The following is a 62889-nucleotide window of genomic DNA, read 5'->3' as shown; positions in this document are numbered from 1 at the left end:
CATTGATTTTTTTTTTTTTAAGGATTAAACCACTGGATAGACAAAGAAATACCTATTCTTCAGTTTAATGCTTTAATTTCCTGTCAGCTCAGATGTTAATTATTACGCTTTTGTTTGTTCTAGTTGCTCTTTCTTAGCTTTTCTGCCAAGATTTTTTGTTTCTGACATGAAGAAAGTGGGGAGTGTTACATGCCTTTGTGCTCGATGGATGTCCAAGGAAGTTAGCAAGCTTGGATTCTGAGGAGATAGTTGGCACATGTGTGGCCCTAACCCTCACTGCAGGCAAGAACTGGAGGACTGACACCATCCTCCCACCAGGCTAAGGTAGAGGTCTCTCTTGGCAGTTTATAGTTTCCATAAAATCTGGACTATAATTTCTTAAAATTAACTAACTAGAACATACTGACAGAAAAGCAAATGTTAAGCTTTGTGCACAAAATTTTTAAGATGCGTTTTGAGATTTTGAGTTCACTCTCCCCTTTCTGAGCTTAATTAAGAAAAATAGATTATGTATATCAACAACCCAAATTGTCTGAAAATGTTTCTTTTTGGTATTGATAAGGTAGTGGGTGACTCACACCAGCAACATAGTAAGCTTTCTATTCTGGAAGGTATGTATTCATGAGCCAAAAAGATGTCCCAGCTGCTAAAGGCATCTGCTAGCAAGTCCAATAAGCTGGCTGAATGTCATCCCTGGGTCCCACATGGAGTAAAGAGAGAGCTAACTCCCACTTGTCCTCTGATCTCCACATAAATAAATAAATACATAAATAAATAAATAATCAAATCAATTAATAAAAGTGTGCCCTGTAAACACTCAAAAAGGAAGGAGGGGAACAGACAAGAAGAGAGGGGAGGGGAAGAAAAGGGAGGGGAGGGGATGAGTGGGATGGGAAGTTGAAAGAAAGGGAAGACAGATAAATGAACTACTTTAAAATTTTCAGGGTTGGGAGTTTGCTCAGTAGCACAGGCTTGCCCAGCATGCACAGTGCCTTTGTTTAGGTCTCAGTAGTATAAGACAAACAGCAATGCCATAAAACAAAACCCAAACCGCAAGATTCATCACTAGTGAGATCCTGATAAATGCTGTAGTATGTTGGGAAGGTTACTGTCAAAGTCTTAGGATGCTAGGATACCACGGATCCACAAGGTAAACAGAATAACATCCTTAGCAGCTAACCTTCTTTGAAACTTCAGCATCTCAGATGAATCTTTTTGTAGATGTTTCCACATCTCATTCTAGGGTGAAAACACAGTTGCCTATGTTCAAATTTTAAGAGTGTGTCAGGAGGTGGGGACGTAGCTCAGTTTTCAGAATGCTTGCCTCTAAACTCCTTCCCTCCATGATGGCACAAACTGTAATTCTAGCACTCAGGAGATGGCAACAGGACAATAATAAGGCCATCCTCAGCTCCATAGTGAGTTTGAGGGCAGCCTGGGCCTCATAAGACCCAGTCTCAGCCACTAACAAGCAAGCCAACTAACCAAGCAACTGAACAACTGACTTCGTAATCCCATTCCACAGGGTTATAGAAAAAAAAAAAAAAAAAGAAAAGAAAAGAAAAGAAAACATGAACAAAGAAATGTTCACAGAGAGTTCCTAAAGGAAAAATCATGTATTTGTAAAATCAAGTTGTTTAATTTGTAGAATAAAGATTTTATTTGCATTGTCAACACAGGCAGTACATAATTCTAAATGAGAGTCAAACCTTTTACATCAGAAATTTGTTGACTTACAGATTTTTTAATAATTTTAATCAAACTCAAATGTCCTAATTGGAAAACACTGTGTTCTTTACTAAAGTTGTTTATCATTAGTTTTGTTTTTCTCTAGTTTTGAACTTAGGAATCCCTGGCAAAATATGTTTGAAAAAAGTCCCATATGGCCTCAGCCTGAGTCAGCAGGCGATGTTTGTTCCTAATTTCGTCCACACAGTTTTATTTTCTCATTCTATCGGTTTTCGAATTTCCCAGTGATTTCAGCAGCCTTTGTCAGAATTGTTTCAAACGCCAACTCAGCTCCCTGTTGTAAAGTAGGTGGTTTGAAACCACACACGTCATTCCAGCAGTGATGAACAGAAGGCCTGGCTTTCGTGAGTATGGTTAACAGCCTGAAGTATGGACTTGTGTTGACAAGTGTTTGCTAACAGTTCATTGTGATGACACATCCTGTCAGCTGTCTGCAATCTCTTCTCCAAGAACAATATCCTACCGACTCTTGGGCGTTCTCTTAAGGAATGGCTGTCTATTTTAATCTTCTGATGACTTTGTCTCCATTTCTGTTTAAAATGGCAGAACTCGCGCTAACGTTAGCTGGTTGTGATTTTGCCTGTGCTTGTTATTGTTCTTGAATGAAAGAATAAACTACTAAAACATAAAAAAAAAACCTGTTTGATAATAAGCATTAAAGTTGAGAAGTAGTGATGTTTATTGTCGTTTTTCATTAAAGTCTTTCTTCTGCAGAGAGCTTATGTGGTAATGCTCTAACATCATGCTTCATACTATAACCATGGTCCTTAGCAAGTTGAGAGAGGACTGTCTACTGTAGTATCCACTGTAGATCAAATAAATCAATCTGAAGGATGTATGGCACGGTGGTTTTGATGAGTTCAAGGTCCTCCTAGGATACATAGTGAGTTCTAAGCTTCCTGGGCTACAGTATAAGGCTCTATGCCTTGGGCCCTGATACTGGGCCTATGCACAGTATCTGCTTTGGTTATTGTAGGGATTAAATGAGATAATGCCTTTTAAACCTGACAGAGAGTAATGGCTCAAAACATAATTCTAATTATATCCATAGTACCTAGTCCTAACCACTGGCTGCACTTCAATAGAGCCCAGGTACAGGTGCCTGGACATGTAGGAAATCCACATAGGTCTCCACAGCCACCTAAAGCTTATATGAGGATGTTAAAACCCCAGCTTAGGACTCAATCAGCTACAGTGTCTCAAAGACCTCAAGCTTGGTTCCTTTACATTTCTGAGGCCCTCAAGGGAATAAAGCAAGCATTCCCACTGTTGCTGCTCAAGACAGAATAAAGTTGAGAACTCATCAGCCTATAACCATTTTGTGAACAGAACTTTGTCTCTCTTTACAGGACTAAATTTATTGCGTTGCTATTATTATTATTACCTGAAAAACTCAGAGTAGATGTTTTTCCTACAAAAGGAAGAAAACATTTTTTGCCCAGTGAAGTGAAAAATATACTAGCCGCCGCTTCTCCCCACTGTATTCATAAAACTGCTGAGGCTGTTTATTTTGACAGATGCGTTTTGATATCCCCCACTGAAACTAGAGATGGCCTTATTTTCCATTTCCCTCAGGTTCTGCCACAAACCACACTTAGGAAGGAAAAAAAAAAATACCGTGTAAGCATGTTTACCTTCGACTCACTAGGAAGTTAACACACACCCCCAAGTGGTGACTCATCACTATCGCTCTATAAAATAGGAGATGCTTGCCCTGGGAAGGAGAGACTCTAGGCACTGCTGGGCATCATGCATTCAGCTATCCTGGCTACCTTCTTCTTGTTGAGCTGGACTCACTGTTGGTCCCTGCCCCTTCCCTATGGTGATGATGATGACGATGACTTGTCTGAGGAAGAGCTTGAGTTTGCAGAGGTACAGTATTCTGTCATGCATGGCATTCTAGTGCATTTCTTAAATCTCCATCTCTTAAAAGCTGGTGGTTTTTGGTCTCTTTTCTAGCACTACTTGAAATCATACTACCATCCTGTAACTCTTGCGGGTATCCTGAAGAAGTCTACAGTGACCTCTACAGTTGATAGGCTCCGAGAAATGCAGTCGTTCTTTGGCTTAGAGGTGACTGGCAAACTTGATGATCCCACCTTAGACATCATGAGAAAACCAAGATGTGGAGTGCCTGATGTGGGTGAATACAACGTTTTCCCTCGAACACCCAAATGGTCCCAAACGAACTTAACTTACAGGTAAAGCAGAGTCTCTACCCCTCACACGTTACTCTTTTCTTCTCCATGCCTGACATTAGGTAGGTCTGGAGTAGTTCATTGGAGGTCAGTTCAGGATTAGCTTTAATACAAAGTTAAGAAACACAGAAGCAAGTTGTATTTAATATCTGATTGCATTTTTCTGCAAAATAAAAAGTTTATCTTACACTTAGTATTTCTAAATGTGTTCTATACATCATTAAACATTAAAAACAAATAAATTAGTTTAATAAGACCTATTATCTTAATGCTAATCCTAACATTATTTTTTTAGTGAGTGTCTCCAGAGATTTCTTGGAGAAATAAAACCACAAGACAGGGAGGAAATTAAAAAAGAAAAAACCTGCTGTATTTATGATAGCGATCCAAAAGATGTAGGATTCCACTTTTTCCCTTAAATCCTGTGGTGCCAGTTTGTCTAGTTCCAGATTTTAGCATGCAAACAAGATTGTATCGCATATTTTAAATTTAAGGTGCCAGGGTACTCAATTATCTGGCAGTGCTTAAATATTTGACAGAACTCTTGAATTTAATTATTTTAAAGCATCTATTATATCTAATAGAAACTTTAAAGCAGCCATCTCGAGTTGAAAAATCATATAGAAAGTATATTTGGTTTTTTTTGTTTTGTCGTTTGTTTTTTGTTTATTTAATGTATGAGTGCTCTGTTGCATATACATCTGCTTGTCTGAAGAGGACATCAGATCTCCCTATAGATGGTTGTGAGCCATGGTGTGGTTGCTGGGAAACAAACTCAGGACTTTTGGAAGAACAGCCAGTGCTCTTAACCATTGAGCCATCTCAGAAGCCCCCAAGAAAGTATTTTTTAGAAACAGTTTTAACCTTTCAAAATTTAACTGGCACTTTCTACATTGAATAGAATTGTGAACTATACCCCGGATATGTCCCATTCTGAAGTGGAGAAGGCATTCAGAAAAGCCTTCAAGGTCTGGTCTGATGTGACACCTCTGAATTTCACCAGAATCCATGATGGCACTGCTGATATCATGATATCTTTTGGAACTAAAGGTAAGGATGTGGAGTCATTTAGACACATGCTCATATAATAATCCTTCTTTGGTTTCATTTTTTTTTTTATTCCTTTTACCAGTCATTTACCAGTTTCAAAGCATTTGACAAAGCTGCCACACCCCTGCCAAGCCAGGCACAGTATATAATAACGGGATTCTAACTCTTGCTTTCTGCATAGAACATGGTGACTTCTACCCATTTGATGGGCCTTCTGGTCTTCTGGCACATGCTTTTCCTCCTGGACCAAACTATGGTGGGGATGCCCATTTTGATGATGATGAAACCTGGACAAGCAGCTCCAAAGGTAATCTTCCTTGCAGAGACTTAGCTCACATGTTACTGGCCGCAGTCTCAGTGACACAGTTAGAAAGCATACAAGCAAACTGTGTTTGGCATTTGGTTATGTTTTCTAAAATAACAAAAGTATATTTTGTACTAATTGGTTCCCCATCAAACTTTTTTTGTACGAATCATTAAATATGAATAAATTATATGATATTTCTTGTCATGGCCTCAAGGCTAGTCTCTTTGAAGTGGGGTCAAATGTCTTCTTTTTCAGGCATGGTCTGTCTCTTTCTTTAAATAACAGTTTTGCTGGTTAAAGAAGTTTAGGTTTTTTTTATAAATCTATGTCTAAAAACTATCATGGCTGGTTCTGTGCTTCATAACTGTATTGGATGTCAATTGAAATGGATTTTTTTCTTGGCTGAAATAGTAATGGCATAGCTTCAGCTAAACTTCTACACCATTGGGCACATTGCTTGTCTCAAACTTTGTTACCGCACTCACTCATAAACACTGCTTGTCAAAAGCATGTCAGGCGACATCTTTCTCAAAATATGTGGTTGTATTTGTTGAGAGTAAAATGAAACTAAGGGCTCAAGAGCTTCACTCAGGAGTTAGATCTGTTATTCTGTAGCTACCATTCCCAGCCACTTCTTGTTTTTAAAAGCTCAAAATAATTGGGATATTAACTTACCAAGAAAAGCCTCAGATTATTCAAAGTAGGGTTTAACTGTGGAGAAAGAGAGATTCTGAGTTAGAGCAACTAAGAGCAATTTTCATAGAAGTTGGTTTTTATTATTTACTTAAATAAAACGGAAGCCGTGGTGATGTACAGCTGTAATCCCAGTACTCAGGGGGCTGAAGCTAGATCATGAATTGGGGTCCAGCCTGAGTTGTACTGGGAGCCTCTGTCCCAAGAAAATTAAGAGAGTAAGTAAGTAAATAATGAATGAATAAATGAATGAATGAATGAATGGGTTTCTGCCCATGTGAGAGTAAAATTGGCCCATTCACAATAAATGCCACCTCTCCAATGCTTTTAACTTGTCTTTGAACTAAAAGGGGATGGTTTACATATTCACGCTTTTAGTATTTCATAGAGAAGAGTGGGTTTCCTGAGAAGAGCAGCTAGTATTGTTAAAAGTCACAGTAAGTCTCAGATTCAGACTTACTTACGTGAATCACAGGTTTGAAATGTTTAGCTGAAATAATTGAAAATATATACAGGAGAACAATCTGAATTGAGTTTTCAGATGAAGGTTAAGAATGCTTAAATGACTAATTACTATTCACTGCAATAATTATTGTTCATTCTAATCATGTGACCGTTGAGTGCCCTATAAAGTGCAAGTTTGTTCATTTTCTTTACACATTGGCTCCATTAACAAAGTATATTTAATGAGCAAATAAAACAATGGCTTGAGATCCCCCTCTCCTGTCTATCTGGAGGCATTCCTTTTTGTGGTGCTAGAAACTGGGCCTTTGTGAATATTAGGCAAGTCCTCTTCTACCAAGCTACAGCCCTAGTATTTTCCATTTACCATGCACTCGTACAATTTAAAACAAGTCTAAAAGTTTGTAGAAGGAGCTATTAGGGGAAAATGGAAATACAGTAGCAGGTTCATTATCCCTCTGAATAATGTTCTAAGTTAAGCGTAGAGCTATGTGGGACCTTATGTGAACCCCATATGGCTGATTCTGGATCATTTGTCTTTTCCCTTAACCTGGCCAGAAAAGACAGAGAAAAATCAGAGCTCCTACTGTTTTCTTTACTGACTACTAATTAGCTGGGAGCAATCTAATGACACCGCTGAAGGTAACTGATTCTTCATGCAGGGAGGTACAGCTCTGACAGTAGTAAGGACTATTACTTTGAATCAACGCTTTGACTCTTTCTTTAAGCCACTGAACACTAACTATGAGAGTGAGTAAGATGCCGAGTTAGGAAAAGATATGGAGAGATTAGAGTTTCCCTCATCTTCTCCTCGCTGGAGGGTCTTGCTTTCTCACTGTGTCTTGTTTTTCTTACAGGCTACAATTTGTTTATTGTTGCTGCCCACGAGCTTGGCCACTCCCTAGGTTTGGACCACTCCAAGGACCCAGGAGCCCTGATGTTTCCTATCTATACTTACACCGGCAAAAACCACTTCATGCTTCCTGATGATGACGTTCAGGGAATCCAGTCTCTCTATGGTAATGCTTAATCTACCAGTTAAACAACCGATGAACAGAGTTACATTGCATAATAGGTGTACTTTTTCTTTATACACTAGTCATCCATTTTCATGTTTTCAAAACATGAGAGAGAATCCATCTTTCTGCATCAAACTGATGTCTGGGTAGAAAACAGTTCATTTCTGTATTTTGCAGACCACACGTCCTTATATTTGTACTCTCTTTCCCATTTAACTTATGAAGCTGCCGAGCTCTGTTGAGTTTAAAGAGTGCGTGCACAGCAGCAAAAGATGAGAATATAAACAGCCCTTGTAAATTCCGACACTGTCCAATCATTGCAGTTTGCTGCCCGAGGAACCTCTTGTGGGCCTTAGAGGTTTTAACCAACATCTGCAATGAGGAATTTCCTCTGTTTCCGTCCACTTTTCCAATAATATTTACAAAACATTAAATGTCAACCCAAACAGTTATTTCTGGGTTCTGTGTCATAAATAGAGATGCAGCTACTGCTCACAGTCAGCAGTACAAATGCTCTTGGAGAATTAGCTAAAAAAAAAAAAAAAAAAAAAAAAAAAACCTTGTTCATGCCACCCAGCCCACGGTTATACCTCTGGATTGAAGCAGATTATTACAGCTTGTGTGGCTAAAGGCAGAAATGCGACAGTAGCAAGGGAATTTTTCAAGTTTATTTTGTAAGTCTTAATTCCACCAGGTTTTGGCCAAGGTTTTATGGACAGAATTGTGTAGGGGGGAAAGCAAGGGTTACTGCTCAACACATGTGAGCTGTGAAAAAGTTGTAAACACATGTCAGATCACAGCCAGTTTGTCACTGAGATGAGCTTCAGTGTGGCAAACTGTAAAGCAAAATCAGCTGACATCCACGGTTGTTGGAATAGTCAAAAGAAGGAGACAAGATGAGGGATCTATATGATGATGCTCCTGGAGAACTGGACTTAGAGCAGTGGGATTCCTGAGGGCACACAGTAGGCTGTCACTGTGTGGCAGAAATGGTTTAGGGTTTGGGTTTACCTTTGGTTTTTATCAACAACTTCAAAGAATGTTCATTTATAGATTAGAAGAATTCTGAAGAGGTTGACAGCAATGAAAACAGAAGGGTGGTACCCTGCTAGCCTGTGGCACCCTGCTAGCCTGCAGAAAAGAAACAGGGGCCTGTTGGATATTGGAGTATGAGTTCAAGAACTACTGCCCTTCCTGGAAGGAGCCATTTCCTGCTCTTCCCAGAAGAATCAGCCCCACCTGTGGCTCAGGACACTTAGAAAGTTCTCACATCTGCTTTGTTGCTGCAGGTCCAGGAGATGAAGACCCCAACCCTAAACATCCCAAAACACCAGAGAAATGTGACCCAGCCCTATCCCTTGATGCCATTACCAGTCTCCGAGGAGAAACCATGATCTTTAAAGACAGGTATTCTTAAGATTCATGTGTCAAATCTGCATAAAATCTGGTAACGCTCTGTCTGCAAAGTACCCAAGCACCTGTCAAACTTGCCAAGGGTAATACAGAAACAGTAACCCAAGGGTACTTTACTTACACGTTTTAGATCAAATAACTGATGGATAAACTTAATAAGATAAAGGAAAAATAGAAATTTAATATGCTTAGAATCATGAAAACTATTGAAAGTAATTGCTGCATTAGTGAATTCACCAATAGCCACCCTACTTCCTTTCAAGATGGAGAGACTGATTCAAATACCTATGCTGGAATTTTCAAAGAGGGGATGATTTATGATAGAAACTATAGGTAATGAAAAGTGAAATATTAACCTTGAATTTGTAGGTGGCAGCATCTTGCTCATGTGTTAATCTCTTCAAGCATCATGCCTCTATGTGTGGCCTGATAGCATCTCCAACGCCTCTGTTAGGACTCTAATTACAGGATCTCTGAGCTGTTTCCTCTTGTATCAGTTTGCATGGTTCTTGAGATCATGAAAGATACATTCCTAGAACCCAGCAGCACATTGCAAAGTTGCTTGCCACTCTAAATATTTACAAAGCTGGATAAAGCATGGTTTCAACCCAAATGAACCTTAGAGCCTTCCCTGAGGCTCTGTGACATGTCGAAAGAGAAGACCTCTGGTTACAGGTGGCTACAACTTATTCTTTTCCAATTTATGGGTGCCAGGCATAGTTGCAGTACCTTGCCTGCATTGATGTGGACTGTAGTCATCAGCAGGATAGAATTATTTCACTTAATTTAACAAACTGTTTTCCCATTTGCTTTAGGTTCTTCTGGCGTCTGCACCCTCAGCAGGTTGAGGCTGAGCTGTTTTTGACAAAGTCCTTTTGGCCAGAACTCCCCAACCATGTGGATGCTGCATATGAACATCCATCCCGTGACCTTATGTTTATCTTCAGAGGTAAGACTGCCATTAGGGGGGCTTTCCAAATGGCCGACGAGACATAATTGGGCAGTAAACTTGATATTTCCAGAGACTTAGTAACACGACCATTACCAAAATTTTATCTAAATTTAGAAAACTGTATAACACAGGGAAATTATAAAACACCTGTGCTTGTTCTACCAAATGTCCTTAGTTTGATATGTGAAAGGTCTATATCATGGGATGGAAGCATGGTTCAGTGTCTAGCACATTGAGCCCCTGGGTTTGATCCCCAGCAATGCAAAGGAAAAAGGGAAAAGGAAAAAGGCCTTTGTCAGCATGCCTATTCTTTGCTCTGTCACACTCATTTCTGATTTTTCTTTTAATCTTTCTTTAAAAAAAAAAATAGAGCGCCACAGAAACATGGTGTGCATTTTGAAAATGTGGGGGGAAAATTAAGCAAGATTCTCCTTTCTATTAATAAGTTAATTTCCTGATCTACTTTTCTAGTCCTTCACCGTATTTATACACATTGAGACAGAACATGGATACACTTTCATGTTCTGTTTCTTTTATTGCCCAGCTAGGCTGACTGTCCTGTGATCCCTTCGGGCCCTTTTGTTTACACCCCTGACCCCAAGTGCTAGAGTGCTAAGCTAAGTGCCTGGCTTCTGATATGGGTGCTCAGAATCTCAGCAAAGGCCCATAGCAGGCGCTCTTACCCACAAGCCATCTCTCCAGCCCCTACTATATAATCACGGGGTGGGAGTAGGGGGATAAAAATGCTACCCTAAGTTAATGACCACAATGTATCACATAACATTCTGCCTGTGGCATTCCTATTGTTTGACTCTTATATTTGAATGAAGTTGCTTTCTAAAGAAAAAGGGGGTTGGAAGGTTTTTTTTCTGATATAAAACTTGAATTTTGAATTTAATTCACTGATCTTAGTTACTCTTTATTTAGAAATTTTAATAAATTTTCATTTAGCTCCAATAAATTGACAAATTTGTTGTGATGTTCGGCTGGCTATACTGATAAACAGAACTCCCCGTCTTAAATCTTGTCTTTGTTGGACAGATGCTCTTATTTCTTTGTTTCAGACACGTGGAGGTCACCAGCATTGAGTTATTACTTCTTACATAGTTGTCCATTTCAGTAAATGCTTACATGCCCATCCCTTGACATATTCTCCTTGGTAATTAAAATGGCTCTTTCATTGATTCTAGGGAGAAAATTCTGGGCTCTGAATGGTTATGACATTCTGGAAGGTTATCCCAGAAAAATATCTGACCTGGGATTTCCAAAAGAGGTGAAGCGGCTGAGCGCTGCAGTTCACTTTGAAGACACGGGAAAGACCCTCTTCTTCTCCGGGAACCGCGTGTGGAGGTGAGGCGTCCCTCTCTCCCCAGCCCACGTACGGAGGCAGAGTGGGCACCTGCAGCTATCGCTGCTCTCACCCGTTTCCCATAGTTTGTTTTTCAGTCACAGGGGTGGTTTTACTGATATGTTTAGATTTTTAAGTTAGCACGCTAAGCCCTGGGTTTCACTTATTCCATATGTGACACTGTATTTTGTTCATCCATTCCCGCATGCCTTCTGCTCCCCTCCCGTACCCTCTCATGCTTTATTTTGGATGTGCACCATTCTTGTTCCATGTCAGCTCCTCCAGGGACTAAAGCCCACATGAGCTCTCGCGAACACATCTCACGCACACACTTCTCATGCACATATAGACCATCTATAACATTTATTTTCTCCCACCCATACATTCTTTCCTTTTTCATAAGGCAACGTCATCTCTCAACTTTGGCAATTTTTTTTCTTCTAATCCTTTCCCCGAATTCTCGTCATTGTTATCCTCTCTTCTTGTGTTTTTGATAAATATCACTTTCTTTTTCTTACTAAACAGTTATGATGATGCTAACCAGACTATGGACAAAGATTATCCCCGCCTCATACATGAGGAATTCCCTGGCATTGGTGACAAAGTAGATGCTGTCTATGAGAAAAACGGTAAGTAGTTACATTGCACTGATTTTTCAAAAGGACTTCTGGGCCCCTCAGAAGCTTTTCAAATATAAAGGACTTTAATACAGAATTCAGATTGCTTGTATATGCATGATCACTAAGGTATTAATTGTTTCTATGTGATTACTAAGATAGCAAACAAAACAACCTGATTAGAATCAATGCGAATTTTACTTAATTACAACCAAGTGTGTGAACAACAGATGTTGAACCTAAAGATGACCTTAAATTATATGTAAAGGTACCAAGAGGCAGAGGGTTATGTCAAAATTCAAATAAGGGCTGGAGTGGAGAGCAATTTGTGAAGACTCATAATTATCATAACTATACAGTTATTTTTGCTTTAATTATGACAATGGAAATTATCTCTGAATACAAATGTTCAAAACTAGAACTTGTAGCAAGACAGTTAATTCTAGTGCATAATTTATGTAATCTGTAAATATTTATATATATTTTTAAAATACCTCTAATTAAAATATAATTACACAACCCCCTTCTTCTTTGTCCTCCCTCAAACCCTCCCATGTTCCTCCCTTAGATCTCTGGCTTCTTTGATTTTTTATTGTTATATATCCTTTAAACTACAAGCAATACATTAAAACTCTGGTAGCCTTTTAAAAAATAAAGGTTGAGAGGTATAAAACTTAATGAAGAGACAGCCTAGCATGTGTGTGAGGGAGGCCCTGGTGGAGCACTGGTCAATCTCGAATCTTGGGCACCGCAATAACCAATTGAATATTTAGCAAAAAAACTATCACAGATTAGGTCTCTGGTCTTGGCTGTAGTAAATCCTAATATTTTTAAAGTCTAAGATTTTTCTTTTGTTCTCTTTCTTCCTAGGCTATATCTACTTTTTCAATGGGCCCATACAGTTTGAATACAGTATCTGGAGTAATCGCATTGTGAGAGTCATGGCAACAAATTCCATATTGTGGTGTTAAACATCTTTCAAAGTTGTTATTTATGTCCCAGAGAGTATTTGGGCTACTTTTAGATGTATGGGGTGGGGGGTGGAGATATCAGGGGAGAGCTTAGTTCTGTGAACAAGCTTCAGTAAGTTATCTTTGAACATGCAGTATCTATATGACTATGCGTGGCTGGAACCACATTGAAGAATTTTAACGCAGTGAAATTGAGAACCCCAAGGATCACCTCATTCTTGGGTGCTATGAAGAAGCAAGATTGATAATTTCCACAGCAAACATAGGGGTCCATCTGCTGATGAGAGTGAACTAATTATTAATATATTTATAAAATTGCCTAACAGGCATAAAATAAATCATATTTATATAACTGAATTGTCTCTATAAAAAAAAAGTATAAGCTTAGAAACAAGAAAATTGTGAGGAGTTCATCTGTGGGAAGCCACAGATGAGCACAGATAAAGGGAAGTGACTATAAAATACACATTAACAGACCATTTCCCAAGGAGACATTTCAGCTTTTCACTGTGAGTATTCAGATTTAAACCCATTTTTGCACAAACACTAAGAAAATATCAAAGTCACTAAAGGAAGAGGATAACAGCCACTATGAGGGCATTGAAGGTGACTTTAAATTTGACTTAATTTTTATGTTGGGTCATTACTCAAGGCTGTGTGCACACTGATAGAAGATAAGGAGAGAGAAATAGAGGATTTCTCTTTTTATTAAATATTTTAGGCATTTAAAAGACCCTGATGTGAAAAATCAAACTGTTACAATATACCTAAGCAACAGCATAGCTTTTTCATAGATTGACTATTCAAGAATAAATCTAGTGTTTCAACCCTGTTTATCTACCCACTTGTTTTAATGACTCATTGATTCTTGGATACATAGACTTGTGTGACAGGAGTTAAGGCAGACATACTATGTAGAAGTAGATCCATTAAGACACAGCGAGCCAGAATAAAGACTATGCCAACTGTACAGCCACCCTTCTGAGACCACCCCTTTGTCCTCCACCATGTTTGTTAACCCCTCCCTACTTTCCTTAGTGACTGACACTTGGAGATTACTGATGTGTGAATAACTATTGTGTCAAGAGATGGTGTTTATTAAACTAGGACAGGGAAAAAGAAGTGTGTTTTTGAACAATACGTTAGATTGTGTTTATGTTGTCTCTAATAAAAGTAAGTGTTTTCAGCAGATATTGCTATTCGGCGTATTTGATTTTTGGCTGTAATTTCAAATTTTTTTAAAACAAAAAAATTTACCTAAATTTCTTATGAAATGTAGTCTCTGCTCTCCTTCTTTCCTTCCTTTCAAATTTAAATATTAGAATTACTTGTACCTAGCAATGCTGATGATATAAGTCTGCCAGAGTTTGGTGGATCTGTGTTGTGGTAGTAGGTAATCCACTCTAATTGCCCTGCAGCAGCTACATGAGTTCCTTACTAGCCGCCCCAATGCGCTGGATTCTCGAATGAAAGACACACACACACACACACACACACACACACACACATCCTTATATTTAATATTCCTTTATCATTTCAATTCATCTGGGCCATTGCCAAACTTCCATGTTTCTAATGCCTTCCCTCCGATATTCCTGAATTATTACGTAAAAGTCTTACACCCAGTCCTTCTAATAGCTGCTATTACAAACTTTTTAAGGTGATTAAGTAATGCAAGTTAAAGGTCAGATAATAAACTCATGGCTATATATTAGATTTTGATTTAATTATAATAAAGTGTTTTCAATATTATTTAAATAGAAATAGCTAAGAGTAGTCAAGATTTAACAGTTCAAATATACTTTCTATAGTTTCCAAAAGCATCAGAAATCCACAGAATATGGTATTTAAAGTCATTTCATTATTAATTGAAATTTTGACTAAGAGACATGTCTGCTTTTGACGGTACCAACTTCATGATTCAACGAAGATATCAAGCATCATAATTTGCATATGAAGTTGCTCCAGTTGTGGCAAGGTAGCCACTGGGCAAGAATTGTCCTAACTCATCTACAGACAAAAAGTACTGTCTAGGAAAGGACAGATGATGTGGGATAGTTGACAGCTTAGCTTTACCAAGACAGAGTAAGCGAGTCCTTTATAGTCCCTGCTTCACTTAAGGTCTGTCAGACAGTTCTGGGCCAGAAGGCTGAAGGTAGATGCTCCAACATTTTGAGGAGTGGGGGATTGTCCAGGTAGTCATCTGTCTCTGCAAATTGGTTAAGTTTTGGAAGCTATGTTTTTGTGCTTCCTATATATTCAGGTAATATTTAATTCATTCTCAGATTTCTGACAGGGTTAAAGACTAGTTATAGTCTCATAATCAGACTTAAGTTGTTTAGCACTAAATAAGATGATCTAGATTTGAAAGGATGGTTTTTCAGAAGTAATGCAAGTTAAGATCAAAACATAATTCAGATATAGGATTGTAGACTCTTAAAGTTAGGATAGATATTAGAGTAATGTACCTAAATTGACAAAATTGATGGACTAAACATTATTACAGTATATCATACCTTGTGGCACATGTGTGGTGGTCAGGGGATAACTTTTGGGAGTCAATTTTCTCCTACCAACGTATGTTCTGGAGACTGAACTCATCAAGCTTGCACAGAAAGCTGTTCTACTCACAGAACCATCACATCAGCTCAAGAATTCCATAGATCTACAAAGTTGAGGCCTTTTACTTTCCTAAAACTTGCACATTTCTAAATATTTAATAAGTATCTGTTAAACACTATTCACTAGTGAAAGAAATTCGATTCCTTCCTAAAGTGTTTCTCCTGCTACCAAGATAAAATTGAGTTCAGTAGTCAGCTGCTCTTTAGGAGAGCAATGATGACCGAGTAGCTGGAAAGCGCCGTTCATCTCTTCCCCAGTACTGCAATAAGTACGTTCTTCACGTCTGACAGCTCACTGAGATGCCCGATTCCTAAGGGTTGCTATTAGAACAAAGCATAGTTTGTCAGTCTAATAAAATTTGGCTGAATGTCTGTCACATTTCAGTAGCTTAAGTAGAAGCTAAGGGAAAAATGAGGGTAAGGCCTCGTTACGTTCATGGAACTCCTATTCTCTTTGAGGGGACTAACACTGAGGAGATAGAGTACCCTGAGACTGTCTGTGACAAGCCTCAGGCAACCATGGGACAGGAGGCATTGAGTAGCCCAGGAATAGGTAAAGAAGGCATAACATGGGCAAGGTAACTGAGCTAATAATGTCCAAGTAACAGAGATTAAAGAGACCAGTGAAAATAGCCAGATTGGAATCAGGTGGAAATAAGTCCCTGGGAGCCCAAAAGTGCATTAAAGGAGTGTTTAAGATGATTTTGGCTGAATATGAATTCTTTCTCCAATCTTTCAAGTAAGTCACAATGCCAAATATGGATGAATGGATCCATTTCCCTCTCCACCTCCTTCTCCTTTTCTCTCTCCCCTTTCCTCTCTGTCTCCTTCTTATAAATAAGAAGAAAAGCAATATTAGGCTGTTCAACCCAGTAATATGTGATATCTAATCCTTAGTAATTGAGTCAGCTAATGGACACCCTGATTTAGTTGTGTGGTAGATAGGTGGTAGATAATCATCAGCTATTCCTTTAAGACATGGAACTTACCTATGTAGGAACACTGAGGATGTCCTTCTCAGGTGAAGCCCCCTTCCAGTCTGAGGAGTCTCATAGTTCCTCAGGAACGGTCACTACAGTTCCACCACCCTTAGGAAGACTGAGTGTGGGTGTCCACATGAACATCTTTCCTTTCCTTTCTGCTCCCCTAGGCCCCCAGTGTGTCCCACAGTGATACTCACCTTCAGGACAGAGGTTTCTACTCAGTTCCCTTGACGTTTGTCCCAGTTGTTTCAGAAATAACCTCAAAGACATCTTCAGAATTATACCTCATTGCCATTATAGTTATTTCTCAGTCTAGTCAAGTTGAAAGCCAAGGTTATTCTAGGAGAGCTTTCATTTTAAATTAAAAATAGTATCAATGGGCTGAGGAGATTGCTCAGTGGGCAGATCCCCTGCCTTGCAAGGGAAGACCAAAGTTTGGATCCTCAGAGTCCATGTAAATGTTGGGTGGGTGTGACAGCTTCCTGTAATTCTAATTTGGAAAGGAAAGGGAGAAGATCCCCAGGGCACCTAAGTGAAACCAAGAGCTCCACATATCACCAAGAGATCCTGCCTCAATGAATACAGTGGAAGGAGACTGAAGAAGACACTCCATATCAACCTCAGGCCTCCATATACTTTTCCACACAGGCATGGGCATCAGAACACAGAGAAGCCTGTTCACAGGAAGAAAAGAGCTTCCAGTTAAGGATTCATCACATGGCTGCTGGATTCACAGTACCACCAGGTGGCACCAGAAAGGCCTCTTAAAAAATTGTGAAGAACTTGGCCCAACTGTTGACCAAGTTACTCCTAACTTTATGTCATTGACTTTCCATGAGGTTCGGCAGCTTTTATGAGTTGAATTACGTATTTTTCAGGGTTTCTTAGTCCATACATGCCTCTGTCATTTATATAGAAGTCATGATGGCATGTCATACAAAGCCACCAAAGCCAGTGACACAACGCCCTGAGAACTGGGACTTGTGAATCATCACTGGCTTGTATTTCATCCAACCAGTGCCACACAGTGAGACCAGACCAGATGGCTCTTGCAGCAAGGGGGCAGGAGAACCAAGAGAACAGGCTATGATAATAAACCTTGTTTTTCAAAGAAAGAAAGAAAATGAGTAATTGAGGATAGAAAGAAGGTGTTTAGTGCTAACAAAGTTTCTTTCCCACACAGCTTAGTTTTCATGATGTAGAGGGCCTGGAGTTTTGAACTTTACACCTTTGATTTACAAATGCTTACTTGGTTAGCAATTGTACCTATCAATGAATGACCTCTGAGGAGTCAGTTTCCCTAGCTTACAACTTATGTGTAACCATCTCTGGTAACTTTCTTGTAATGTCTTCCTTGACCTAAATTGTCAAATTTATTTCTTAAAATTATATGCTTTTGCTCAGTTTTGTATGTTTGTTTTGGACATGTTCTCACCAGGTTACTCTATGTAGACTAGGCTGGCTTTGAACTCATAGATCACTGTCTCTGTGTCTCAAGTGCTGGAATTAAAGGTGTCCACCACCCTGCCCAGCCAAAATAAATTCTTTAAGAAATAAAATTTATTTTCTATGTAGAAGCCTAAATAGGTCACATTCCACTGCATAAATGCTCTTCCCATTCCCCCATGTCCCAGTCTACTTGCAAGATTTATTATATTTCCTCCTTCCAGGAAGATCCATGCATTCCCTGCCTGCCTCTTGAGCCCTCTTTGTTACTTAGCTCTCTGGATCTGTTGATTGTATCAGGATTATTATTTTTTTTTACTGAAGAACCAATCAGCATTTATATGTGAGTACATATCATGTTTGGATCTGGGTTACCTCACACCGGGTGGTTTTTTTTTCTACTGCCATCCATTTGTCTGCAAATTTCATAATGTCATTGTCTTTAACAGCTGAGTAATATAGCATTGTGTAAATATACCATATTTTCATTATCAATTTTTCAGTTGAGGGACTTCTAGATTGTTTCCAGTTTCTGGCTATTACAAATAAAGCTGCTAAGGATGTTGAATATTTAAGTGTTTCTCAGCTCATTGAGGTTCCTCTATTGAGAATTCTATGCTGGGCTCTGCTAATTAAGGTCAAAGTCTACCGCTGTCCAGATAGTTCCCTTTACCAGCAGGGCTTCTCCTTCTCTGACCTTATCTGGGGACTCCAAACCACCTATAAACTCCAGTTGCAGGTTCAGCTTCCTTCCTTCAGATAAGGAACTGTCCAACAAGCACCTGAAATTCCTGGAATGCCTCTCCAGACAAATGGGGCACCCACAGAGCTTTAATACTCTAGTTAATGAGTTTTGTTTACACTGAAAATTTCTTCTGACTCACCAAGGTCTATGCATATATCCCCCTAATTCACCCCAAACAAAGTATATGCATTTAAACCCATTCTGAATAAAGGTATGCGCACAAGATAAGATTGTCTCAGAAAGCTGTTTCATTGAAGATCATTGGAGAAGGCCTTTGCATAACAGAACTAACACTAAGATCCTTGGAGAAGGACTTCTCCCCCAACCCTCTTGCCCCCCGGCACTCACTTCCAGGATCCTGTAGAATCTCACATGTTCTGAACTCTGCTTTATCCCTCCAGTCAGGTTCACAGCTACATCTGGACATCCTGAGAGGGAAGCAGTGGGTGTCATGAAACTAGAGCTGGCCCCCAAAATACATACCATAATTCTGTTTAGATCTATACGCCATTTGTAATTAAATTATTTCGTTTGTTGATGTCTAATTTCTTGAGTTCTTTGTCTATTTTGGATATCAGCCCTCTGTTAGATGTGGAGTTGGTGAAAATCTTTTTCATTCTGCAGGTTGCCTTTTCTCCTGTTGACAGTGTCCTTTGTCTTACAAAAGCTTTTCAGTTTCACGAGGCCCAGCTGATTGATTGTTCTTCTTAGTGCTTCTGCTATCAGTGTCTGTTCAGGAAGTTGTCTACTGTGTCAATGTATTCAAGGCTCCTCCACCTCCTCCTCTTCCTCCTCTTCCTTCTCCTCTTCTTTTTCTTTTTATCGATTCTTTGTGAATCTCACATCATGCACCACAACCCACTTATTTTCCCATCCCTTTGTACCCACCCTCTGCCTTTGCACCCCCTCTGAAAAAAATAAATAATAAAAAATTTAAAACATAATTTAAAAAAAATCTCATCATGGAAGCAGTAATATGTTCCAGTGTGCCACACAGTAATCCCTTTTGTCCACACATCTTTACTTGTAAATACTCATTGTAATGAGTCTAGTTGAGTCTAGCTGGCTTCTTCTATACCAGCAACACTGGATCCTCACCAAGATTTCTCTCACATATCCTGTTGTTGCCCTGGGTCATGGAGATAGTGCAATTTTGCATCTGTAGGACTGGCTTCTTTATACACTCCGGCAGTTCACAAATGTGGTAGCTATTGGAGTGAGCCAGCTCAAACTCCTGAATCTGGGCCTGGGTGGTAACTAAGTTGGTCAGCCCTCCAGCTCTCTCACACCCACACCACCATGGTAAGGTCTCCAACACTGACCTGGCTAGCTCACTCAATGCCTCAGTTATCAATGGGCAGAATCAACTCTCCCACTTCAACACCCTTAGATCTGGCTCACCTGTGCCCTTGCCACCCAGGATGAGCTCTATTGTGCAACCCAGATGAGGTACAGGACCCACTCTTCTGGATACTGCAGCCATTGAGGGTCAGGGCCAGCTCTGTACAGCCCTTGAATATCAGAATGGCCCCAGGTGGAAGCCCAGACCAGGGACCTGACTTTTGGTGGGAATATGAGCTACAGACATGAGCACATACCACTGCTGCTGAATGGGCACATACCCAGACCAGGCCTTCAGGGGCAGCACAGGCTAGGACTTCACCATGGCCTCAGGTGGTCTCTCTCCTCTCCTCTCCTCTCCTCTCCTCTCCTCTCCTCTCCTCTCCTCTCCTCTCCTCTCCTCTCCTCTCCTCTCCTCTCCTCTCCTCTCCTCTCTCATTGTCTATTTGTTTATTTTCTTTTCTCTCTTTTTTTCATCTCTCTTCCTTCTATTCTCCCATCCTCATTTTCCTTTCAGGAAGTTAGTTGTCTCCTGTAACAATGTGTTCAAGGCTATTCCTTACTTTCTGTTCTATCAGATTTAATCTATCAGGTTTTATTTATGTTGAGGTCTTTGATCCACTAGGACTTTAGTTTTGTGTTGGGTATGAATCTATTTGCATTCTTCTACATGCAGATATTCAGTTAGTCCAGCACCATTTATGGAAGATGCTTTCTTTTTTCCCATTGAATAATTTTGGCCTCTTTGTAATAAATACAGTGTCTATAGGTATGTGGGTTCATTTCTGGGTCTTCAATTTGATTCCATCGATCAGTTGATGTTGTTGCTCTGTAGTACTGATTAAAATCAGGAATGGTAATACCTCCAGAAGTTCTTTTATTATAGCAGACTGTTTTTGCTATCTTGGGTTTTTTGTTTTTCCATATGAAGTTGAGTATTGTTTTTTCAAGGTCTATGAAGATTGTGTTGGAATTTTGATGGGAATTGCATTGAATCTGTAGATTGCTTTTGGCAAGATAGCCATTTTCAATATGTTAATCCTACCAATCCATGAGAGATCTTTACATATTCTGAGATCGTCTTCAATTTCTTGTCATACAGGTTTTTTACTTTCTTGGTTAGAGTTACACCAAGATATTTTATATTATTTGTGGCTATTATGAAAGGTGTTGATTCCCTTATTTCTTTCTCAGCTCATTTATCATTTGTGTCAGGAAATTTTTAGATTTAACCTTTTCTTTGACTGATATATTGATTTCTTCTGTTGTATCTTCAACACATGAGATTCTATCTTCCTTCTCTTGTATTCTACTGGTGATGTTTGTATCTGTGTTTTTTGTTCACTTACTCTAGATTATTCATTTCCAGGATTCCTGCTGTTTGTATTTTCTTTATTGCTTACATTTTCATTTTCAGGTCTTGAAAAGTTTGCTTCCTTCAACTCTTTGTTTTCTCTCTCTTTTTTTTCTTCTAGGGATTTATTAATTTCCTCCAATTGTTTGTGTTTTCATGAATTTCTTTAATAAATTATTCATTTCCTTTTTAAGGACCTCAACTGTCTTCATAAAATTGTTTGTAAGGTTTTCTTCTCGTGCTTGTGCTGTGTTGGAATATTCAGGAAGTGCTGCAGTAGGAGATCTGAGCTCTAGCGGTGACACATTACCTTGGCTGGTATTGACTGACCTGTAGGCAACTAGATTTGGAATGATTATAGATCTAGGTGCTGTTTTCTGAGTTTGTCTTTGTTGGATGGGTGTCTTGTTCCTTGGTTTTTGTTTCCTCACTGGTTTTCTGGTAGGTGTGACTTCTACTTCTTGTAGTCTGCTTGATCTGTGGTAGAACAGGGATAGGGTAGGAGAATGCTGAGCTAGTGAGAGAGTGGGGAAGACTGAAGGGCAAGCAGCCTACCTGGGCATTTGGGTGTTCTTTCAATGAGGATATATACCAGTACATTGCCTCAAATCTTATTTTCCTCTTTGTAGACTGGACATTAAAGCACAGCACAGTACAGCCTGAAACAAAGCAATTCGCTTGATCCATCCAATTCTACCTGAAAAGTTTTGTTTCTCTTAGTGAAGGTCTTATTGGTTTATTATGTTTTAGCCAGACTGACCTAGATTTCCTGACCTCACTCTTTTCTTCTTTTATTATTTTCCTGCCAGAGTGTGGACACATCCTGTGAATACTGTGTATTGGGTGCCAACTTTGGAGAGTTCTATGTAGTAGGTATTTGAGAGGTGAGGCCTTGGGAGGTGACTAAATCTGCCCTCGGGAAGGACTAATCCATTAATGGATTAATGAGTTATACTGAGAATGCCTTTATTCTAAGTGAGTGTTCCCTGGCTCACTTGCTCTGCATGTAATGCTTGCCACCTTGTCATGACACAGCAAGCAAGAATGTTCAGAAGCCAAGTACATGCATGTTCTACCCTCTTGGACTTCCCAACCTTCAGAACCAGAGCTGAGTAAACCTCTACTTTAGTAAATTTTGTGGTCTCTGTTGTTTTGTTACAACAACAAAAATTGACCAAAGCACTTAGTCTATCAAAACTTTTCTATCTATTTTCTCAAACTGCGGAGTGGTATGGAGCCATCAGAGGGAAATTCAAAGCCTCAGGCATTTGAACCTCGGCCCTTAAGAGGCTTGATTTTGCTCCTTTGGTTTAGCTTCTTTTGAAGAGAATAAGGTTTGAAGGGGCTTTGTGCTGAGTTCCGGGCCTGTTCCCAGCTGCTGCAGAGGCTCCTGGGTGGCTTCAGAGAAGAAACCCAGCCTAAACTATAGCAAACATCTGTAAACTGTAAAACGGCTTCAGTTAAACTGTTCCCGTGAGACTGATGTAAAAATGCAGAGGTTATGGAACCCTTTTGAATCGTGCTTGAAAATACTAGTAACAAATGTTTATATGTGCCTGTAGAGTGGGTCTGCCTGGATCTGCACGTTAGCCCACTGACACAATAATTCTACACCTGTTGCTACCTTATGTAAGAGGAAGCCAATGTATAAAGGTGGAGAAATTGCCTTGTCTTGGTTGTGTAAAAAGAAGACTATTCCGCACATGGATACTGGCATCTGAAGGCCCTCTGCTTTTTGTGAAGACTTTCTAACCAACTGTAGAATTGTTAGCCCATGCTAATTATGAGTATTGACTCTGGGTATGGCAGCTTATTAATACATGGAAAATGGCCAATGAAGCATATATTATTGTTTACTGTTATATTTGTCCATGGACTATCGCTGTGGGTTGGTTTGGGCAAATAGTTTTTCTTTAGGAATTGTTTTATTTAGAATAATTTCAAAGAGTATATTTACTAACATATACATAGCCAAGGAGAAAGACCCAAGGGTTTCTAAGCCATAGGGAAGATTAGCTAATCAATCAGAGGACTCTCAAGGGAAGGGATAAAGGTACTCTCTGAGGAATGTGAAGTCTGAAGAGACTTGAATCTTGCTGATGCCTACATGGGCATGGTGCAACCCTTTTCAGGCCTCATCTTTCCCTGTGCTTACACAGCGTGACCATGCGTGTAATGTATGACTGAAGAAGCATAAGGTCTGCATTTTTCCAATTATATAACTGACTTTATTTTCCTATCGCTAACTGAATAAACTCTGATAATGTAGTAGTAAAAATACCAAACCCTCTGGGCCTTCATCCATTATTTTGAAACCACAGGGAGTAGATATAGTTATTCCACAGGCAAGGTGTGGCCATGACAATACCCTTGGGTGTATTGTCGCATTATGGATACCTGGAAGACAGTCTAACCTCTCTGACCAATTCCACTCTTATAAGTGATGGTATCTACTCTCAGCTCCCAATCTCTCACCTTGAGAAAGGAAGAAGATTGTTTAAGGTCCTTCCTTTCACACAGTGATCATTAATGCTGATTACTTGGTGAAGAATTACAACTTTGGTCCCAGGGCTAAAAACATGCCTTGCAGAAGCAGAGTTTAAAGTGGTTGGAATTCTGTCACTGGGTGTGGAATCATGATCATCAAAGCTGAGTCAATTTGAAAAAGCTCCAGGAACACGCCCTTGAGACTTTCCCTAGAGTTGGCACTCACAGAAGGCTAGAATGCCATCATTGGTAAGACTGCCATCCAAGTTTCTTAGACAAAAATTTATTTATTGGGTTTTTTTATTCACAGCTTTTCTGTAACTGGGTCCATGCTTACTAAGCTTGTGGTTCCAGGCTTCAGAGTGGAATCAAGATTTGAGTTATGGTCAAAACTGGGTCAAACCACTCAAGTGAGAAATGTACACGTAAACTCCCATGTCAGCCTGCTCTGTACATGATAGCAGGTTTGGACTTTGGTTTAGGTAATTTTACAGATGAGGATTAAAGGATCTACAGAAGACAAGAAACATACAGTTTCTGATCTCTGATATGTAACTGGTGACTGAAGGTAGAATTTGGTCATTTTTTTTTTCTTTTAAGAATACCAGGCTCCTGAATTGACAGGACAGCGTTTTGCACTCTCTGTGCAGTTTATATCTTAATGGCTCCCTGTGTGGCTTCTCTGGATGGTATGATTCTTAATGGAATCCCCAGACAACCACTGAGCTGGGAAGAGGAAAAGTACAGCCTTGTTTTCCTTTCGTGGCATTGAACAGTTTAAAACTTTATCAGCAGATTGTCACGAAGGCCAGTCCTGGGTGGTGATCCTATGAGAGACAGACCCAATGGCCCTGGCTACAGTCAGAAAGTGACTATGTTGACCCCTGACAGGACAGGGTCAGGTGCATGACCTTAAACAAACTGGACAGTCATTCTGCTGGAGAGCTATTATTGTTGACTTCTCAAGTTTGTGGTCTGACTCTGACTCAGAAACACCTATGTGTTTGAGATGCCACCACAGGACAAGAAGAGGCCTGCAAAGTAGAAGCTGGGAATTACACAGGGCAAGGAGAAGAAAATGGAGGGGGAGGCCATAGATACATATACATATATACATATGTATACATACATGTGTGTGTATATATGTATATATACATGTGTATATATGAATTTGTGATGGAGGGTGGGAAGGATGGAGGGAAGGAAAGGAACAGTGTGTAATATTAATGTGCATGACTTATACTGTTGCCTGCAGCCATCTTTGATGTTGGTGGTCTCTGCTGCAGTATCTGTGGCCTGTGTTACCATCAAAGGCCATATGAATATATATTGTCTGCTGTTTCAGTGACTATTTGAACAAAATAAATTGAACTTTTCAAAAGTCTTTTTTGGGTGGGTAAGCCTGGGAGGACTTGGAAGTAAGGATGATCTTGGTACATTATGTGAAATTCTCAAATAATCAGTAAAAATATTAAGTTAGAAAAATAACTCTTAAAGAAAAAAAATCAAAGTTTAAAAGGAAAGCGAGAGTCTGAATTTAAGGTCTAGCACTTTCTAGACTGACCCTCCACTCGGTGCTCTCCTTTGGTTCACCTTTCTCTGCACTGAAATGAGGAGAGGAATTGCTCAGGCTGAACAGCATTATCAGTGTCTCTAATGGTAAAGCAATAGTGCAGATGAAAATTGTTAGGTGTTTGCAGAGCTTGGGGCTTGGGTACTCTCCTTGCTTTCATTCCTCCCTCCATCTTCCCTAAAACCATCTACCATCATCTCACATCTCACATCTCACATCTCTAAGGACAGAGATAACTTTGGCTTCAGTCACTGAAACGATCATTTAATAGACCTATTTCCCCCCACCGTGTGTGTGTGTGTGTGTGTGTGTGTGTGTGTGTGTGTGTGTGTTTTCCAAAGGTTGCAGAATATCTTTTTTTGGTAAACATTGGGTATGTTCCTCAGTTGCTTTTCCACCTTATCTTTTTTTTAAGATTAATTTTTTTATTGGAAATTTTACTTACATTTCAGATGTTATCCCCTTTCCTTATTTTCCCCCTCACCCAGAAACGCCTATCCCATCTCCTCTCCTCCTGCTTCTATGAGGATGTACCCCCACCCATCCACTCACTACCACCTCGCTGCCCTCCAGTTCCTTCTCTCTGGGGCATCCAGCATTCAAGGGACCAAGGCCCTCCTCTCCCACTGATGCCCAACAAGGCCATCCTCCTCATCCTCCTCTACATATACAGCTGGAGATACGGGTCCCTCCATGTGTGTTCCCAGGCTAGCTGTTTAGACCCTGGGAGCTCTGGGTGGTTGGTATTGTTGCTCTCCCCATGGGGCCGCAAACTCCTTCACCTCCTTCAGTCTTCTCACTTCTCCATTGGGAACCCCATGATCAGTTCTATCTCCATCTTATCTTTATGACAGGATCTTTTGATGAACCTGGAGTTCACAAATGCATGAGACTCACTGGCCAGCAACCCTAAGGGATCCTCCTGTCTCCACCTCTTCCTCCTGTGCTGCAGGAGTGCTTCACCACACCTGGTATATGTGGTGCTGGGGACTGAACTCGGGCTTCTTGCATGCTAGGCAAGCACTCTATCAACTCAACTGCATCCTGGTCTCCATTTAAATTATCGTACCCTGAGTGATTTTGTCCACATTCCCTCATATTTTAACTCAAGGGATGACAAGGAAGGAAGGAAGGAAGCACCATGTCCACACTGACTGCAGCTAGATTTGATGTGCCATGTTCATATTCAGGAAAGTGTGTAAGTCATCAAAATGTTATCCTTCCTTTAACTTTTTGTTAGTTTTTAAATGCTACTACTTTAAAAATCTGCTGGTTTTGAGCTGGGGTTTCCTGGTCATTGTCCCAATAAATTTAGGAAAAGGGTTCTGTCTGTATTACTCAATAAAAAAGCTAATACCAGCTTGACAGCAAACACAACTAGAAACAAGCTGGATCTTGTATTTCCTTTGTGGTTTTTTTAAAAAATGACTAATTTCTGAGAAAAGAAAACCCACCTAAATATAAATACATTACAAAGAACTATAAAAAGATATATGCTTAATTAATATCCTGGATGCAATTGCTTCATTCACGGGGTTTCTTGTTATATGCTGGTCTGTGTAGTTTCCTCACTACCCTGGAAGGTCCCTTTGACCATGAAGTCAAATTCCAGGAAATACAGTATGATGCAGAAAAAAGATGACATGGGGTATATATGGGGTCTAGTGTTCTTTCTATTTCATTGAGTAATGACTTGTTTCCCCCAACTCATTCTCATAGTTGAATAGAGAAAGGGGATGGTGATTTCTCAACCCTGTTAGTGATTGTAAAGTTGTACTCCACTGGGTTTGTTCATTTAAACATTGTCTCTTTACTCTGGCCAAGGAAGCAGGTGAGCAGCGAAAAGATCTTCACTTCTCTCTCTGCCCTAGTCACATCGAGAACTGCAGCAAACACCTGTCACCTCCCCTGCACCTATCTCCCTATCTCCACACAGATCTCCCCACCCAACCTCCCTCCCCCCAGTTCATTGCTTTATCCCAGCCCCCAACTCCAGCAGGCAGTCCTGGGGAACTCCCAGGCCACTATGATCAGGGAAGCAGGTAAACACACTGCCAATCTTGACTTCTCCCTCTGTTCCTCCATGTCCAGCCCTTCATTCTCATCCCCAGCTGTCTAACAGCCTTTTCTGTGGCCTCTCCATACTCCCTGTCCCCTTTCCCCCCAAATCAAGCAGATATTGGTGAAACACCCTGCCTTTTTCCTTCCTGTGTACTTCCTCAGCAACCCCTCTTTTAGCTCATCACAATTCCTAAGTGTCAACTCTCAAAACCTAGAAACACGTTTACCACACTGACCATACCTATCAGTATCCCAGAAGGATTTTCTACCATGTAGCACAGAACCTGTAAATGACAGACCAGAAAAATGAATAAGATTGACAAACCCTTAGCCAAATTAAGTAAAAGGTACAGAAAGAATATCCAAATGAGCAAAATTAGAAATGAAAAGGGATATTTATCAACAGATACCAAGAAAATCCCAGGAATCATAGCAACATAGATTAAAAACCTGTGCTCCACAGAACTGTAAAGTGTAAAATAAGTGAATCATTTTCTCAATACATACTACTTACTAAGGTTAAATTTTTAAAAAAGCAATTAAATAATAATGAAATAGAAGCAGCCATTGAAAGTCTTCACCCCTCAAAAAAATAAAACAAAACAAGAAAAAAAAAAAAAAACAAGAAAAGAAAAGAAGAAAAAGAAAAGGTGTACTGCCAGATGATTTAATAGAGAATTCTACCAGAATTTTAAAGAAGAGTTAATGGTGATATGCCTCAAATTATTCTGTAAAATACAAAGAATATTATCTAATTCTTTTTAAGAGGCTACATTTACCCTAATAGCTAAATTATATAAAGACACAACAAAGAGAGTCAATGATAGATCAATTTCCCTTAGTGTCATAGATGCAAAAAATTCTCAATAAACTCCTTGCAAAATGCATATAAAAATACATCAAAAATATCATTCACCATGATTAATCAGGTTTCATCCTAGAGATACAGGGATGGTTCAGCATACATAAATCAGTAAATGTAACCAAACTGAAAGACAAAACTCACAACCTTTGACAAAATCCAATACCCTTTCACAATAAAAAAAAAGAACTAGAGAGATTGGGAATACAAGAAACCTACCTCAATATCATAAAGACAGTTTATGGCAATCACATAGCCAACATCAACTTAAATGGTGAGAAACTCAAAGCAATTCCACTAAAATCATAAATAAGACAAGGTTGTTTATTCTTCCCATACATATTCAATATAGTACCCGAAGTCTTAGAGCAGTAAGAAATCACAGGGATATAAATTGGAAAAGAAAAAGTCAAAGTATCTTGATTTGCAGATGATATGATAATACTATTATAAGTGACCCTAAAATTTTCACTGAGAAATTTTACAGCTGATAACAGTTTCAGCAAAGTATCAAGGTACAAAATTAACAAATAATCAAAAGCTTTTTTATATACAAATGACAATGGATTGAAAAAATTAGGGAAGCAACTACTTTATCAGTTGCTTCAAATAATATAAAATATTTTGAGGTAGCTAGACTCAAGAAAGTGAAAACTTGTATGATACAAACTAGAAACATTGAAAAAAATATAAAAAGTTCTCAGAAAATGGAAATATTTCCCATGTTCATGAAACTATAGATTAATACAGTAAGTAAAAATGGCTCTGATTGCTATTCTTCATTGTTAACTTGACTATATCCTGAATTAGCTAAAATCCATAATGACTGGTTACACTGAAAAAGATTTTTTTTTTGTGTGTGTGTGTGTACATGGAATCATTTGAAGTGGATAAAACTACCACTTCTCATCCTGATCTTTGAAATGAGAAGTCACCATTAATCCAAGCCATCTGAGGTGGGAAGAAACACCTCTAATCTGGGCCACACTTTCTTCTGGAAACTTCTATGAAGGACATGGAAAAGAGAAGCTTTCTCTTTTTGTCTGTTTTTTTCCTGCTTCCTCTCACTGTCACATCCCTTCCTTTACTGGCATCAGAGCGTGCGTCTTCAGGATTCTGATGTCTACTGAAGACCAGCTGAAATATCCAGCCTCATAGACTGGACCTTCCGTATGTACATGGGCATTGTTGGATTAACTGGATCACAGCTTCTAAATCATTCTAGTAAATCCCCTTCTTTTCTATAAAGAGATTGATTCAGTCTATAAATTCTGTTACTCTAGAGAACCCTGATTGATACAAAGGCTAGTCTAATAAAAGCAATATCTAAATTTATTGCAGTCTCCACAAAATTGCAACACAATTATTTGTAGACATCCAAAGAACAAGTTTCAGCTTCATATGGAAACACACACACAAAAACAAGATAGCTAAAACAGTCCTGAATAATAAAAGAACTTCAGAAGGTATCACTATTCCCTATTTCAAGTTATATTACAGAACTACAGTAATAAAACAGCATGATATTGGCACACAAAAAGATGCAATTTATCATTGTAATAATCTGTTTGAAGACACAGACAGAAATCCACATACCTATGGGATACTTGAATTTTTATTGATTATTTTTTATTTACATTTCAAATTTTATTCCCCTTCCTGGTTTCCCCTCCAATAACCCCCATCCCACCCCCTGCTTCTATGAGGGTGCTCCCCCACCCACTCCCACCTCACCACCCTAGTGGTCCTGTGAAGAACTTTTTTTTTTTTTTTTTTTTTTTTTTTTTAAAGAAGCCAGAAATACATGTTGGGGAAAAATAGGCAAATGTAGGGGTCATCTCTAGGAGGAGACAGAGACCTAGGATATGGGAGTCACCCACAAATCAATGTCCTTAGCTGTGACTCACAGCATTGGTGATATGGAACTTCAAGAAGCCACCTCCTGTAGCCAGGTAGGAACCCCAGTGGAGTGATAGGGACACCAACCCACCCACAAAACTTTCAACCCAAAATTTATCCTGTCTATAAGAAACACAGGGACTGAGGATATTGTAGAGATTGAGGGACTGGACAACCAATAACTGGCCCAACTTGAGACCCATCCCATGGGCAAACACCAATCCCTAACATTATTAATGATGCAGATAGGAGTCTAGCATGGCTGTCCTCTGAGAGGCTCCATCCAGCAGCTGACTCAGACAGATATAGACAACCACAGCCAAATGATGGATGGAGCTTGCTGGATTCTTATGGAGGAATTGGAGCAAGGATTATAGCCCCTAAGGGGATTCCAAAGGAAGACTAAGAGAATCAACTAACCTGGACCCTTGTAGCTCTCAGAGACTGAACCACCAACCAAAGAACATAGGACCTAGGCCTCCCTGCAAATATGTAGCAGATATGCTGCTTTGTCTTCATGTGGGACCTCAACAACTGAAGTGGGGGCTATTCCAAAAGCTGTTGCCTGTATGTGAGATATGTTCTCCTAGCTGGGTTGCCTTGTCTGTGCTCAGTCGGAGAGGATGCATCTAACCTCACAGAGACTTGAAGTGCCAGGGTAGAAGGATACCAGGGGGCTTACACCCACTCAGAGGAGGAGGGAATGAATCTAAAAATAATGAATGACTGAAGAAATAAAGCTCACACTTAACCACTAAGCAAGCATGTCAAGAGAAGGAGGAAAATTTCAAAAATTTATTTAGCAGATGACAAATGAACAACGAAAAACAGTTTTAGGGGTTCAGAGAAAACCGTAAGAGAGTGTTCAGAAAACAAACTCAAAACACAGTAGTGTCAGGCTTCCACCAGGGAGACCCAGTGGCCTGGTTTTGTGATCCTGAAGTAGTAATCCACACACCAGTTAGAAAACTCTGTGCATAGTTGAATCTCCTGTCCATACTTCAGGGCTAGTAGTACTGTATTCATCTCAGTGTCTGGAAGTACAGACCAGAAATAACTCTGTTTCCAGGTACCATGATATCATAGTTCTGAAATAAATACTGAACTGTTAAAAACAAAAAAGATTTAGCTGCACAGGCTGGACAGACTATTCAGTGGTTAAGAGCACTGGCTGCTCTTCCAGAGGACCTGGGTTCAATTGCCAGCACCCACATGCAACTCACAACTGTAGCTCCAGTTCCAGGGGATCTGACACTGTTAAATAGACATACTTGCAGGAAAAATACAAATGCACACAAAATTAAAGTAAATAAATCATTTGTGTATTTATGTATACACACATACCCATATATGTATATATACATGCATATGTGAATGATTAGGCTACAGGCAAACCTGTAGGCCATTTTCTTAAGTAGTGATTGATGGGGAAGGGCTCAGCCATTGAGGGTGAAGTTATCTCTGAGCTGCTGGTCTTGGGTTCTATAAGAAAGCAGCTGAACGAGTGCCTGGAGCTGATTCAGTGCCTCAGTACTCCATACCCAAACAACATCAGGAGTGAGCTGGTCTCTCAGGAGTGCCAACACACCTGTGAGCACAGGTAAGCCCACCACTTCTGTTCAAATGCCTGGCCCCAGAGGGACCTTCCAAGAGCCATCTGGACACAGGAACCAAGGAATAGCAGGGAACAGGATCCTTCTGGTTTCCGTCTGCACCCCAGACCTCACCCTGTACCACACTTCTCCATACCCAAATTCCTCTTGGAGAGAACTGGTCTCCCAGGAGTACTGACACAGAAGCTTGCAGGAGGGACAAGCCACAGCCAGGGACAGCAAGACCAGCTAATATCAGATAACCAGATGGCAGGATGCAAGGACAAGAACATAAGCAACAAGGCTACTTAGCATCATCAGAACCCAGTTCTTCCACCATAGCAAGTCCTGAACACCCTATCACACTGGAAAAGCAGGATTCAGATTTAAAATCACTTCTCATGATGATGATAGAGGACTTTAAGAAGGACATAAAAAACTCCCTTAAAGAAATACAGGAGAACACAGGTAAACAGGTAGAAGACCTCAAAGAGGAAACACAAAAATTCCTTAAAGAATTACAGGAAAACACAACCAAACAGGTGAAGAAATTGAACAAAATCACCTAGGGTCTAAAAATAGAAATAGAAACAATAAAGGAATCACAAAGGGAGAATACCCTGGAAATAGAAAACCTAGAAAAAAGATCAGAAGTCACAGATACAAGCATCACCAACAGAATACAAGAGATAGAAGAGAGAATTTGAGGTGCAGAAGATACCATAGAAAACATTGGCACAACTGTCAAAGAAAATGGAAAATACAAAAAGCTTCTGACCTGAAACATCAAGGAAATCCAGGACCCAATGAGAAAACCAACCCTAAGGATAATAGGTATATTAGAGAGTGAAGACTCCCAACTTAAAGGGCCAGTAAATATCTTCAACAAAATTATAGAGGAAAACTTTCCTAACCTAAAGAAAGAGATGCCCATGAACTGACAAGAAGCCTACATAATTCCAAATAGACTAAACCAGAAAAGAAATTCCTCACATCACATAATAATCAAAATATCAAATGCACAAAACAAAGAAAAAAATACTAAACCCAGTAAGGGAAAAATGTCAAGTAACATATAAAGGCAGACCTATCTAAGAATTACACCAGACTTCTCACCAGAGACCATGAAAGCCAGAAGGTCCTGGGCAGACTTCATACAGACCTTAAGAGAACACAAATGCCAGCCCAGACTACTATACCCAGCAAAACTCTCAATTACCATAGATAGAGAAACCAAGATATTCCATGACAAAACCAAATTTACACAATATCTTCCCACAAATGCAGCCCTACAAAGGATAATAGACAGAAAACACAAACACGAGGATGGAAACTACACCCTAGAAAAAGCAAGAAAGTAATCTTCCAACAACCCCCCAAAAAGATAGCCACATAAACATAGAAATAACATCAAAAATAACAGAAAGCAACAATAACTATTCTTTATTATCTCTTTTCATCAGTGGACTCAATGTCCAAATAAAAGATATAGACTAACAGACTGGATATGTAAACAGGAACCAGGATTTTGCTAAATACAGGTAATACACCTCAGTGTCAAAGACAGACACTACCTCAGAGTAAAGTGCTGGAAAATGCAAGGGCGCCCACATTCATAAAAGAAACTTTACTAAAGCTCAAAGCACACATTGCACCTCACACAATAATAGTGGGGGACTTCAACACCCCACTCTCATCAATGGACATATGGAAACACAAACTAAACAGAGACATAGTTAAACTAACAGAAGTTATGAACCAAATATATTTAACAGTTATCTAAAGAACATTTCTGGGCAGTAGTGGCACAGGCAGAACTTGGGAGGCAGAGGCAGGTGGATTTTTGAGTTCAAGGCCAGCCTTGTCTACAGAGTGAGTTCCAGGACAGCCAGGGCTACACAGAGAAACCCTGTCTCAACAAAACAAAACAAAACAAAACAAAACAAAAAAAAAAGAAAGAAAGAAAGGAAGGAAGGAAGGAAGGAAGGAAGGAAGGAAGGAAGGAAAGAAGAAAGAAAGAAAGAAAGAAAGAAAGAAAGAAAGAAAGAAAGAAAGAAAGAAAGAAAAGAATATACCTTCTTCTCAGCACCTCATGGTGCTGTGTCCAAAACTGGCCATAGAGTCGGTAAGAAAACAGGCCTCAACAGACACAAGAAGATTGAAATAATCTCATGCATCCTATCAGATCACCAAGGACTAAGGCTGGTCTTCAACAGCAACAAAAAACAACAGAAAGCTGACATACATGGAAGCTGAACAATGCACTACTCAATGATAACTTGGTCAAGGAAGAAATAGAAAAATTAAAGACTTTTTGAAACTTAATGAAAATTAAGGCACAACATACCCAAACTTGTGGGACACAATGAAAGCAGTGATAAGAGGAAAACACATAGGTCTGAGTGCCTCTAAAAAGAAACTGGAGAGAGCGTACACTAGCAAGTTGACAACACACCTGAAAGCTCTAGAACAAAAAGAAGCAAATACACCCAAGAGGAGTAGACTGCAGGAAATAATCAAACTCAGGGCTGAAATCAACCAAGTAAAAAACAAAAAGAACTATGCAAAGTGTCAACAAAACCAGGAGATGGTTCTTTGAGAAAATCAACAAGATAGATAAACCCTTAGCCAGACTAACAAGAGGGCACAGAGACAGTATCCAAATTAACAAAATCAGAACTGAAAAGGAAGATATAACAAGAAACTGAGGAAATTCAAAAAATCATCCGATCCTACTACAAAAGCCTATATTAAACAAAACTGGAAAATCTGGATGAAATGGACGGTTTTCTAGACAGATACCAGATACCAAAGTTAAATCGGGGCAGATAAACCAACTAAACAGCCTCATAAACCCTAAAGAAATAGAAGCAGTCATTAAAAGTCTCCCAACCAAAAAAAATTCCCAGGACCAGATAAGTTTAGTGCAGAATCTTATCAGACCTTCAAAGAAGACCTAATAGCAATACTCTTCAAACTATTACACAAAATAGAACCAGAAAGAACACTACCCAATTCATTTTATGAAGCCGCAGTTACACTGATACCAAAACCACAGAAAGACCCAACAAATAAAGAGAACTTCAGACCAATTTCCCTTATGAATATCGATGCAAAAATACTCAATAAAATCTAAGAACACATCACAAAAATCATTTTCCAGGATCAAGTAGGCTTCATCCCATGGATACAGAGATGCAGGGGTGGTTCAATATATGGAAATCCATCAATGTAATCCACTGCATAAACAAACTTAAAGAAAAAAAACACATGGTCATCTCACTAGATGCTGAAAAAGAATTTGACAAAAGTCAACATCCCTTCATGTTCAAAATCTTGGAAAGATCAGGAATTCAAGGATCATTACTAAACATAGTAAAAGCAACATACAGCAAACCAGTAGCCAACATCAAACTAAATGGAGAGATACTTGAAGCAATCTCACTAAAATCAGGGACTAGATAAGGCTGACCACTTTCTCCCTATCTATTCAATATAGTACTCAAAGTCCTAGCCAGAGCAATTAGACAACAAAAAGAAGTCAAAGGATACAAATAGGAAAGGAAGAAGTCAAGATATCACTATTTGCAGATGATATAATAGTATACTTAAGTGACCCCAAAACTTCCACCAGAGAACTCCCTAAACTTGATAAATAACTTCAGAAAAATGGCTAGTTATAAAATTAATTCAAACATATCAGTAGCCCTCTTATACTCAAAGGATAGGGCTGAGAAAGAAATTAGGGAAACAAGACTCTTCACAACAGTCACAAACAATATAAAATATCTTGGTGTGACTCTAGCCAAACAAGTGAAAGATCTGTACAAGAACTTAAGTCTCCAAAGAAAAGAAATCGAAGAAGACCTCAGACAATAGAAAGCTCTCTCATGCTTGTTCATGGGCAAGATTAATGCAGTAAAAATGGCCATCTTGCCAAAAGCAATCTACAGATTCAATGCAATCCTCATCAAAATTCCAACTCAATTATTCATAGAGTTACAAAGAACAATTCTCAAATTCATTTGGATTAACAAAAACCTCAGGATAGTGAAAACTATTCTCAACAATAAAAGATCTTCTGGGGGAATCACTATCCCTGACATCAAGCTGTACTACAGAGCGATAGTGATAAAAACTGCATGGTGTTGGTACAGATACAGGCAGAATGATCAATGGAATAGAACTGAAGACCCAGAAATGAACCCACATACCTATGGTCACTTGATCTTTGACAAAGGAGCTAAAACTATCCAGTGGAAAAAAGACAGCATTTTCAACAAGTAGTGCTGGTTCAACTGGATGTCAACATGTAGAAGAATTAAAATTGATCCATTCTTTTCTCCCTGTACAAAGCTCAAGTCCAAGTGGATCAAGGACTTCCACATAAAAATATATACACTGAATCTAGTAGAGGAGAAAGTGGGGAAAATTTAGAACACATGGGCACAGGGGGAAAGTTCTTGAACAGAACACCAATAGCTTATGCTCTAAGATCAAGAATTGACAAATAGGACCTCATAAAATTGCAAAGCTTCCCTAAGGCAAAGGACACTGTCACTAGGACAAAATGGCAACCAACAAATTGGGAATAGATCCTACATCTGATAGAGGGCTAATATCCAAAATATATAAGGAACTCAAGAAGTTAACATGCAAAAGACCAAATAACCCAATTTTTTAAAAAATGGAGTATAGAGCTAAACAAAGAATTCTCAACTGAGGAAACTTGAATGGCTGAGAAGCACCTAAAGAAACATTCAGCATCCTTAGTTATCAGGGAAATGCAAATCAAAACAACCCTGAGATTCCACCTCACACAAGTCAGGATGCCTAAGATCAAAAACTCAGGTGACAGCAGGTGCTGGGAAGGATGTGGCAAAAGAGGAACACTCCTACATTGTTGGTGGGATTGCAAACTGGTACAACCTTGCTGGATCAAGGTTCCTCAGAAAATTTAACATAGTATTACCTGAGGACCCAGCTATACAACTCCTGGGCATATACCCAGAATCTGCTCCAACATGTAATAAGGACACATGCTCTACTATGTTCATAGCAGCCATATTTATAATAGCCAGAAGATGGAAAAAACCCAGATGTCCCTCAACAGAGGAATTGTACTAGCTGTTCGGAATAGCTAAGATTCAATTCACAGACCATATGAAGCCCAAGAAGGAAGACCAAAGCATGGATGCTCAGTGCTTCTTAGAAGGGGGAACAAAATACTCACAGGAGGAAATATGGAGGCAAAGTGTGGATCAGAGACTGAAGGAAAGGACATCCAGAGACTGCCCCACCTGGTGATTCATCCCATATACAGTCACCAAACCTCCTGACAAATACAGAAGTAGATGCTCACAGCCAAGCATTAGACTGAGCGTGGGGTCCTAGATGAAGGAGTTGGAGAAATGACTAAAGGAGCTGAGGGAGTTCGCAGCCTCATGGAGGGAGCAACAGTGTCAACCAGCCAGACACCCTGGAGCTCTCAGGGATGAACCACCAATCAAAGAGTTCACATGGAGGGACCATGGCAACGGCTGCACGTATGGCAGAGAATGGCCTTGTTGGATGTCAGTGAGAGGAGTGGCCCTTGGGCCTTAGGGTGTTCCATGGTCCAGTGTAGGGGAATGCCAGGGTGGGAAGATGGGAGTGGGTAGGTAGGTGGGGGAGCACCCTCATAGAGGCAGACAGAGAGGGGATGAAATAGGAGGTTTCCAAAGGGGAGACATGAAAATGGAAAAACAATTGAAATGTAAAAATAAAGAAAATAGCCAAAGAAGAAGAAAGAAGAAGAAAGAAGAAAGAAGAAAGAAGAAGAAGAAGAAGAAGAAGAAGAAGAAGAAGAAGAAGAAGAAGAAGAAGAAGAAGAAGAAGAAGAAGAAGAAGAAAGGAAGAGGAGGAGGAGGAGGAAGGAAGGAAGAAGGAAGAAAAAGAAGAAGAGGAGGAGGGGAGGAGGAAGGAAGAAGGAAGAAAAAGAAGAAGAGGAGGAGAAGGAAGGGGAAAAGGAAGAAGGGGAAGAGGAAGGGGAATAAGAGGAAGGGGAATAAGAGGAAGGGGAAAGGGAAGGGGAATAAGAGGAAGGGGAATAAGAGGAAGGGGAATAAGAGGAAGGGGAAGGGGAAGGGGAAGGGGAAGGGGAAGGGGAAGGGGAAGGGGAAGGGGAAGGGGAAGGGGAAGGGGAAGGGGAAGGGGAAGGGGAAGGGGAAGGGGAAGGGGAAGGGGAAGGGGAAGGGGAAGGGGAAGGGGAAGGGGAAGGGGAAGGGGAAGGGGAAAGCAGCTGAGCAAGGCATGATGAGCAAGCCAGTAAGCAGCACCCATCTTGACTCAAGGTCCTTACCCTGTTGGAGTCCCTGTCCTGACTTCTTTCAGTGACAAACAGTTATATGGAAATATAAGCAAAATAAACTTTGTTCTCAATTTGCTTTCGGGTCATGGTGTTTCATCTCAGCAATTAAAAACTAGTTTTAAGCCAATGATAACCAAACTATAATTCATAGAACCCTGAGGTTAGTCATAGATTAAGAGATTAGGTGGTAGAGATAGATCTCCTTAGGAAAGGGAAATAAAAATAGTTATGGATGAAGGAGGGCTGCAATGAGAGGATCGCTTTAGAATTGGGCAGGAGAGGTGAATGAGGCATGGAATATGAGGAGAAGAGACAGCTAAAAAAGACCATTTGAGGGGTACCTAAAATAGTTAAAGCTGTCTAAAATATAGATGTATGAAGGAGATTTAAATGAAATTGCTAAATAATGGGGAGACAGAGCCCCAGCCTGACATCTATTGTCACCAAATGAAGTTTCCATACCAGGATTGGGTTACATCTAATTGAGTTGTTGGCCAAAGGGGTACTATGGAAATCACCAAATAACCTAGGCTGTTGTCAAGACTGTTGATTGCTCTCCATAGACTGATGGCAAGGACTCATTGCTAAAGACAACATGTATACAACTCATTGAACATTGAGAAGTCTAGATGATGCCTACATGGAGCCTTCAGCTCTGTGTTCTAGAGTCTCTGAAACAGAATGGTTCTCTGCATACTACAAAAAATGTAAACATCAATCTAGCCACAGACCACCTGATGTACAATGGTGCTCTCCTTGCAAGAAATGCTACTGTTCTAGAGCACAAGAGAGCAACTGTGGCTGAGAGCATCAATTAGTTGTATGTTTTAAATAGTCAGTAAAAAAAAAGTTTAAATGATTTCATCACAAAGAAATAATAGATGTTAAAGACAATGGATATGCCAATGATACTGATCTACTGTTTATATGAACTTAAATCTTATACTGCGCCTAAATACATACAATCAGTGCCTAGTAAAGCTTTTTTAAAAATGTGCAGAAAAGTCTAACCTAATACTATTGAGAAGTATAAGATGGCAAACAGAGGCTTAGTGTAGGGCACATCCATGGGGCTCTATGTTCAATTACCAGAAAGCATATACACACACAGATACCAATAAGAGAACCCAAGAAAAAGACCTAGGACCTTTACTGTGGAAATTATGACCACAGTTGATGGTCAAGCTGAGTGTTGATGGGTGAAAGACACTGCAAGTCATGGCAAATGTATGCCATCCCTCAAAAGGCGGAAAGGGGCCACAAACAGAGAGCCTGGTTATTTCTTTTATTCTAATACATTCAGAAGGTTGAAATGTAAACAAAACCAACAAATTTCAAACAACGATGTTGTTCACATGAGGATCTAAATGATCTGGGCACCCGTTTTCCTTGACCATTCAAGTGTACAAAATACTCCACCAACCCTGCCCCTGCTGACCAGGCTGGGACTCACACATTCTCATCTTCTTCCGAGAAGACTGTGTCCCCACTCCTCTCCCCGCTGAGAATTGAAACTGCTGGGTTTTTAAGTCAATGCTAGACACAACCAGTATAGAGACAAGTTGCTTCAAAGAGATCCCCAGGAAGTGAGTCATTCATTCCTGTTCCTAGAGTGCACGTCCCAGGGGGCTGAGAAGACAGCAGGGACAAAATATAACAGAAGTGGGGGAGAAATACTCTAAATTCTTTTAGTTTTCAGATGGTCATGCACTGACCCTCACAACAATTATATTCATACTCCTTTTGAGCCCTACCCAGGAGATCTGAGCTTAGGGCATGTGCTTGGTGAAGAATACCCACATTAGGAAGTAGCTGGTTCCACAGAAGTCAGTCATTTTTCTACACAGCATGACTCACTTACCTAGACCTCAGTTGTGACTAGAGTTCCCTTGCCTTTGAACTGTTCTTCAAGTAACAAGAAAGCCATTATTTCTTTCTCTACCTTCTCTTTTTCCCTTCATTGCCTTCCTTCCTTCCTTTCTTCTCACTGACATGTGTAAGTAGCCCTAATTACTGTGTGGCCCACACTGACTGTGCATTCATGCTCTCTCTGTCACAGCATCCTGAGTACCAGGGTTATTTCTTTTCATCCTCTGTAGCACTGTTGAGCAGGTTTTTAACTTTAATGTGTTTTCCAAAAAGGACTCTTAAAACAATGTAGTCTCAAGTTCACACCACTGAAGACAGGGACTTGGTAGATGCCGAAGGCATGTTGATTCTAGCTCTTGGTTTTCTTTTGGCATTATTTCACAACTGCTTGATTGCTGCTTTATTATTTCCTCAGGTTATCTCTCCTTTTTTCACCTCTATTAATATCATGTCTTTGAGATCAAGAAATGGATATTTTTTCATTCTTCCACCCTCCATAAAGCTATACTGACCCAAAGAAGACCAAAGCTCCTTCTTCATGCCCACCCAGCCTTTTGACTGTGAACTAATTATCTTCTAGGCAGAAATAACCAGACAGAGAATAAATATTTAGTCCATGGCTAATTTGAACTCATCTGGAATCACAGTACTGAGAAGGCAGAAAGAGAAAATTTTCTTTAAGATCCAGGCAATCCTGGTCTGCACAGAAAGTTGTAAGCCATCTTGGTCTACATATCAAGACTCTGTGTTAAAAAATTATGTACATAAATATGTATGCTGTTTTCTAGTTGGAAACTAGTAGGTATCTTACATCACACTGGAAAAAAAAACAGTATAGAATCTTAAAATCTTGTCTTGTAGGAGGTTTTGTTTATTTGTTTGTTTGTTTACTGATTTTAACTTAGGCTGAGGACCTTGAATTTCCATTCCTCCTTTGTCAGCCTCCCGAGCGCTGTTGTTACAGGGATGTACCAACACACCACAGGGCATCATGCATACTAGTCATGAACTCAACCACTTGATCTACACCCCAGCCCCATGGAAGCTACCTACAATCCCATCATTTTACTTCAAACGTTATAAAAGGACAAAATATCGCTTCATTTTTATTGGTACATAAGACCAAGCTATGGTTTTCTTATATTAATAGTTTACTAAAGCCTCCAAATTAGCCATGAGTGCTAATATCCAAACATACATAGGATGACAATGTCAGCCAGCAGGGTAGGCATTGCTCAGGAGCACATGGACACCCCGAAAACATCCTCCTTGTTTAATAATTATGCCAAAAACTATCAAAAGCTTGGCTTGTGGAATATGATTCCGATTTCTCAATGAGGATTAGAACTTCCCCCCAAGCCTGAACCTTTACACAACTTTCCTCTCCAGCCAAACCTTTCAATTGGCCAACTGCCCCTCTATCTTCCTCCTGCAACTCTACGCTAATATTCAGTCACCACTTTTCAGTAGTCCAAAGCAGTCAAACTCTGTCATTTCTGCAGTAAATGTAAATCAGTATATCTATCCATCTCTTGCAACTCTGCTATAATATTCAAATCTTATTTCAAATGCAGCCTCATGTCAGAAGCCTTCTTGGACATCTAGGTTTATTCTAGAGGTGCGGACTCCTATTTATAGTATAATCTTCTATATTCTATTTTTCCACCAGTACTATAAATTTAGTGTATAGTACAGAATATTAAAGCCTCAATCGTGAGTGTGTGTGTGTGTGTGTGTGTGTGTGTGTGTGTGTGTAAAACAAGACCCCAAATATTTCTGGTTTGTTCTATGGACCTCCCCAAACCATATGACTCCAAGAGGGCACAGAGTAAAGATACATGGAAAGAAAGCTATACAAGCATCCTCACTGTGTGATTTTAGGCAACACATTTCTTGTCTGATCTCCCACTGTCCACATAGACACACTGCTTGTGTATCCTTCTTCAAAACTATCTTCCACTCTCCTGAGTAGCAAATGTGTGTGTGTGTGTGTGTGTGTGTGTGTGCGCGCGCGCGCGCGCGCTGCAGTGCTAGTAACTGAACCCACGGCCTTGCACACGTTTGGTTAATACTGTATCACTGAACTGAAACCTCAGCCCTTGGAAATCTTAATTCAAAAGCCAAGGCTCTCACTTTCCTACTAGAGAGTCTTTTCTATGCACTATAAGGTGCTTGAACTAAACACAGTCCATCACGTTGTGTCCTGGCCAGAGCCCAGCACCCAGCATGCCCTAAAATATTTAATAAATCCCCAGAAACCCCTGGTTTACGGCCTCCTGACCTGATTGGTGGGGCTGCAGTGAGGCAGTAAAGAACAGGGAAGACAGAGTTGGGAGAAGGCAATGGAAGTGACATAGTGTTGCCCCCAGCCCTCTGAGGGACACATCTCAGCTTCAAGTTGCTGGGCAGGATTTGGTGTGTAACCCCTAAAGACCTCAATATCCATGTGTGTCCCCCTGGGACCCTTATCTTTTACTTTCCAGCTTATACTAAGGTAGCCCAGCAACTAGCTTTATTTCAAAATAAAATGTTTACGTCCTAACTGGCTTGTTGTGAATGGGCATCATCAATTCCTACGACAACTTTTTCTTCAAGAATTGATGATTTTTTTTCCATAAACAAGTATAATCAAAAAATAAGAATTATTTATATTTAAGGCATCCAATTTGATTTGATTGGTTGACTGATTGATTGATACATGGGATCCAACCCCTTGATATTTTGGTATATATGTATATTGGGAAATAATCACCACAAACAAGCTAATTAGTATGTTGGTCTTCCTTCCTTCCTTCCTTCCTTCCTTCCTTCCTTCCTTCCTTCTTTCTTCCTTCCTTGTTGGACAAAACGCCGCTGCAGACCAGTGGCTGGGTCGCAGGAAAGTCCTCCACGCCGGCCAAATGATGAGGAGTTCGTGGGTTCCAAAAGCTTATTGTCTATGTCAAATGTAGATGGCGTGTGCACCCCCCATTCAAGCCAGAGGGGAGCTGGCTTAAATAGGGAGGGGGAAAAGAGGAGGGACTGGAAAAGAATAACTTAATTTAGCAAGCCCCTCCCCCTTTAGGTAACTCATGAATATGGAAATCTCGAGGTAGAGGCCTGTAGCCACACCCTGTACCTGTGGTTGTAGATGGTGACAAAAAAACCTCTCTGGGAGGAGCTACTCTGAGCCAAACGTGTCTGCAAGGCACAGGTTAATATGGATGTGGGCCGCATGGAGGAGTTTGGGATCCAGGGGCATGGGGAGTTACCTGCTATCCCTCACAGTCCATGTCCCTCACAGACCATGGTCACCTGTTGGGCCTCCCGCTATCTCAAACCCAGTGTTCTACCCAGGAGACCAAATCATCCCTTCACAACCCTACATTTCTTTTTTCCATGTTTTTTGTTTGTTTGTTTGTTTGTTTGTTTGTTTCATGTGTAGCCCTGGCTATCCTGGAAATCACAGAGATTCGCCTGCCTCTACCTCCTGGGTACTGGGATTAAAGGCATGTGTCATCACTCCCTGGTTTCTTCCTTTCTTTTTTAAGGATGAGAATACATAAGACGTCTTAGCAGATTTTAAGTAGGCTGATAACTATTGCTGATTACAGTCACCATGCTGGAATCAGATCTCCAGAACCCATCTGTCTTACAAACTGACACTTCACACTCCTTGACCAGCAAGTGCTCATTTCCCATCTTTCTCTCAGTCCTAGTAGCTGCCATTCCACTCTGTACTATGAGCTTGACACACCTAGAGTCCATATAAGATCTTCTAGTATTTGTCTTTCTGTGTCTGGTGTATTTAACCTAGCGTAGAGTCTCTTGGGTTGCATATATAGGATTTTCTTGTCTGTTGGTAACAAATAACATCCCATACATTATGTATAATACTTTTCTTTATCCATTCATGGACATTTAGGGTGTTTGTGTCCTTTGGCAATTGTAAGTAATGTTACCATACATGCAGATATTTCAAAGGGAGATATCACTTTTGGGGGATATATCCAAGAAGTGGTTGGCTTCTCAGGGTGCTTCTGTAGGCTGCTCTACTGACTTACCAACCCACATTCTAACTCTCTTCTGGTAGAGAACACAGCTGTTGAGTAATGACTAGTCAGCACAGAACCCTTATCGTAAGCCTTTTACTTCCTAGTTCTAGAACCTATTTACTAACCCATGAGTGCCTTGGGGGAGGTGTCAGGTTTAGAAATGACCACCTATGGGCACAAAGGCAGGACACCTGTCCATAATAGCCTGATGACATCTGCTAGTCTTCACTCCCTTCAAGTGGCTCTTTGCTGTCTCTTACTTCCCCCTCCAAGCAGCTGAAAGCTGCTTCTGGGATCCTTTTTTTAAGAAGCCCTTTAAGGAATTATTCTCACTCCCACTTAAAATATACCAGCTAAGAAAATCTGTGAGAATGAAAGCTAAATCATTCTGAGTCTTCTGCAAAAGAGGAAGAGAAAATAAGAAGTCTTCTAACCTCAGAGCATGACTTAGAGTTTTTCAGATTATTTGGGAAGGTGTGGGCAGCTTATTTTGCTGTAAATTTATTGTGGTTTCAGCAATACGTGCTATGTCTAGGAATGATATCATTTCCTTCTTGACGGTCAGTAATGGTCACATTAAAGTGTAGACAGTGAAAAAGCAAACTGCCTATTTGCAAATAACAAATTAATTCCTTATTACATAATAACATGGGACCAATTTAGTGACTAGTTTTGTATAATTAGCACAATGATTGTATTATCTGTGCATCAAATTGCCCCCAATATGAATATATGAAACCAGTTTGGTCATACAGGCTCTGTTCTCCCTCACAATGTTATGTGGTGCCATACATTATATTAGGTGTAAATCAGGTGTTAGAGATATTGCTGGCTGTAGGACACTTGTCTAAGATGTGTGAGTTCTGGGGTTCAATGCGCTAATATCCTCAAAGGCAAAGCAAAGAAAATCAGTAAGTTGATTCCACTGACTTCTTACTGACTTTCCATCACTGGAGATGACAGCATTGCACTACAGGCTTTCCCAGAATCCTTTGAATTATGGGTCCCAATTCCCTGTACCTCACCTCATCTGACAAAACTTTGATCTGGGTTGCTTCTGGACTTGAAGAAAGAAGGCAGCTGCTCTGGGGAAAGGTACAGAAATGTCTATTTCTGCAATGGCTGGTATTAGGATAGTATCAGATGAGGTGGGCAATTTTTTTTTTATTAATGAAAAATAGGAACTGGGATCTTTACTAAGAGACCCTTCTTAATTTAAAAAAATCTCATTAATAACCAATGGCTAGGAAAACCATGGAAACTGTTTAAAGTTCCCGATTAGTATCACTACCTAAATAAAATAGCATAGTTATGGTTACATGGGTATCACTTTTGAAAATCCACTCAGATGAGTATCATGATGTGCATATTTTTCAGTCTATATATGATATATAAAAAATTTACCCTAAAGCAGTGTAGTTCCTTAACTAGCCAGTTGACTACACTAAATTCTGAGTACCCTCTGCGCTTCAGATTCTTCATATGCAAATTGGAGACAATACCAACATCTTAGTATCATTAAGAAGAAATGAAATGTGTATAAAACTGCCCATCTCAGTGCTTGCCACATAGAAGGTGCTCCTTCATATTGGGACCCTGTCTTCTCTGTAGCCCTGTTTCACATTTCCATAAGTTCTTCTAGGCTTGAGTTTCCCAGAGTCCAGGCAAGCTTTGCTGCACTAAACTTGTAGAAGGATAAAAAGCAGAAAAGACTGTAAAGTCATCCATAACCCGGTGAAGAGCCAAGGCCAGCAAAGCCCTGGTTCCTGGGTAATACTGTATGTGAAGGATCCCTTTACATTCTAACTGAAACCTGCCAGCTCTGCAGCTCAGCCAATGATAATAAAAGGGCTTGCAGCTGAACTCACAGACTTAGTTCATCACAGAGGTTCTTCCCATAGGAAAATTAGAGTCAAGTCAAACCCCAGTAATATGAAATATCAAAACAGTGGGATTCCCCATGGCTGGTCAGAGGAAGGAATTCAATTTTCTTTTTCAGTACCAGTCTTACAGGAATATTTGGTTGACTCATTAAAACCCAATCAATGGCTCCTTTCAGATGGGCAGTTTCCGAGTTTTGAAAACTGGAGACATTCTGAGGTGGGTAGCAAATAGCACTGGCTTGTCCTTCCTAAACTACTTTCCCGGGAGTTTCCCATTCTTCACTGTTTGGCGTCCCCGGAAATATACTTAAAGTTCATCTAAGGAGAATATTTTCCATGATCAATAGCTCTAAAGCTATATGAAGTTTTCTTCTATCCTGGCCCTAACATGGGCTTGATTCTCTTTGCCCTGGCAGGAGGCACAGAATGCTGGCATGACTACCTTAAAGATCCTTCCTTATCACACACAATCAGTTCAGTGTTCCACATGTATACTGGACAGCACTGGAAAGGCTGTGGTTTCCATTGTATCTCACCATCTTAAACCCTCGAGGCCTGTAGTTTATTCTTCTTAGGATTTTTAACATGCAAAGTAACAATCCCTTCTATGTTTAAAGAACATGACATTTATTATTTAAAGGAGTATATTTCTTAACCTCAAAATAGTCTTGCCTTAAATGTGAAACTGCACATGATGTTAAGGTCTAGTCTTGATGCAGCAGAATATCTGACTGCATCTGCCATGATGCCTTGTGGTCAGGAGCCAGCTTCTAACCGTTAGGGTACAGAAAGGGGAGGGGCAGATGCAGGAGAGGCTAAATTCTGTGCATTCAGTATTTTGAGTTTGTTTCTTTATAGCTGTCACAGTACAGCAGCTGGTGCTCAAACAGGCTTCTGGATCCTCACTTGTCAGTGTGTTGATAGAGTACCACAGTTTTCTTGTCTGTTTGCTTTTGTAGCTTGTACTGGCCTTGAACGTGCTACCATGACACATAATACAGCATGTTACCAAACCCTATAAAAGTTTCTTTCTACTCTGTGGAACATGGCACAAAATATATGCATGAGTGAGGACAAGTGTGAGGAAGCTGCTCTTGGCTGAAGACTGGGCTTGATCTCTGCCTTTGTATCTATCATTGGCTGAAATAACAAGTATGGCGCGTGTAGAGAAGGAGTCCGAGAAATTTCTGTAAAGGGATTCTGTTCTAAAGAGCAAAGCGTGAGGGACCTTCTTCCCTATTACACAAATCTGTGTGCACACAATTGCATGACTACGTGTGTAAACAGAATCATCAAGGAGGAAATCCTGACGGTGATTAGATAGTTGATGAAGATGAGGCAGAGAGCAGAAGATAATCAGTTATTCAAGGACGGGACCAAAGGAGAAAAGAGATGTATATAAAACTAGAGCAAACAGCAGAAGGACCTACTTTATTGAAAATAAAAGTATCTTTTGTAAGAATCATCCGCATGATGTGAACTTTGTGCCTCTGAAAAAGCGACATGTGTACATGTGCATAGTGGAAGTCATGGGGAATAATAAATACACAGGTGGGGGGATCTCACAGCTAAATAGCAACACAACTTCATTTCAGTCTTCTTTTTGTGGTTCAAATATTTTATCAATGGTGTGCATTATTTAAGCAATCAGACAAAATATTTAAGAGCTTATAATGAGATAAAGAAAAAAGTCATAGCAAGATAAAGGAAAAAAAATCTCATCTTCAGTTCAGGTAGCATCCCACATTCTCCGTGCAAAATTCTAATTACCCTCAGAAAAGAGACATGGAAAACACGTGAGCTGCAGTCCCTGTCATTCGCCCTGGTTGCAAAGACTCAGTGAGGGCATAGCATGCACCACATAGAAGCTGAAAGGCTCTGTGGAGCTGTGTGAGTGAAGTTAGACCTTCAGTGTGCTGCTTAGGGTCCCCGGTGCTAATGCAAGGACACAGACTCACTAGCTGCCTGAATGCAATGTGGAAGCAGAGATGCTTGCTGCCTGGATGCAGCTTGAAGACAAGAAGTGGTTATGAGTTGAGGTTTCATGGAAGTTAGCATGCTGGGACCCTGGAACACTGGCCATACCAGTGGATGGATGGCAGGATATTCCTTTTCAGAAGCAGTGGAGGGGATGTGACTGGAGGCATGAAGCCCTGTGAATTTCCTCGAATTATGTCCGGGATAGCCCTTAGACATTGTGAGACTGTTTGCATTTATAAATGGACTCTAAACATGACTCACTCTTCTCTGAAGAGCTCATTAATCACCTTATTGACTTGGTGTTTAGAAGGAAGTTTCTGATTCTCTCCTCAAGAGTGTATCCTGTAGAACTGACTTGGGTTGGAAAATCCCAAAGCTTTGCTGTTCCTCCTGAAACTAAGATATGAAACCATGAAACCCGAGTTCAAAAAAAAAAAAAAAAAAAAAAAAAAAGACTTGGTGCTAAGTCAGGGCAGGCCTTTCTGTTTTGTCTGTGTGTTGTCTGAGGTGGGTGAGGTAACTAATGGAGACAGAATTTGCTGGTGATGAGGTGGCTCAGCTCCACAGGTCCCAGTCTCCTTCCCCAGTTGTGCTTCCTCTCTGTTTCCTCCCTCCTCTTCTTTGAGTCCACCACCTACTCTTCCTTAGCATAGGCCTAGGTGCTTCTTCTTTTGTGGGACCTGCATGGTCTAGTTCTGGTCAAGACAGTTGCAAAGAGGCAAGCTGAGACAATGGACTGCTTCCAGTGAAGAACACTCACTTAAAAGCCGCTTCCTGCCTCAAGTATTTACAACACTCCCGGATCTTCCAAGAGTCTGAGAACTTCCAAGTTTTCAGTAGAAGGTGGCACTTTAGTACCCAGAGGCTTTCTTTTTCTAGGTTCACTACAATTGTGAAAGTGTTCATGGCCCACACAACTTGGCGAACCACTGGATAACAGCTGAGTGCTGCAGAGAGAGGTTTCAGAGGGTCTCCCAAGGAATGGCTCACAAATTCAGCTTGGACAATGAACATTGTATAACTTTATCTTAGATTCCTTGTATACTTGGTTTAAATATGTGTGTGGGAAAAGGACCCCCGGAGGTCCAGATGCATGTGTGCATGTCTGTGCTGGTTCATTGATGTCACATCTATGAGGTTTTTATTGTTGTTTTGTAGCTCATTTAAAATCAAACATCTAGTTGTTACTTGCCTAGTGGTACTATTGCTTTGTGTCTTTGAAGGTTAAAGAATTACCTACCACTATATAAATAAATCATAATCACATAAATTGAAAAAAAAGATGTAACTTGGTTACTGTGGGGTTTTGCCTCTTCCTGCTCTTCCTTCCTTCCTTCCTTCCTTCCTTCCTTCCTTCCTTCCTTCCTTCCTTCTCTCCTACCCTTCCTGCTTGACAGCCGCTCTTCTTCCTTCCTCTCTTCCTTTCATCTTTCCTTTTTTCATTCTTTCTTCTGCCACATGGGCAGTTGAACTCAGGTCCTTGCACATGTTAGGCAAGAGCTTTGCCACTGAGTTATACCCCCAGTCTCTATCTTAAAATGTAGATTGGATATCACTGGATTCAGACTCCTAGGAAGAAGACTGTAAATGTGCTCATGGTCACAATGTTAAAGGAAGATATAAAGAGCCTACTAGCCGCTTGAATGCAGCTTTTATAAAAGGAAAAAAAATTATATGAAAACAATAACTTAATTTAAAACCTACTTTGGCTCATTCTTATGGAGAACTGTTCGGACTTGTGTCTAACTCAGTCTCTCCTCTCTAGCCATTGCCTTGTTATTTTCTGAGTCTGTCTGACCAACAGTTATAGTTGGTCAGTCCTTCCTGAGAAGAATGATACTCTTTAACAACATAACCCAGATATCTTGGCAGCATAGATATTATCGAAAAACCTTTTTGTTATCTTCTAGAGAGATTCCACTTAAAACAAGTGGTTTTTACTTGTGCAGTAGCATTGAGCTAGACATCCTCAAGAGGACCACGTCATCTTCAACCAGGTGAAAATTGACCATCAGAGGCCAAACAAGTTAGTTCATTCTGCATAAAGGAAGGAGCACATCTCTGTTACCACCTGGCACTGGAGCAATAGCTAATGTGTTTAAAATACCGCTTATGAGAAGTGTCAATAAAAGAAATGCCAAGAAACAATGCTCCAGATGTAACAAGGAAGAAATGGGGCAGTCACAGCGCTGACTAGCGTCTTGCCTTCTCTCATCTAATCCTCGCAATAGTCATGTATAGACAGGGAAATTGGCCTTGAATAACTCAAGAGGAACCACACAGCTTGCAGGTAACATAGCTGAGGTTTGAGGGAAGGTCTGGTTCCACTGAACCCAGCTACAAAGTCAAAGTCAGGCTACAGATGTGAGTCATGACTCACTGCCCTCAGATGACCTGTTTATTGAGAAGAAGAAGAATAAGTGCATGTGAGCATTCACATACACACACACACACACACACACACACACACACACACACATTTTCTTTATGATGATGGAATTGAACCTAGGGTCTTATGCGGGCACAATGAAAATTCTCTCCCTGAATTACAACCCCAGGCCTAGTATAGGAAAAAAATTTTTTTCAAATCTTCTCCAACAGTGGACACATGCATGTATATCTACATCTCTTTGTTCTTATGACCACTACTTCCTGCTGTATTTTTTTCTCTTAGCTTACACTTGTTTGTAAGTGAGTCATTTGCTAAGGAAGAGGACATATGGTGCTCTCTGAATCTTTCTACTTCTGTCTACTTCACTTTTCTGGACTACAACAGTGTGATAGTTCTCATTCCTAAACTCTACACATTCTAGACTTTTGCCAACACTCCTTCCTATATGAGGAGACTGACTTCATACTAGAGAATTCTCTGGTGCGGTCTTGGGAAGAGTCCTTATGTAGAAGGCAGTGGATGTGCCTATGAAGTGCCAATTGCTCCCACATTCTCTCACTTACAAGGACAGATTGAGGAGCATGTCCAGTGCGGTCCTTTCCCTCAGATGAGCCATAGGAACCACAGCCAGCACCATCAGCTTCTACATTTAGGAGAGTGCCATTCCCCTGTTGGTGGTAGATGTGCTTATGATTGAGATAAATTCAGCAAGACTTTAATTTTCCTAAACCTTCCTCAAAAGCTTTTTGTTTAAAGAAAGCTTTAAATAATTGTATTTAATTTGTTATTTTGAAGAACTTTGCTCCGTTGCAGAAAAATTGAAATGGATAAAGAAGGGGAAAGTTGCAACAAGATGGACACAGTGAGGAGGCCCCCCAGAGTGCCTCGCAGAGCAACCCACTTCCTCTTCCAAGACTCCGGTTTCTTCATGCATTTACAAGGAGAAGTTTAAGCAACTGAAGTTTTCTTCCTGTATGAATAAACCATCAGTGTATGAAAGAACAGCGAAGAGATTTGTCTGTATATTTTGGGAGCATAGCTCCTTACTGGTCCTTCCTGAAACTATTCTTTAATTTCCCTCTGGATTCCTGGGGAACTGCGTTACAAATAGTTACTGGTATGCCCTCAAGTGTCCTGATGTCTGTCTAAAGATGAAGCAGTGACTATAGACTCATTTGCTTTTGGAAATTTTATGCTATAAAATATGCCTTCTACTTAAGGAAGGTCTGATGAGTATGAAGAACATGGGCAGCAGCAGGATTTTGCATTTTATAAACATGTTCTTTGCATTGCACATCATTGAGAGCCACCAGATTTTCACTCCCCGCGGTGTCTATCCTATGATCCTCAGCCTTGAAGCTAGACCTCGATCAGGATCTTACTGTAGCTCCTTCTAGGAAGAGCTGAGCAGCAGCCAACCTTCCTCTTTGTCTTCATTACTAACTTTTTTTAAAAAAAAGCTCTGTCTGTGTGTGTGTGTGTGTGCGCGCATGTGTAAAAATGACCATGACAAGCTGAGATTGGATAAAGTATCACGGGACTCAGCCCCAAAGAAAGTGTGTTCTTTCTCTCTCAGCAAGCCTGTACTACCTTTTCACCTAGGAGCCTTGTAATGTTTCCCCCATCCGTGTTGGCTTGCCATGGGTGTCGTAATTACACAGGTCTTGCTTAGGTGATCACATTGTTGAGTTTCCATGGTTTGTAGCTTTGCTGGTTTATATAGAAAACACTATCTCACAGCAGGGATCCCAGGTCTCTGGCTCTTACAATGTTTTACTCTCTCTTTTGTGATGTTCCCTGAGCCATAAGTATAGGGGTTGCATTGTAGGTAATTTTTAAAATGTTCCAGGCAGCTGGCTGAGTACTTTTTCCTATTATTTAATGCAACATTTCTAACAGTTCTTGATATAGAAAGCATTTTTACTCCAACTTTACAAATGAAAAGCTCATCTTGAAGAGATTAAAGTGACAACTTGAGGTCACAGGCCACCATAGCTTGAGTTGTCAAGTGGGTAAGCCTGCATCTAGGAATTAAGTTGGCAACCTCTGTGGTGCCCTGTAATTGGCCATGGAGCCCTTTTCTCCTTACACTTGACCAGGTTGGAGCAACTGGTGAGTTGAGACACAGGGGAACCAAAATGTGGGTGTGGCCATCTATTCTCCTTTCTGCTCAGGGCACTCTCTCACTTCTTTCTGTTTGTGTTATTTCTTTCCATCTTGTGTGATTCCATCTTGAATATAGATCCATGAGATTTTCTGCAAATTTTCCAAGAACTGAGTTCTGCTCTGCTGTGGATGAGACCACTTCTTGTTTTTCATGAACTAGGAACGAACTCTCCTTTCAGGCCTATCGCTCCTGCCAGGGAGGTTCACTTTCAGATCCTTAACATTCTCCAATCAGACTCAGTGCTAGGTACTTACTGAGCACCTACTACCCTCAAGATAGTTTTCAACATGAGGAGTCGTTCCAACATCCTCTATTTTCCCACTTTCTACCCCAATACAGCTGTGTTCCTCTTAGGATTCTTGGGCTAAACTCAATGTTTGAAAGGATTACTTTACAATTCTCACCACATGATCATTCTCTTTTTGAATCTTTGAACTTCACCTACTTACAAATTTAGTGCTTTATAGTCTCTGTTAAGGACAAAGAGAAGGGACTGCAGAATAGTGAGAAGCTTTCCTGTCGTTAGCATAACCACTGTCTTGTTTAACTGTCACAAGAGCATAAAAAGGTTACAGTGTATTGTTCTCATCTCAAGTGGAACCTAGAGATCAGGCCACAGACATGAAAGAGGCAAGATTTGGTAGGTATCCAGGGAGAGTGGGGGGTGGGGGTGGATTTTTCTTCCTATCTGAGAAAAGTCCAAACCCTAAAACCTTTAGGAAAGGAGAACAAATAATCATGAAGCACAGGATACCTACAAACCCTACTGGATCTGTTATTTTGCATGATAACCTAAAAAGAAGTATTCGTTTATTTGTTTGTTGTGCATGTCTATGTGTGCATGCATGGCATAGTAGGCCTGCTGAAAACAGAGGAAAACTTCCAATCATCTGTTCTCGACTTCTATCATGTTGCTTCCTGGAGATCAACTCAGCTCATCAGATTTGGGAGCAAGTGTCTGCTTGCTAAGTCATTTCATGGGCCCCTAAAAGGTGAATTAAAATTAACACTAGGAAGTATGCAGCATGTCTGATTCCAGGGAAATTGGATGTCTAAATTACAACCCACTCGCATACACATGCACTAGGATCTTCATATAGACTCTGATGTGGTGGGATTAAGTGAGTGTTGAACAGAGTCTCTGCCCACACAGCAGCCTCATTCCAAAATTCTGCTTTGGGAGTTTTAATCCTTGCTTTGTGAATGTTTCTATTCTTTAGATACTTCGTGGGGAAGGAGATGGAGAGGCTGCAGAAGGGAAGTCTTTTATAACATAGCTGCAAGTGCTGAGCTCAGGCAGCATGAAAGACAAGGAACTGAGCTCCAGAATCTCTCCAGACAACCAGTCAGGATTGGATTTCAGCCGCTGTGTGTGAAGGTGTCGATCCACATAAGAACCTAAGCCTGCTCACAGAGCATCATAGAGCAAGCATCAAAGCATGCTCGTGCTATGAACTTTCTCTGGTATTTAAATAAATAAAGGATTCATGTATTCTATCAAAAAATTTTTTCACACATGTTGAGGCCCACATTCTGCCTCAACACTTTGCCTCAACACTTTTGGGGCTAAGTGCTCTGGTCAAGAGAGAGTGTGGCTCTTGGGGCAAGAGACGCGAAGAATGGAGACAAGACAGGGTGTGATTCAATCTCTTCTATTTTCTCAAGTCTCCCTCAAGTCTCTACTATTGAAGGGGATTCTGAGGTATTTATATACACAAGCAGGAGAACACAGGTGAAAACATTTTACCACGTGCACCATACAGCTGAGGTCACTAAACAGCAAAACAAGCTATGTGGGATTAAGCAATATATTTATCAGAGTGTGCTTCAGCTGTTATAGGCTTTTGACAACCAAGTCTTTCATCAGGGTATATGGTTCCAGATGGCTGCAAAGTTGATCTAGCCGCTTTCTACTAAAGTCGGCTCCCAACACACACATTTTTAAAAAATTTACTTTAAAGCACTTCATCCATATTATAAGTTATAAAGAGAAATGCCAATACCACGCTTTACCAAAACTCTGCTAATGGATTTGCTTGTATTTTTGGTCGCTGTGTTGTCAATGTTTTGTCTTACCTTCAGGTAGAAGTAGGTGGAAGTTAAGACTCACTGGTGATTTGCAAGAAACAGAGAGATGCGGAGATGAGTGATGAGTTAGACAATGGTTTGACCTGCAGTTACTTCACGTGGTTCTGAAGTAAATTAAAGGATGACCTCAACAGTGAGTCATATTGAGGATTTCACGTTCACAGATCCTGCTCCGGGGTTATATAAAGTGGGACTTTTAGGGAACTTGCAGTGGAAGGGAGCAGGTTCACGAGCTGGACACTGCTGAAAGAGCCTGCAAAATGAAGTTTCTCGTGCTGATTGTGTTCTTACAGGTATCTGCCTGTGGGGCCACTCCCATGAATGAGAGTGAATTTGCTGAAGTAAGTATCGACAGGGTCGCTCTGGTCCAGCCAGTGTCTTTAATAGTTGCTGGATTTGCGAGCATTATGTTGAAAAGAGTAATTCAATTTGAAAATTAGTAGTTTCTCTCTTGTTACCATGTTTTGTTGTCCAGAGGAGAGGATTATAAAAATCAAATAATGTCATTAAACTGGTGAGTCATTGTATCATCTTTGGCTAAACTACTTAGCTCAATATAACTAGATTACATTTCTGGTATAGTGTTGTGTGTTGGTCTCCCATCCCGTTTGTTTTTTATTTGTGGTAGTAGTTTAATGTCCATCAAAAATTTGAGATCCGGACTTTGCTTAATCCATGTGACTACTTTAAGTTTTTATAATAGTTGCAGCATGCTCCCTCTCTGCTCATTTATCTCATATGTTTTTTCATAAGTATTTTAAAGTAAGATTTGAAAAAAAAAACCCTACCTTTTTTCTAATTAAAAAAACTTGAATGCCTATTTTCTAAAATTATATACACTTCTTTGTGAGAGAGAGTCCTACTGCATTGTCTAGTCTGGCCTTGAACTTGTGGGCTCAGAGGACCCTTTTGTATCAGCTGCCTCAGCTGATGACTGTATTCTCTAATTATTTTTATTTTGAATCCATCCAAGTTTTCTACTGTGTTAACATTTTACCCGATGCTGGGGACTAACCCCAGACTTGCTAGCATGCTAGGCAATTGCTCTACCACTAAGTTACCTCCCCAATCAAGTACCCTTATACACTGGATGGTAAAATGGCTCCTAAAAACCTAGAAGCAAGTCTGAAGAAGCAGAATAATAAATAGTTTTTCCTCCGGAATTTTGGTAATTTGATTAATCATTTATGATCCTTTAAATAGCATACGGAGTTATTTTTTTCCTGCTTGTAATTGATTCTCTAGGTAATAATGATAATGTAGTCTGTGCTTAAAACACCTGGTTCTGGAACATCAGTATGTTACTGAACACGTTTTCAGAAACATGGCTGCATACAACTGTTTGCAATGCTTGTGTTTTCTCTAGCGGTACTTGTCAAGATATTATGACTATGAAGAAGACAGCATTCCAATGACAAAAACAAAACACAATATAAACTTCCTAGAAGAAAAAATCCAGGAAATGCAGCAGTTCTTTGGGCTAGAAACAACTGGGCAACTGGACACCCCAACTCTGGCAATAATGCACGCACCTCGATGTGGAGTGCCTGATGTACAGCATCTTAGAGCAGTACCCCAGAGGTCAAGATGGATGAAACAGTACCTCACTTACAGGTAATGTCAGTGTGTGCCATGGGGCACTCCTCTACTTGCCTATGAGTGTAGCTTCTAGAAACCTAGAACATTTAGCTACAACTGAGTTCTAAATTGAAGAGTAGCCTCTGTGAATTGTTAATATAAAAGCATTCATTATCTTCAGGCTGGGGTGATGACTCAGTGGAGAAAGCACTTGTCATACAACCATGAAGATCAGAGTTCATATCCCAAGAAGATATGTAAAATCCAGGCATGGTGGCTGCCTATAATCCCAGCGCATGGGAGGCAGAAATAGGGGGTACCTGAGGCAAGTTGGCTAGCCAGACTAGTAGAATCGGGGGTCTTTGGCTTTGGTTGAGAGACCTTGCCTCAATAATGAAAATGGAGCAGGTTTGAGGAAAATGCCTGGGTGAACTCCAGGCCTCTACATGCATGCACACACTACATGCCCACCCACACACATGTGAATATGCATATAAACACAGGCAGCATCCCCCTCACACACAATTTATTATCTCTGTGATGAGAGTTGCTCACTGAAGGAAGACTTTCAGTCATTTGCCTTATCAGTTAGTACAGAGCAGAAAAGCAGCAAACACACAGAATAAAACTGGCTTAACACAAATAAAAGATAGAAGTCGGTACAATATTAAAGATACATAAATGTGAAATTTTGGTACAATGGGTATTTATGTCTATGAAAGTAAATGCTTCACTATAGTTACTAGTAAGTTATAAATAAGAGAAAATTAAATTACATTTTGATTGATAAGAGAGTTTTCCAAAGAAAAAATGGTTTTGAACTTCAACACACTTTCCTTACATAGACTGTCAGTTTGTGAGGAAGTCCTTCCTATAGACATGGATACAGAACTGAGAGGTTTGGACAGCATTAGCCAATGGTATCATGTTTGTTCCCCTTTCTTTCTCCAACACAGGATCTATAATTACACTCCAGACATGAAGCGTGAGGATGTAGACTACATATTTCAGAAAGCTTTTCAAGTCTGGAGTGATGTGACTCCTCTAAGATTCAGAAAGCTTCATAAAGGCGAGGCTGACATTATGATACTTTTTGCATTCGGAGGTACACAACTTACTCTTCATCTGTGTCATTCATCATGCTGTATGACATCACTCACCATGTGATGACATCATGTGTGATGACCTGTGATGCTGTCATTTGTCATGCCCTGTAACAGATGCTGGAGACTAATGACTTTCTCTCATTTTATAAAGCTCATGGAGACTTCAGTAATTTTGATGGCAAAGGTGGAACCCTAGCACATGCTTTTTATCCTGGGCCTGGCATTCAAGGCGACGCACATTTTGATGAGGCAGAAATGTGGACTAAAAGTTTTCGAGGTAAGAAAGAGAAAAAAGTAAAACTAACCTTAACGAAATTTAAGGTAGGTCATGATCTCAAAAGAATATGTTCTGACAAAAGATTCTGAAATGACAAATTCTGATTATGTTTGCCTCTACATCAAATTTAAGATTTTTGTATCTATAGTGTAATTTTGCCCATTGTAAATCAGGGATGTTAGGTGTGGCTGGGATAGAGATCACCTCCAAGGACTAAGGTTGTATGAGCAAGGTCTGTACTGTAAACTCTTGGAAACGTAAAAGCTTTTCGTTGGGTTTTAGCCAGTAAAATCTATAACATTAAAAGAAAGCACTAATTCTATGTGATCTATCTTATGTTGGCAATTACAGAAAACATAGAGATCCCTATGGATCTCTATGTACAAGCTCGTATGTAGTCCTGGAGCCTTGTGTGGTCTTGAGGTATCACTTTCAGAATGTCCAATCAATTAGTTGGGACGGTAACTCAAATAATGGGGAATGAATTTACCTTATTATTAATTACTATTAATGTTATTATTGGAGGTAATCCCAACTATAAGAACATGTAATCTGTTATCTTAGTACCCTTTCTAATATCTCTTGGAAATCCTCAGTTATACAATTCATTCAAATGGAATACAGAGGGAGAAATCTGAGAACATGCTCTCCTTACTTTGAATCCCCCTTCTCTGGCTAATTTTTCATGTGATACATAGCTAAGTTATTTACATACCCCATTCCTACCAGAAAGGTAGACAAATAGCCTAAAGCTTTGAATCTGAAACATACCCTAAAGCTTATCAGAATTTTGATAAGGACATTTGAAGGCTGTATGGTGCATCATGTATATTTGCTACTTGCTAAACTACAAGTTCTTAACCACACATGTCCATGTGTCTGGGGTTTATCCAGGGTTATTTGGGGATTGAGTGTAAGCTAGTCATCAACTGAGAATGCTTTGGAACCTAATGAATCCTAGAAATAAGTGTACATCAATGCAGCTGCTCTCACCTGAGCAAGAGACCAAGCAAAAGCTGGTGACAAGCTTGTACAAAGGCAGAGACTAGAACATGTTCTATTGGCTCCTGGCCTTATTTTTAAAATTGATTTGACTTTATTTTTTCAAAAAGGGGTGGCTTTGAAATTTTTCTTTATGTGGTCCTAAGTCATCTTCCTGAATGAATGAATGAATGAATGATTAAAATAATTTCCAATAATTGGCTCTTGGTTGAGCCAATATTCACATCCCAACTGCTTGGCTCTAGAGTTCATTCTTTTAAACTACACATTATTAAAAGTAAAGTGGTACCTTTAATCTTATTTAGAATCAGGTGTAGGAATGTTCATGCCAGAATATATTTCATTTGTCTGCCAATGAAATGGTCCATAACTGTAGACAATTTTGACTCTAAAGGGACAATTTTTTTTCAGACACTTTTAGTCAAAAACAGAACTGATACTTCTAAAGAGTGGTGCACTGTCTCGAAAAACAAAACAAAAAAAAAAAAAAAAAGAAAAGAAAAAGGAGTTAAGAGTGGTGCCACTAGAGATCTCTAAATACCTATAACAGAGGACGGCTCTGACAATACTTATCTAGCCTATAACATCAACAAAATTGGGCTTGAGAAATGTTCTTTGAAAGAGTAGTGGAAATAAGTAAAGGGTTCTCAAATGTTCCCTTTTAGTGTGTTAGAAGTTGTATTATCTTCTTCAATGACAAAGCAATAGGTTGTCGAGATGGCTCAGAGGTTAAGAGAGCATGCTGGTCTTTGGTCTTTTAGAGGATCTGAACTTTGTTCCCAACACCAACATTAGACAGCTGACAACTGCCTGGAACTAGCTCCAGGCAGATCCAGACTCTGGCCTCTTCAGGTGCCTGCATTCATGTTGCACAGAATATTCACAGTGGTATGGCATTCAACCACTAAAGGATGGGTTCCTATCTCATGGATGGAACTGTGGTATCTGTAAAAAGGTCAGGAATGGGAAGGTTGGTACCCTATTATCCTATTCATTGAGACATGAGAAAAGTTAATCTCACAAAGGTTGAGACCAGAGTGGTTGCTGAAGAAAAAGGTGAGGTGGGATTGAGAATGGTCAAGCCAATTGGCACTAAGCCTCAGTTAGGAGCCTGGGGTTCTGTTGTCAGCACTGTGGTGCAATAATACACCTATAGAGAACAGTAGTAAACTCTTTACTTCAAAAGGCCAGAAGAAAGAATTTGAGTATCTTTGCCATACAAATGGTATATACTTGAAGAGATAGATACATTTATCCTGTCTTGAACATTGTGCAATAAGTGTAGGCATCTAAACATCACATGGTGCACCATGAACATGTACAATTTCACGTGTAAGTTAAAGAAAACGTGATAGTCTATTTCACATCTTTCTTTGTTTTCCTTGCTACCTCATAGGCACAAACCTCTTCCTTGTTGCTGTTCATGAGCTTGGCCATTCCTTGGGGCTGCAGCATTCCAATAATCCAAAGTCAATAATGTACCCCACCTACAGATACCTTGACCCCAACACATTTCGCCTCTCTGCTGATGACATACGTAGCATCCAGTCCCTCTATGGTAAGCTGAACCTCATTATTTGCCATACAATGCTGTATACTCTTATGAATAACTTCATGTTTATATTTGGAAATCATTACTGTCTCATCTTGAGCCCTGTGTGCATGCACACTCTGAGTTAGGCATCACAGAACTATCTATATTTTGTCTCACATTTGAGGTGTTTTCTAACAGTGGTACTACTGCTCTGTTGGGGGTGGGGACCAGAGAAAGGAAATTTAAGTATTCCCTTCTGTGATGCTGCAACTAAGTATGATAAAGTCCTCCAGGCATGTTTCTTCTGGATTTCATAGGAAACAGGACTGTTTTGTATTTTCCATTAAGAAACAATATTTAAAATGAATATTCCTTCCTCTTACAAAATTCCCCCAAATGAACATCAAAATATATTTTCAGGAGCCCCAATGAAAAACCCAACCTTGACAAATCCTGGCACTCCACCATCAACTGTCTGTCACCAAAGCTTGAGTTTTGATGCTGTCACAACAGTGGGAGATAAAATCTTTTTCTTTAAAGACTGGTAGGATTATTTTCATATCTAACAAATTTTATGCGTTGTATGGTTAAAATTGTTTGTTTGTTTGTTTGTTTGTTTGTTTGTCAGTAGATAACTGAAATGATATATATCAAATCCATAGGGAAGGAACTTCAACTTGATTCCCAAGGTTCGGAGAGATCTTAGACTTTTGAAGTAGGGAATTCTGTGACCCTGCTTGTGTTGACTAGAAATCCAGTCTGGAAAAAAAAAATCAGTTTGAGGTGGGAATCTGGTTAGGGAATTCAAAAACAGGAATTGGAGAAGCCCAGCTGTTTTGTTTATAGATAAAAATGCTAAGGTCTCAGGGGTTGGTGAGATGGTTCTGTTGGCCAAGTTCTTGGTGTTCAAACTTGAGGACCTGAGTTTAATTCCCAGCCAACACAGAAATGTCCAATGAAAGTCACACTGACTAAACCCCAATGCAGAGAAGAATGTGGTTGCCAAGGGCTTTCAGAATCTAAGCCAGTCTAAGCCAATCAGCAAATTCCAGGCTCAATGAGAAAATGTCTCTCAAAAAATAAGGTGGGTTGTGATTGAGGAATAAATCTGAAGCCTCCACCCACATGTGCACACATACATATACATGAACACCTACACACACACACACACACACACACACACACACACACACACACACACTGACACGTCTGGAGTTTTGAAAAGTTCCTGTGTAGACTTCCTTGAGGACATGAAGAATTCTAGAATGACTCCCACTTTCTGTCTTGGAGCAGAAATGGAGACAGGTGTTGGTTTAGGGCCAGGCAATGGGGAGGTAAATGTGTGGAAGGTAGGACAGATGATCCCATATTGAGATTTTAAAACCGTAACTTCTTCCATTTACAAACCAGCTAACCGGTTGTGACACCGGTTGAACCATAGATCCATTGGGCTCAGACTTGGGGCTTTTCTTTTTTCAGGTTTCCTGTTGAAGTCACTGTAGTTAGCTGAATTGATTAAGATTCTCTTGCCTGATGCTGTCACACAGACATGTATGGAATAGAGTGTGAAGACAAAGAAATACTCAACCACTTTGCAAGTTCTTCCCATTTGCACTCTGAACAGCATGAGTCAACAGTGATTTCTCACACATGATAAATATATTTTATGTCAGGTTCTTCTGGTGGAAGCTGCCTGGGAGTCCAGCCACCAACACTACTTCAATTTCTTCCATGTGGCCAACCATCCCAACTGGTATTCAAGCTGCTTATGAAATTGAAGGCAGAAACCAACTTTTTCTTTTTAAAGGTAACTATAATACCTGATTCTATCACTGAGAGTGCTTTAAGGAAAAGAATAATTAAAGGAATTGGTGCCACCTTTTATAAATAGAGACTAATCACAGCACTCTAGACTTTTGTAACAATGGCTCTGAGCTGTAAGTTAACTATACAAGCCCAACTATACAGGAAGTGAACACCTTTAAGAAAGGTATATGAACTACGAAATGGTAACACTTTAAAAAACTGTAGCGCCACAGGAAGTAAACCACTGATTGAGAACAGAAACAGGGTGGGGTGACATTCTCAGTGACAGAGACCCTACTTACTACGGATGGAACCTTGGGTTTTCCCCCAACCCTCAGTACAAATAAAGTAAAATCAGTTTTAGAACTCTGCTCAAGAGAGATGTTTTATACCAAGTCAGTGTTTTTATTATCCTTTTGGTGTGACGCTGTTGTGCCCTTCCTGTTTGTCCTCATAGATGAGAAGTACTGGTTAATAAACAATTTAGTACCAGAGCCACGCTATCCCAGAAGCATATATTCTCTGGGCTTCCCTGCATCTGTAAAGAAGATTGATGCAGCTGTCTTTGACCCACTTCGCCAAAAGGTCTACTTCTTTGTGGATAAACAATATTGGAGGTAAGGTTCAATGGCTGGTACTTTATGTGCTAACATTTCTAAAATGGGCACAGAATGGAATTTTTCAGAGGCAGTTTTTCTATGAAAGTTTCAGACACCTTTGTCTTTATGGGAGAGGCAGCAGGAGAATATGGTCTGAAACAGTTGCTATCAACCTGCTTCTTTTCTGTGGGCCTTCAGTTTCTGATATAATTTCATTTAAGAGAGTGTCTGATCTCCAGGATTCCTTTCCACAACTGGCAGATCCAAAAGACAAAATGAGGAGCCTATTTTTTTGAGTGACAGAGAACCAGAGGGAGTTGTCATCAAAGTTCTGTCTTGTCTTACTTGTCTAATGTTGAAGGAGGAGAAGATTGTCCCCATCCTCTTCTGAGAAAAAGTGTGTTTGTACATGTGACTTAAGACAAAACAGAATATACTAAAGTGGTAGAGCCTCTATGCTTTCTTGAATATTTAAAATTCAA

The 62889-nt window shown here is 40.0% G+C and overlaps 2 protein-coding genes across 2 annotated transcripts in view; both read left to right on the top strand.

Moving 5' to 3' along the window:
* The first annotated feature begins 3461 nt into the window (after positions 1-3461).
* On the top strand, positions 3462-13970 carry Mmp13 (matrix metallopeptidase 13). The gene is made up of 10 exons (XM_076926137.1): positions 3462-3621; positions 3709-3950; positions 4849-4997; positions 5179-5304; positions 7317-7478; positions 8768-8885; positions 9707-9840; positions 11034-11193; positions 11717-11820; positions 12679-13970. The coding sequence occupies exons 1-10, from the start codon at positions 3499-3501 to the stop codon at positions 12777-12779; spliced, it is 1419 nt and encodes a 472-aa protein (XP_076782252.1). The 5' UTR covers positions 3462-3498; the 3' UTR covers positions 12780-13970.
* Positions 13971-54706: 40736 nt separating this feature from the next.
* Mmp12 (matrix metallopeptidase 12) overlaps positions 54707-62889 on the top strand; it is a 9864-nt gene continuing 1681 nt past the window's right edge. Inside the window, exons 1-8 of the mRNA XM_076926136.1 lie at positions 54707-54846; positions 55872-56119; positions 57040-57188; positions 57341-57466; positions 59865-60026; positions 60423-60546; positions 61676-61809; positions 62266-62425. Of these exons, the coding sequence (XP_076782251.1) occupies positions 54766-54846; positions 55872-56119; positions 57040-57188; positions 57341-57466; positions 59865-60026; positions 60423-60546; positions 61676-61809; positions 62266-62425 (1184 nt within the window). The 5' untranslated portion in view covers positions 54707-54765. The remainder of the gene's footprint in view (positions 54847-55871; positions 56120-57039; positions 57189-57340; positions 57467-59864; positions 60027-60422; positions 60547-61675; positions 61810-62265; positions 62426-62889) is intronic.

This window comes from Arvicanthis niloticus, chromosome 27 (assembly GCF_011762505.2).
Source record: "Arvicanthis niloticus isolate mArvNil1 chromosome 27, mArvNil1.pat.X, whole genome shotgun sequence".
In the NCBI taxonomy this organism is placed as follows: Eukaryota; Metazoa; Chordata; class Mammalia; order Rodentia; family Muridae; genus Arvicanthis; species Arvicanthis niloticus.
Note: the sequence above shows the minus strand (reverse complement) of the source record. Positions and strands in the feature narration are given on the sequence as shown.

Bases quoted from the DNA above. Each gene is read 5' to 3' on its own strand.
- Mmp13 (XM_076926137.1), top strand. From the start codon at position 3,499: ATGCATTCAGCTATCCTGGCTACCTTCTTCTTGTTGAGCTGGACTCAC. The intron at 3,951-4,848 runs GTAAAGCAGAGT...TACATTGAATAG, and splicing joins CAAACGAACTTAACTTACAG to AATTGTGAACTATACCCCGG. The intron at 11,821-12,678 runs GTAAGTAGTTAC...CTTTCTTCCTAG, and splicing joins TGCTGTCTATGAGAAAAACG to GCTATATCTACTTTTTCAAT.